General features: G+C 46.7%; 1 protein-coding gene across 1 annotated transcript; it reads right to left on the bottom strand.

The window, feature by feature from the left end:
- Positions 1 to 35,376: 35,376 nt before the first annotated feature.
- On the bottom strand, positions 35,377 to 62,394 carry CLDN1 (claudin 1). Its single transcript, XM_081190686.1, has 4 exons — positions 61,733 to 62,394; positions 40,965 to 41,129; positions 40,745 to 40,829; positions 35,377 to 37,008 (listed from the first exon to the last, which is right to left on the bottom strand). Exons 1-4 carry the CDS (start codon positions 61,953 to 61,955, stop codon positions 36,846 to 36,848), a joined length of 636 nt encoding a protein of 211 aa, XP_081046812.1. The 5' UTR covers positions 61,956 to 62,394; the 3' UTR covers positions 35,377 to 36,845.
- Positions 62,395 to 71,901: the final 9,507 nt, after the last annotated feature.

The following is a 71,901-nucleotide window of genomic DNA, read 5'->3' as shown; positions in this document are numbered from 1 at the left end:
CCTCTAGTCACATGCAAAGGAAGTATTTCCCAGCCCAGGAGGAAACAGGAAGTTTTTGACTGGCTGGACCAAACTGTCAGGAGCTCAGCCTACACTCGAGTAGGACCCTGGCATGTTCTCTCCCTCCTGGTCAATTGTTTGGGAGCTTCAAAAGCTTTCTTCAGCTCGAACATCACAGCGACCGATGCCAACTGACATTGGCACACTTAGGGATCCGCAGAGTGTTCACATCTTGCGTAACAGACCTCAGCAACTCAGCATTTTGGCTAATCTACTTTATTTACATCTAAACACACACGGAGCACTGCAACGTGGCTCCCTCTCTCTCTAGTATCAGACAGCAAAGAGAGAAAGAACAAAGGACAATAGTCCCACTTCACGGAACACAGTTACACAAACATCCTGTCTCCGTCACTTCCCACTCTGTGGAGTCAAAACATACACCCTCATGGGACAGACAACAATCCCATGACTGCAATCATGGAGCAGGAATTCTAACACAAACATCCCGTCCTCTCTAGGAAAACTAGGAATGTTGTACTTTACTGCTACTTATGTATCACATCCCACAGTTTCATTAGGCTCCCACTCAAAGAAAACCGAGAAGTGTAAGCCATGACCTGAAAGAGCCTGCAAGGAAAACTTAAACAAAAGTTGTCCTTAGTTGAGCGTTATGCGCTGAGAAACTGGTTGTAGCTTCTGCCACTGGAGCTGAATGGACCTACTTTGGAAAAGCCAGTAGGAGTAGTCTCCAGCATGAAAGAATCCTCTCTCCATGCTCGCCCTTCTCCGCTCTGACCTATTAAAAATGAAAGCTTTGATGCTCTGGGGCCTCAGAAACTTGGACTGCTCTGTCACATTAAGAATCAGTAAAAATAAAGTTTGGAAAGAACATCCTAAGTACACGGATGGAAGCCCAAGCAAGGGCTTGCCAATGGGACGTGCCTTTGAAGGTCACCTGAATCAACCCCTTTGCCCACATGCCGTCTTTGGGAAGGTACAAAGGCAAAACTTTGAACAGCCACCCTTCTCTCCTCCATATCACAAGGCTTGAATTCAAACTCAAACGCATTACATGGAATGCAAATGCAACATTTGGCATTCCTGGGGGAGGTGGAAGTGCCAAAATAGAAACTGCCAGGGTAGACTAATAGAATCATAGGAATGTGAAGTTGGAAGGAACACCAAAGGTCTAACAAGACCCAAAGAGGGCTCGATAATGGTTCCTTGTCATCTTGGGGAGAAAATGACAAGTGGGGTTCTGTCCCAGGCCCATAGTTGTTCAACTTGGATGACTTGGGTGAAGGAATTGAGGGGATGCTCATCAAATCTACAGGTGATACCAATCTGGGAGCAGTAGCTACAGAAGACAGAATCAGGATTGAAAATGACCTTGATAGATTGCAGAACTGGTGTCATGGTCCGGTTTATGGGTGGTCGAAGTCCTGGCGGAGGACGTTGGGACCGGGGCAAGACAGCAGGGTGGGAGCAGGAACGAGAGTCCGGAAGCCAGGGGTCAGGAAGCCAAGGGTCAGAGAGACGGGAGTCAAGAAGCCAAGGGTCCGAGGATCAGGAAGCAAGGAGTCAAGAAGCCAAACACAGCAAGGAAGGAAGTGTGTTGCTGTGGCAAAGAGCCAAAGGCAAATGCTGACCTTATATCCCTTCCCGGCTCTTGCCACCAGGTGCAGTGAGTTACTTGCCTCTTCAGAAAAAACTTAGGAAAGCCCCAGTCCTGTGAAGCCCTACTGGTCACAGGGCCTGGCTCCTGCACGCACTCCTGACAACTGGGCGCAATCTAAGGAAATCAATTTCCAAAGTAATGCTTTAGTTGAGAGTCCTGCACTGTAGGGAGTTGGGCTGGGTGACTCTCAGGGTCCCTTCCAACCCTTATGATTCTATGAACCCCCTGCAATGCAGGATTCACAGGTGAAGACTCTTCAACAGATGGCCATCCAACCTCTGCTTAGAAACCTCCAAGGAAGGAGAGTCCACCACCTCCAGAGGGAGACTGTTCCTCTGTCAAACAGCTCTTACCATCAGAAAGTCATAGAATCATAGAATCACAGAATCCTAGAGTTGGAAGAGACCACAAGGGCCATCGAGTCCAACCCCCTGCCAAGCAGGAAACACCATCAGAGCACTCCTGACATATGGCTGACAAGCCTCTGCTTAAAGACCTCCAAAGGAGGAGACTCCACCACACTCCTTGGCAGCAAATTCCACTGTCAAACAGCTCTTACTGTCAGGAAGTTCTTCCTAATGTTTAGGTGGAATCTTCTTTCTTGTAGTTTGGATCCATTGCTCCGTGTCCGCTTCTCTGGAGCAGCAGAAAACAACCTTTCTCCCTCCTCTATGTGACATCCTTTTATATATTTGAACATGGCTATCATATCACCCCTTAACCTCCTCTTCTCCAGGCTAAACATGCCCAGCTCCCTTAGCCGTTCCTCATAAGGCATCGTTTCCAGGCCTTTGACCATTTTGGTTGCCCTCCTCTGGACACGTTCCAGTTTGTCAGTGTCCTTCTTGAACTGTGGTGCCCAGAACTGGACACAGTACTCCAGGTGAGGTCTGACCAGAGCAGAATACAGTGGCACTATTACTTCCCTCGATCTAGATGCTATACTCCTATTGATGCAGCCCAGAATTGCATTGGCTTTTTTAGCTGCCGTGTCACACTGTTGACTCATGTCAAGTTTGTGGTCCTTCCTGATGTTTAGTCGGAATCTCCTTCCTTGTAACTTGAAGCCATTGGTTCAAGTTCTACCCTCCAGAGTAGGAGAAAATAAGCTTCCTTCATTTTCCATGGGACAGACCTTTAGATATTTGAAGATGGCTCTCATATCTCCTCTCAGTCTCCATTTTTCTAGGCCCCAACTCCATCATCCGTTCCTCATCAGGCTTGGCTTCCAGACCCTTGATCATCTTAGTCCCCCTCCTCTGCACACCTTCCAGCTTGTCAATATCCTTCTTTAATTGTGGTGCCCAGAACAGGACTCCAGAGGTTTCCACAATTTGGAAAATTTTGGGCAGTGTGGATACTACAAAAATGAGAGAAGCCGGGTAGTTGGCAACAGATGATGATGATGATGATGATAACCATATTGGAATTTCCTTGGAAATGGCTAAAGGGGGGCAGGAATTACAAGGTGCCATTTTGATTCCCATAATACTGTGTGGTTGGCCACTGTGGGAACAGGATCCAGGACTCGATGGGACATGGGTCTGATCCAGCAGTCTCCTCTTATATGTTTTCAGCCCTAAATTGTGCAGCTTTTGTCATGAGGCTTGGAGCTGTGTTCCAAAATCTGAGTCTATACTGCTCGGCCCCTGTGACATTTCGGAATGTGACTGCGCGTTTTTAAGGGGCAATGAAAGACCAATGACTTAAACTCCAAAAGGAAAAGGGAAGCTGGGCTCCCAGATCTTGCCAGGTTGATTTCCTCCTGAGCTTTCATCTGCATTCCATTCACCTTGTGGAGTTTATTATTTTAGCCTCCAAACATCGCCGTTTCTGCTGTTGCCTCAAAACGTTCCTTCATCAATTATACGGTATTTTGAAAAACAAGGTTTCTGAGGCTGCCGAGCCAGTTAAAACAGGAGCGGAATTCGGATCCAAAGACACACCCTGGGACAGATGTGATATTATCTGTGGCTCCTTATCCTTGAGTTACCCTCCAGCGAGAGAAGGTGGGTTACCTGGGAGTAAACAGCAATCGCTGAGCCTGGTTTGGATGAAAGGAACTCTTGATGATGAGGGCGCCAGGTAAGGAAAACGGCACAGGGGGCAGATCCTACACAAATAGGTGTGGACAAATCCCAGAGGTTTGGTTTCTCTTTTTTTCTGTTCTTAAATTCAGCGCCTCACATTTCCACATCAGATTGCTTTTAAAATTTTAAATAGTTTGTGTGAAAATTCACCAGAAATTTAGTGCAAATTCCTCCAAGTATACCCTTTTTTTTTTTTGGTATGCAGTTTTGCCCCATGCAAAGCATTTCGGATGTTATTGATATGCATTTATTAAATTCAGAGAAGCACAAATGTCAAAGGACAGCAGTGATTTGGTTCGCTTGCTGTTCTGTAAGGTGCAAATTACATAAAGGTAAAGGTAAAGGTACCCCTGCCCATACGGGCCAGTCGTGTCCGACTCTAGGGTTGTGCGCCCATCTCACTTAAGAGGCCGGGGGCCAGCGCTGTCCGGAGACACTTCTGGGTCACGTGGCCAGCGTGGCGAAGCTGCTCTGGCGAGCCAGCACCAGCACAGCACACAGAAACGCCGTTTACCGTTTACCTTCCTGCTATAAAGCGGTACCTATGTATCTACTTGCACTTAGGGGTGCTTTCGAACTGCTAGGTGGGCAGGAGCTGGGACCGAACAACGGGAGTTCACCCCGCCGCGGGGATTCGAACCACCGACCATGCGATCGGCAAGCCCTAGGAGCTGAGGTTTTACCCACAGCGCCACCCGCGTCCCTGCAAATTACATAGGCTCCTGTTAAAATCTGAGCTGAACCACATTTCTGCATCTCTATACAGAAGTGACTTCTACAGGGGACTCTTGATGAACTAAGGTGGGGTGAGGTAGAAGGCAGCTTTGGAAAGACATACCGGTAATCTCTCCACCCAACCTTCCACAGCCTCTAGAATTTGAACCAGGAATTTCCAGCGTTAATGCTAAATACATTATTATTATTGTTATTATTATTATTAGAATTAGAATTTATATACTGACCTATATTTGGAAGTCTCAGGGCGATTCACAGAAAAGAGCAACACAAAAACCACAATATATATAGTCAAAATAAAAACAACAACTCGATAAGACCTCCCCAACACGTTTTCAAAGGGGATAGGATGTCAATCAAATTGACCAAAGGCCTGGTTAAAGAGGAATGTGTTTGCCTGGTGCCTAAAGCCCCATTTTAAGGGGTTTTGAAAAAAAGTAGTTTTTTGGGGGGGAGAGTTCTGTTTTTTGGGGAGGGGTTAAAGGCAAGGGACAAAGGGGTAAAGTTACTCACAAAAAGATCGCTGTGGATCAAAGCAGCAGCACAGAGAAAGCGGCGTCTTCCCTTCCAGAGATCATACAACAGGCATGGCCAAACTTGGCTTTCCAGATGTTTAGGGACTACAATTCCCATCATCCCTGACCACTGGCCCTGTTGGCTAGGGATGATGGGAGTTGTAGTCCCAAAACAGCTGGAGGGCCAAGTTTGGCGGGCGAGGGGGCAGGGCAGGAGTAAGTTCTAGCTAAGGAAAGGGAGCCAGAGATTGACTGTGATCTACCAAAACCTTGTGGGGATCTACCAGTAGATCGCAATCAACCTGTTGGACATCCCTGCTGTAGCAGATGGGCTCCTGGCCTGACCCAGTGGGCACTTCTCATGTTCCTACTTTCCCAAAGGTCGCAAAAGAAAGCCCCAAAATAAAGCTTTCATTTACTCTATAGTGCTTTGTACCAGGATTACTCATTAGCCCACAGTCTAATAAAGACGCTCTTGTGGTCAGTCCACCACATTTGAGTAAATAAAACACAGCAACGATGTTCAAAGGCGGCTGTGATGTGCTAGTCATCTGGCCTTTCGACTTCCTACAGCAACACAATTAATCTGAGGTATGTGGAAGGTTTATTTTCAGCAACTATAAAGGGACACTGCTTCTTTTCTGGAAGCTGTTTCTGTTAAATGAATCACCCTTCATTGGCTTCTCTCTCCCCCCCCCCCCCGTTTTATGGGGATGTTTAATACTTGGTTAGTGTCAGATGCTAAGAGATGTCTTTCTTTTGCTTCTGTGTTGCAAAGTTTGGAGAAAGGTGAATTTCAACAGACTTCCAGGTTTCAGTTTGTGTCTTGTTATGTACATACTACCCAATGTGGAAAAGCTCACAGCATTAACACCCCAGAAGGTCTTGCTTCTCCCATAGTCACAGCCTAGGCATCCAGCTTGGCTCTGTGTCTGTGGCTCAACACACACACAACTCCAGGCTTCTAGATTCAGGTAGGTAGCCATGTTGGTCTGACACATATATATATATAATAGTACCTCGGGTTAAGAACTTAATTTGTTCCAGAGGCAGTGGCGTAGCGTGGGGGGTGCAGGGGGGGCGGCCGCACCAGGCGCAACATCTGGGGGTTAGGGTTAGGGGGCACAAATCCACGGGTTAGGGGGTGCAAATTACTTGCCTTGCCCCGGGTGCTGACAACCCACGCTACGCCACTGTCCAGAGGTCCTGTCTTAACCTGAAACGGTTCTTAACCTGAGGTGTGCTTTTGCTAATGGGGTCTCCTGCTGCAGCTGCACCACTGGCACGCCATTTCCACTCTCATCCTGGGGCAAAATTCTTCCTGCACAGCAGGGGGTTGGACTAGATTGTCTTCCATGATCACGGTTTTAACAATGAGTCCATAAGTGACTGTAGAGGCCAGTTCTGGATCCTTCCACAGTGGGGACATTGGTTCCCGGGTGGGAGTTGATCACGGTGAGAGTGTGCCTTCCTCTTAGCACGTTTCTCCCTTACGTCCTGAGTTCGAGTGTCTTCAAAGCCCATGACACCTTTGGTCAAGGCTGTTCTCCAGCTGGAGCGTTCGCAGGCCAGTGTTTCCCAGTTATCGGTGCTTATACTACATTTTTTTAGATTTTCCTTGAGAGAGTCTTCAAACCTCTTTTGTTGACCACCAGCATTACGGTTTCCATTTTTAAGTTCGTAATAGAGTGGTTGCTTTGGAAGACGATCATCAGGCATCTGCACAACATGACCAGTCCAACAAAGCTGATATTGGAGAATCATTGCTTCAACACTGGTGAGCTTCGCTTCTTCCAGTACACTGGCACTAGTTCGCCTGTCTTCCCAAGTGAGGTATAAAATTTTTTGGAGACACCGTTGATGGAAACTTTTGAGGAGTTGGAGATGGTGTTTGCAAGTGGTCCATGTTTCACAAGCATACAGTAAGGTTGGTGGTACAATAGCTCTGTAAACAAGCATTTTGGTTTCCCTGCTCAGAGGTAGGAGCGTGCCTGCAACAATGATGGTGAAGCTAGCAAGGGGATTTCTCTGCCAGCTTTTTTGGCTGTGATGCTGGGATTAGGGGTGGGGGAAAGAGGCACTTCTTGGCACACGGAGCCATGGAAGTTTTTCAAAGCCCATGGCCAGAGGGAGAGGGACTAAGTCATTGTAACAAGCATTTCAGCTGTGTTAATCCATCATCTGCTGATGGATGGAAGGAGGGTCTCATGTGGACGGAGACTTGTGCTGGGTGTGGGGAGCGAGGGGGAGGACTGTGCATTATGAATGGGAGCAAAAGCGGAAACTGGTGACTTGGAAACTTCTAAGCCTCAGCTGACCACTCTGTAAGGCCTGCCTGGTTTGATTATTTAGTGACCGAAAAGGATGGAGAACTGTGCTTCCTCAGCAGATATAATAATAATAATAATAATAATAATAATAATAATAATAATAATAATAATTTATATCCCGCCCATCTGGCTGGGCTTACCCAGCCATCTGGGCAGCCTCCAACAAAATATTAAAATACAGTAATGCATCAAACATTAAGAGCTTCACTAAACAGGGCTGCCTTCAGATGTCTTCTAAAAGTCTGGTAGTTGTTGTTCTTTCACATCTGATGGGAGGGCGTTCCACAGGGCAGGTGCCAACACCGAGAAGTCCCTCTGCCTGGTTCCCTGTAACTTGGCTTCTCGCAGTGAGGGAACCGCCTGAAGGCCTTTGCACTGGACCTCAGTGTCCGGGCAGAATGATGGAGGTGGAGACGCTCCTTCAGTTATACTGGACTGAGGCCCTTTAGTGCTTTAAAGGTCAGCACCAACACTTTGAATTGTGCTTGGAAATGTACTGGAAGCCAATGTAGGTCTTTCAAGACCGGTGTTATGTGGTCACGGTGGCTGCTCCCCGTCACCAGTCTAGCTGCCGCATTCTGGATTAGTTGTAGCTTCCAGGTCACCTTCAAAGGTAGCCCCACGTAGAGCACATTGCAGTAGTCCAAGATAAAAGAAAGGACTTCTTCACACAGTGCATTGTTAAACTAAGGAACTCATTCCTGCAGGAGGCAGTGAGGGCCACCAATTTGGATGGCTTGAATAGAGGATTTGCCAAATCCATGGAGGAGGAGAGGGCTACTGATGGCCACCAGACAGGATGCCTATGTTCTGCCTCTTCAGTCAGAGTTCCAGATGCTTCTGAATCCCAGGTGCTGGAAACTACAGGGGGGCAGGGAGAGTTTGCTCAGTTCCTGCTTGTGGGCTTCCCATAAGGGGTATCTTGTTGGCCATGGTGTGATGGCCTGGGACTCGGACCCAGAGGAGTCTCAGTCCGCACCGGATCCTTTGCCTCAGGCATCATCTGAACCAAGTCTGGGGCCTGACCCTGAAGAGTCCCAGTCTGCACAGGTTCCCCTGCAACAAGCACCAGTTGGCCGAGTCAGAGGCCTGAGCCTGCCCTGGCTCCAGATGCAGGGATGACCTCATTGCCTCCAGCTGGGCCATCACTTACAGCTGCTCCACTACCGGTTGGGTCAGGGGAGGCTGAGGCGGCCCCTGGGTCTAGTCACCCACCGACGTCTCCTGAGCTGCAGAGACTGAGGTCTGAGAGAAGGAGAGACCTGGGTACTCGCAGGAGGAGTGCTCGCCTTCGGGAGAAACAAGGAGGTGAGTCGCTGGGGGATCAGGACCGGCCGCTACCCTGACAAAGATAAAAGGCTGTCGGATTCCGCCCCAGGTTGCGGGAGCAATGTTGCTGTTTGCTAGATCCTGCCTGAGACCCTGTACCTGTCCTTGCCTGGTTTCCTGCCTGGTGTCCTGCCTTGGCCCTGTCGGACTGACTCCTAGCGGAACCCTTGGATTTGGGACCGGATCTGGACCACGTTGCTTGGGTTACCCCAGGGCCCAGCACACACTGGGAGAATAGGATGCTGGACTGGATAGGCTAGTGGCCTGATCCGGCAGGTCTGTTCTTGTGTTCTTATGCATGTAAAATGAATGGGGGGGGATGCTTGTACTTTGATTCTCTCTCTCTCTTTCTTTCTTTCTTTCTTTCTTTCTTTCTTTCTTTCTTTCTTTCTTTCTTTCTTTCTTTCTTTCTTCTGAGCAGATCTCCCCCCCATGCATTCCCCTCCTCCTCCACATACCCAAGAAAGCCCCTTTACTTCATGCTGCATTGAGAGGTGGTGCGAAAAAAACTGATCAAGCTGCTCAGCATCCAGCATCTTTTGGGTCCTTTTCTTTTCCAAAAGGCGGCCGAGTCCCTTTGCACCCAGACGCCTGATTCCAGTTACGCTTCGGAAGATGTGACTTCATGGAGCTTGTATTTGTGCTTCTCGCTCCCCTCCCGCTCCAGCCTCCCCCACCCCCAGCATCACAAAGCGACTTGTTTCAGGAAAGCCCCCCCCTCTCACCCCCCCAATGTGGTCACCATGAGGTCATGCTTCTGGAACGCTGGCTACCTCCAAGCTGCTGGAGGAGATCAGCTTACGTCTCTCTCTCTCTCTCTCTCTCTCTCTCTCTCTCTCTCTCTCTGCATTTGAGAAGAAGCCGAAAGAAGGAGGTGCTGCTGGAGACCCACCAAGAAAAAGAAAGCTCCTCTCTGCTCAAAGATCATCCATTCATCCATTTATACCCCACTCAAGGCAGCTTAGAGATAAAAAATGAGAACAGCTAAAAACATGGGCAGGAGATCATCAAAAATGTGAAAGAGTGATGGCCACCAACAAGGGATTGGACTAATTCATGGAGGAGGAGAAGGAGGAGGAGGAGGAGGAGGAGGAGGAGGAGGAGGAGAAGGCTCTTGGTGGCTCCTGGCATAGCTGTCAACTTACAGATTTGAAAATAAGGGACCAGCAGCCCCGAAAATGAGGGATCAGCAGCCAAAATAAGGGATTTTGGCTTAGCTTATGCAGAAATCCGCGACTCATGGAGCCGGGCTGCTTTTGCTGTGACTGTGTTTGCAGGGGGCTGGACTAGATGATCCTAAGGGTCTACAACTCCCACCAAAGAAGAGGGGCAGACAAAACTGATGAACGACATCGAGATGGCAAAGCTTACAGGCAGAATTAGAAACCAGGAAGAGGACCTCTTTAATCAAGAATGGGGAAAGGTTATAATTTATTTGAAAATCTATATTAAAGAATTACATACATTGGTAGGATTGACAGAAAAATTGTAGTAAAAATTTGAACTATGGATGGACAAATGATTTATAAAAATAAGAGTTATGAAAGGGATGCAGAGGGGGAAATCACAACATTAAGATGCCACACTGATTGGAGGGTATGCTAAGCAGCACGTCAGGGCTGCCGTCGTCCTGGCGCAAGGAGTTCCATCGGCCCTTCCCCGCCCGAGAGAGAGGGAGATAGACTCTCGCCCATGCCGCCCGCGAGCCCGGCATGAAGCGGTTGTGGCGCTGCTGCAGCCGCTGAAGCACTGCCCTTCTGTGTCCCTCCCCATCCCCTCCTCTTCCTCCTCCCTCAGGCCACCTCCTCAGCCGCCGCCGCCGCCTCTGGCTTCCCCTGGCAGCATGGTGGAAGTCTCACAAGTGAGGGGCTGCCTGCCCACCCCCCACCCCCCATCTCCTCATGTCGTGCCCCTGAGGGGGAAAAGAGAGAGACGGAGACGCAGCAGCTCGTGCACATGCTCTCTCTCGCAACGGAGGACCCCGAGCCGCTGCTTCCCTCCCGAGCTGGGCGAGCATGAAACCCGGCAAATTTAAGGGACATCATCAATAAGGGACAGCAGTGGGACACAGCACTGGGATAAGGGAGTTTCCCCCCAAATAAGGGACAGTTGACAGCTATGGTTCCTGGCCAGGCGCACGATGCTCTGCCTCCAGAGTCAAAGGCAAGATGCTTGTGGGATCCTCTCCCCAGGAAGCTTTGCCTGGTGCCTTCATTATACGCCTTTATACACATTCCTTTTCAAACCAGGCCTTGGGATGTTAATGATCTACAGCCCTTTAAAGCAGCCTTTCTCAACCTGTGGGTCCCCAGATGTTGTTGAACTACAACTCCCATCACCCCTAGCTAGCAAAGCCAGAGCTCAGGGAAGATGGGAGTTGTAGTCCAACAACATCTCAGGTTGAGAACCGCTGCAAAGTTTAAAGTATGGTTGTATGTGTGTGTGTTTTAATGTATTTCCCCCCACTTCATTTTAATGACTACATGGGTTTTCGTTTCTCGGTTCGTTTTCTCTCTCCAAACACCCTTTGAGTTGTCTGCGGCAAGATACAGCAATCAGTAAATTTAGTAAATATTAGCCATAATCATTATTTTTTTTCTTTTAAAAAACAATATTTATCAAATTTTCTGCTTTAACAATCCAATAAAAACAAAATTAAAACATACCAAATTGAAATACAATCAAAAAGACCAAGTTTTATGCCAAATTATATGTCTTTGGGTGACTTCCCATGTTCTGAAGTTCAGGGAGCAATGATGTCACATTGTACTGCATTCCTTAATTAGTCCAGATTATATAATAAAACATTCCCGATGTTGAGCGTTCACTTATTTTTAACAGCCTCTGAATTTGTTTCACAAGCAGATTACTCCTATGTAGTTCTGTGGGATATAAGTTTTTCTTCTTCTTTTTGTCATGATCATTCTCAGCACTGTTCTTACTAGCATTGCAAGCTGCGGTCCGCCAATGCTGTGCTGACACCTGGTGTCCTTTCCTATTATTTCAGCATTCCCAAAAAGTGCTCAAGCAAGCAGACGCTGCAGGCATTCTGCATCGTGAGGGGCAAACTCTCCTCCGCTGGGCTGTGACCTGGGCAGCAGCGTTGCAGGGCCAGTGGGGTGGGGAAAGGGGGCTGGTCCCCAAGCAGACCACCTGAACACAGCCACTCAGAAAGAAACCAACGTAAAAGAATTTTGGGAATTATAGGGACTTTGTTGTTTAGTCGTGTCCGCCTCTTCATGACCCCCTGGACCAGAGCGCGCCAGGCCCTCCTGTCTTCCCCTGCCTCCCCCAGTTTGGTCAGACTCATGCTGGTAGCTTCTATGACACTGTCCAACCATCTCGTCCTCCGTCGTCCCTTTCTCCTTGTGCCCTCCATCTTTCCCAACATCAGGGTCTTTTCCAGGAAGTCTTCTCTTCTCATGCTGTGGAGCCTCAGCTTCAGGATCTGTCCTTCCAGTGAGCACTCAGGGCTGATTTCCTTCAGAATGGAGAGGTTTGATCTTCTTGAAGTCCATGGGACTCTCAAGAGTCTTTTCCAGCACCATAATTCAAAAGCATCAATTCTTCGCCGCTCAGCCTTCTTTATGCTCCAGCTCTCACTTCCATACATCACTACTGGGAAAACCAGAGCTTTTACTATACGGACCTTTGTTGGCAAGGTGATGTCTCTGCTTTTTAAGATGCTGTCTAGGTTTGTCATTGCTTTTCTCCCAAGAAGCAGGCGTCTTTTAATTTCGTGGCTGCTGTCACCATCTGCAGTGATCATGGAGCCCAAGAAAGTAAAATCTATGAACTATGCTGAGCAGGGCACCCAAGATGAACAGGTCTTAGTGGAGAGTTTTAGTTTTGACCAAACATGATCCACCTGGAGGAGGAACCGGCAAGCCACTCCAGTATCCCTGCCAAGAAAACTCCATGGACAAAGACAACGGGCATATAAAAGTTATGACGCTGGAAGATGAGCCCCTCAGGTCCCAAGGCGTCCAACATGCTACTGAGGAATAGCGGAAGACAAGTACAAGTAGATTCAGAGCTGATGAAGTGGCTGGGCCAAAGCCGAAAGTCCAATGCTGTAAAGAAACATATTGTATAGGAACCTGGAATGTAAGAACCATGAACCTGGGTAAGTTGGATGTGGTCAAAAATGAGATGGCAAGAATAAATTATAGGGACAGAGCTACCCAAACTAAAGGAGCATGTTCATAGCTTGGGGGTCCTCCTGGATCCTTTGCTGTTGCTCAAGGCTCAGGTGACTTCAGTGGCCCAGAGTGCCTTCCATCTGGACAGGGAGAGCCTAACTCCTGTTGCCTATGCTCTGATAACTTCAAGGTTAGATTACTGCAGTGCGTTATGTAGATGTTTTGATTAGTCCTTGACGTGCTAATTGATTTATACTCCAATTAGCTCTTTACAGCGGTCCGGCACGCTTCCCTCTCAGCGGTGCAATCCGCTTCTTCTCCGTCACTCCCAGCAGAGTAAAACACAGCAGCAAACTGTCACTTGCTTACGACAAACACACAGAGCACAGTAATGTCCATTTACAGCTCTTTATTTCATCATTTTCTCAGAAAATTCCAGGACTCCTCGCAGACATTACGAACTGCGTCTCTCTCTCTCAACGACCGAGAGGGAACAGACAGGAAAGCTCCTCCCAGCTTCCAAAACTGATGTCAGAATGCTGAGGCATCATGGGAACAACTTAACCTCTTAAGTTCCGACTCCCATACGTTATACAAGGGGCTGCCTCTGAAGATGGTTCAGAAACTTCAGCTGGTGCAGAATTCAACGGCCAGGTTGCTCACGGGAGCAAGACGGTTTGAGCATATTGTACCGATCCTGGTCCAACTGCACTGGCTCCCAGTTAGTTTCCAGGCCCAATTCAAAGTGCTGGTTTTGACCTATAAAGCCTTAAACAGCTCAGGACCGGAATACCTCAAGGACCGCCTCTTTCCATATGAACCTCCCCGGACCCTAAGATCATCATCTGATGCCCTTCTTCATATGCCCCCTCCTTAAAAGGTCCAGAGGGTGGCAACACGAGAACGGGGCCTTCTCTGCAGTGGCTCACTGTCTGTAGAATGCTCTCCCCAGGGAAGTTCGCCTGGCGCCTTCATTACACACCTTTAGGCACCAGGCAAAAACGTTCCTTTTCAACCAGGCCTTTGGTTGATTTGATTGACATCCTATGCCCTTTTAAAATGTGGCTTTTTTGAGTGGGGGGCTTTATTCGCTTGTTGTTTTTATTTTGATTTTATATACTGTGATTATTATTTTTTATTTTTTATTTTTTAGAAATTGTTATTATTTTTCCAGTTTCATGGCAGGCTTTATTATTCTTTTTCCATACGTATACAACATGTAATCATCTTCATTTTGATCAATCCATTTTGATCAATAATAATATCACAAAAGAAATATACAGTTTCAACTATGTGCTTTCTGCACGAACCTATGAGTTCCCATCCTCTCCATGTTTCCTTTATATTAAACATCTTGCTTTACTTAACCATTGTTAGTTTATAAAAATTCTCTTTTCTGTATCACTTCCCATCACACGTATTATTTACAGAAATCATTCAGTGGCAACTACCATGTTTAAGTTACAGCTATTTTTCAAATAGTTTTTGAAATTATCCCATTCTGGAATGAGTTTATCTCTGATTCTTTCCGAAAGGGAGGCTAATTCTGCATATTCTGTCAATTTGAGTAACCATTTGACTCTGGTAGGGAGTTTATCATTTATTGATCATTATCAATAAGCACTCTTGTGGCCGAGCTGTGATTCTTTTATGTGAACTGCCCTGAGACCTCTGGGTATGGGGGGGTATATAAATTCAAATAATAGTAATAATAATAATCTGTACAGAAACTTATTCATGTATGCTACTACATTGGCAAGACTGTTACTTGCCCCCAAATGGAAAGAAGCAGAAGTCCCAGCAAAGGAAGAATGGATACAAAAATTCTGGAATATGCAGAAATGGCGAAACTTACCAGAAGAATAAGAAAACGAGATAACAAACTTTTTATAAAAGAATCGAAATGGTTTATTGAATATTTGCAGATAAATTGTAAACAGATAAAAGCACTGGCAAGATTATTGTAATAACCTGCAGTTTCATAAGAGTATATATTTAAAGTCGATGAATAAATTAAGTTAATTTGGAAATGCAGAAGATGGTAAAAATAAATTTAAGGAGCCGCAGAGAGAGGGGAGAGGAAGTCAAGTTTTGAAATGTTGGAATGATTGTAAAATCAGTGAAATGTATAAATGAATAAAATTTGATCAGAAAAGAAGGAAGAAACAGACACGGGTGCTGCTGTCACTGGGGCTAAGCTCCCAAACAGTTTGTCAGATTTCCTCTGCCCCTGGAATCAACCTTTTTCACCTTCCCTCCCTAACCTAGTTGCGATTCCAGCATTGCAAGGGGTTAGACTAGACCAAGTTCCCCCAAACCTGTGTCTTCTCTTCTCTTTTCTCCTCTTTTCTTTTCAAATTTGCATTTTATTTATTTGTTAACATTCTCATATTACATCAGTAAACGTTGCCATATTACATTACAGGACATACTATAATATAATTCCCAACACGTATACAAAAATTATATTAAAAAATTATATACTTAGAAAGAAAATGAAACAAACAAAAAAGAAAGAACAAAGAGAAAAAAACAAAAACAATTCCCCCCCCAAAAAAATCACATACATACCAACAGACCAACACACTAGACTTCCTGTCTTTCCCGTTGTATATTCCTTTTTTATAAATGAATGTACTCTTATTATTGTATATTTCTTTACATTTTATCTAATACATTCCTATATCAATATGTGCTCTTAGTCTTATTTCTCGACTCATTCTCACTCCAACGTCAATCAAATGCTAGCATAGATAGCGAACCTTAACCTGGGTCTCCAGCTGTTTTTGGACTACAACTCCCATCATCCATAGCTAGCAGGACCAGTGGTCAGGAATGATGGGAGTTGTTTGGAACAAGAGGGTGATAAATTGAAATTACAGAGTTATGAGAAATTGAAGACCAAAGTACGAGATTGGCTCCATTATTATCAAATAATGGAGGTTTATAAACAAGACAGGAAAATTGGCTTCCAGGTGGAGAAATCAAAACTAGAAACAGAATTGTTAGAACCCAATGCTAAGAATTTGTCTAGAATGTATAACTTGTTGCTGAAATGGAATACACAAGATGAAACAGTTAAATCAGCTATGATTAAGTGGGCACAGGACATTGGTCATAACATTATGTTTGCTGACTGGGAACAGTTGTGGACCACCGGTTTGAAATTTACGGCATGTAATGCCTTAAAGGAAAATATTATGAAAATGATTTATAGGTGGTACATGACCCCAGTCAAGCTAGCAAAAATTTACCATTTGCCTGATAATAAGTGTTGGAAATGTAAAGAAACTGAAGTTACTTTCTATCACCTTTGGTGGACGTGCCCGAAGATTAAGGCTTTCTGGGAAATGATATATAATGAATGAAAAAGGTGCTTAAATGCACTTTTCCCAAGAAACCCGAGGCCTTTCTCTTGGGCATTGTCGGCCAATTGGTGTCAAAGAAAGATAGTTTTTTTTTTATGTACGCCACCACAGCAGCAAGAGTACTCATCGCAAAGCATTGGAAGACTCAAGATCTACCCACTCTGGAAGAATGGCAGATGAAGGTGATAGACTATATGGGACTGGCTGAAATGACTGGCAGAATCCGTGATCAGGGGAAAGAGACGGCGGAAGAAGATTGGAAGAAATTTAAAGTTTATCTTAAGAAACATTGTAAAATTAATGAATGCTAAAATGTCGTGGTTTTAGGGGGGGAAAAGGAGACTACAGCTGTAAAAGATTAAGTAAAAGAAAAGAATAAGGGAAAATTTGATAAAACCAAGTGTTAGAATTTGCTGAAATAATTTTGGAAATTGGGATGTAGAAAGGGGAGGTATGGGGAAGTCGGCGAAGTAAGGTTTAAGAAAAAGGGATATGAAATTATACATGTTTGTATGTGTGTTTGTTTGTTTGTATTGTGTATTGTTTGTGTTTATAAAAACTGTGAAAAACCAATAAAAATTTTATATATATAAAAAAGGAATGAAGGGAGTTGTAGTCCAAAAACAGCTGGAGGCCTAAGTTTGGGGAACCCTGGACTAGATGACCCTTGAAATTCTTTCCAACTCTATATTTCTAGGATTGCATGGCCTTCAGGGGATTGGACTAGATGACCCCAGGGGATCCCTTCCAACTCTATAATTCTGGTTTTTTTAATCAATTTATTTATTTGGTTTTTCAAATTAAAATTTTGTAATCACATATAATAATTATAATAAATAAAAATTAATTTTTATTTATACTCCGCCCTTCCCGGTTCAGAAAACCGGTCTCAGGGCAGCTAACAACAAATTTAAAACACTTAATTGATGCAACAACAAAAATAGCATAGAATACAGTATAAAACGTGAATAACAATAAATTCAGAATTCAAAAATCAATTTAGGGGGGAAATCCATCCAATATCCAACATACAGCACAAAAACAAGATTCCAACGAATCTCCTGGACTTCTTACCTCCCCTTTGTGGGTCCTAATGTTAGTCATTTCCTCCTGCAACTTCTATAACAATCCAAATCTTTTACATCTCCATTATATCTAAAATTCACCATTAAACTACAAGTGTTATTCCAACCCCCAACTCTATAATTCTGATTCCCGTGGAGTCTTGAGCCAAAGGTACTCCACGGAGAGTTTTCGGATCCTCTTTTTAATAAAGAAGTTAAACAGAAGAATAAAAATATTTTCTCTCTTTCTCTCTCTGGTTCAGGGGGGTCTTTGGCACAAATTTGGCTCTATTTGGTTTCCTAACCTGTCCCAAGACAAGTATTCAGGGCAGGTTACAACACAACAGAGGCAGCTTGAATTGCCCCACAACGTTCAAGAAAAGCGACTGGTGAACCTGCTGAATTGGAGTTATGCAAGATCCTTGTGAAATTATTATTATTATTATTATTATTATTATTATTATTATTATTATTATTATTAAAGGGTGTGAGGTTTGGGTTTTTGTTCTTTGTGAAAATGTCGTGCTGAGGATATTTTCCCCCGGCAGAGGGCGCTGAAGGTATACCTTTCTTTCCCTCCTCCCTCCTTCAGGACTCAGTCAATGAAGGTGTGAAGTCAGGGGCGTAAGAAGCAGGGGGGTGGGGGCAGTGTGCCCCGGGTGTCATCTCTGAGAGGGGTGACAAAATCCCCCCTGGGCACACACCCCCCAACAGAGGTTGGATGGCCATCTACCAGGGATTCCTGAGCTACAATTCCTGCAATTCAGTGGATTGGACTAAATGATCTTTGGGGCATCCCTTCCGATTCTAATAATAATTGTTGTTGTTGTTTAGTCGTTTAGTCGTGTCCGACTCTTTGTGACCCCCTGGACCAGAGCACGCCAGGCCCTCCTGTCTTCCACTGCCTCCCGCAGTTTGGTCAAACTCATGCTGGTAGCTTCGAGAACACTGTCCCACCATCTCGTCCTCTGTCGTCCCCTTCTCCTTGCGCCCTCCATCTTTCCCAACATCAGGGTCTTTTCCAGGGAGTCTTCTCTTCTCATGAGGTGGCCAAAGTCTTGGAGCCTCAGCTTCAGGATCTGTCCTTCCAGTGAGCACTCAGGGCTGATTTCCTTCAGAATGGAGAGGTTGGATCTTCTTGCAGTCCATGGGACTCTCAAGAGTCTCCTCCAGCACCATAATTCAAAAGCATCAATTCTTCGGCGATCAGCCTTCTTTATGGTCCAGCTCTCACTTTCATACACTAATATTCTCACTTCCATACACTAATTCCCAATAATAATAATAATAATAATAATAATAATAATAATAATAATAATAATTTATATCCCGCCCTCCCTAGCTGAAGCCAGGCTCAGAGTGGCTAACAACAATAAAAGTAACACAGCAGTCTAAAATCCATTCATTTTAAAATCAATTCAGAATCAAATTATCCAGTGGTACCTTGGTTCTCAAACTTAATCCGTTCCAAAACCAAAGCGTTCCAAAACCAAGGTGCACTGCTTTCCCATAAAAAGTAATGCAAAACGGGTTAATCCATTCCAGACTTTTAAAAACAACCCCTAAAACAGCAATTGAGCATGAATTTTACTTTCTAACGTGACCACTGATCCATAAGATGAAAGCAACAGACAAAAAGAGAAGCCAAAAAACAAAATAAATAGCAAAAACAGACAGACTTCAGCGTAACACTCAAAATGGAAGTGTGGCACTCAAAATGGAGCACATTTGGCTTCCAAAAAAGGTTCACAAACTGGAACACTTCCTTCTGGGTTTGCAGTGTTTGGGTTCCAACTTGCTTGTGTACCAAGGCGTTTGAGAACCAAGGTACCACTGTACAGTGATTTTTGCCAACTCACTCCTAGAAACAGGAGGCGCGAATCAGGAACTCATCGAAACCCAGAACGAACCACTTCACGCTTCAGATCGCCCAGCTGCTTGAGGCTCCTTCGTAAGCACCCCGAGCCGAAAGAGCGATTGGGATTCTGGACCGAGGCCAGGAAAATATGTGTCATGGACAGCGCCTCAGTTTCTGATGTGTCAAAATGTGCGAGATGCCCCGAGGGCAGGGCAGGGAACCCAGAAGGAAAGTGGGTCACAGAAATGGGCATATTTCCCCCCTGAGAAGAGCACCTTGTCTTCTTCCAGCCAAATTATCACCCTTCAGATAGAGGCTTCCAAGACACACAGACACACACAAACACACACCCCTGAATTGTCTGATTTTTCTCCCAACCTTTCTCTGTCTCTCTCTCTTCTGGAATTTCAGGTCTGGAATGCATTGCTTCATGCTAGGACTTGCTTAAGGAGCTGGGAAGCGGCTGGGTTGGGTTCCCAGACAAGGAGAGAGAGAAAGAGAGAGACATTTTCTATGGGAGCCAAAACACGGCGACGGCCTCCTTCTTAAGAGGGGAAAACACACAAACCTGACCTGGTTTAGGGACTTCCCAACTGCTGGAAGGTATACCAGAGAACACAGAGGAATCCACTGCGCTCCCGTGGAATATTTGTTGCTCATAAAAGGAAACCACAAACCAATAAACTGAAACTGACACGGGGACAAATAGAAGAAGACGCCTTCACCCTAGTATGGCTCCCCTTTATCACATACACAGTCCAGCAAGACAATGACAAAAATCCACCAACAGCACACAAATCAATATGGCTAACCTGATCCGAAACACCCACCCACCCCACTAGCACACAAAAACAAAGACCACCACTGTTGTTGTTGTTGTTTAGTCATTTAGTCATGTCCAACTCTTCGTGACCCCCTGGACCAGAGCATGCCAGGCACTCCTGTCTTCCACTGCCTCCCGCAGTTTGGTCAAACTCATGCTGGTAGCTCTGAGAATGCTATCCAACCATCTCGTCCTCTGTCATCCCATTCTCCTTGTGCCCTCCATCTTTCCCAACATCAGGGTCTTTTCCAGGGAGTCTTCTCTTCTCAGGAGGTGGCCAAAGTCTTGGAGCCTCAGCTTCAGGATCTGTCCTTCCAGTGAGCACTCAGGGCTGATTTCCTTAAGAATGGATACGTTTGATCTTCTTGCAGTCCATGGGTCTCTCAAGAGTCTCCTCCAGCACCAGAATTCAAAAGCATCCATTCTTCGGCAATCAGCCTTCTTTATGGTCCAGCTCTCACTTCCATACATCACTACTGGGAAAACCATGGCTTTAACTATGTGGACCTTTGTTGGCAAGGTACCACCACAGCCAACCACAAATGAACAGCGACACCCTAGGCAAACCCCAACCTCTCTCACCAACAAAGGAACACAAGTGAACAGCAAAGAACCTGCACAAGCAACGCTGACACAAAACCCACATATATTAGGTAAAATAGAAACATCGCCACCCGACCCCACCCCCACTCATCTTCCCCACCACCACCACTTCCTCCCTTTTCTTCCTTATGTCTCAGCAAATGAAACTGATTTGTTAAAATGTTACAGGGGAAAAAATACGAGAGAGAGACATTGCACAAACCTTTGTAAATCAACAAAATCTTTAATAATAAAAAATAAATAAAAGGAAGCCACAGACCTCTGAAGAAGAAAGCACGACATGTTCTTACAGCCACAACAGAACTCCCAATGGCTGGTGGAACGGTGGAACTCATTCCCACAGGAGGCAGTGATGGTACCAACCAGGGTGCTTGTTGTGGTCCAAAGGAAAGCAGGGCAACGCATTAGGCACCAGCTTGTCTGCAGGAGGTGCCCGAAGGAGGGGTGCCAGGCGCCATCCAGCCGTCTTAGGATTTGTGTAGGGTTTACTCTTCAGCCTTTTATTCTCCGGGAGATATCCCACAAGGCAGGAGAGGTTTAGGGTCAGAGTTTTCCTTCTCCTGGATGGGTTACTTTCCCAGGTGGATGAGCCCCATCTGCCCCTCACTTCCCTCTATAGCATGGGCAGAAACCACCTTCTTGACCATTGGACCACTCTTGGTCTTGCCACTCAACCTGCCAAAGCCTGAGTTCACATGCAGGGGGAAATCATCCCCCCCCCATCAATGCAATGCAATATAAAATAAAATAATAAAATAAAAAAATAAAATAAAATAAATAAAATAAAATGAATGTTTTATGGTATAAGCTTATAAAACCAGACATTCATAGAATTGTAGAGGGTTGTTTACTCTAACCCCCCCCCCCCCGCAATGCAGGAATCGTTTTGCCGAACGTAGGATTCAAACTGTTATGTAGTGAGTTGAATAGGATCCAAAATGCAGCAGTCTGATTGGTCCTAGAACAATAGGATTCAGAATGCAGCGGTCTGATTGGTCCACAGGAGCCACCCATGACCCATGGCTCTTGGACGTGTGATGTGGGTAGGGGCCGGATTAAGGTTGCAAGCCAGAAGTCTTGATTCTAAAAGTCAGGAATCTGACTGCTGTGTTTTGGACCTGCCGAAGTTTCTGCATCATCTTCCATCTGGCCCAGCCATCTCTTTCCAGCACCGGCCCAGGAAATGCCCAGATGAGGAGCTCATGAGTTGGGCAAGCAGGGCGTCACACTCCTGCCCCCTCCCCCAGAGCGTGTGGTCACTTATACAAATCTGGACTTTTCCAGAGGATGAAATGTTTCCTGCGCAGTGTCCTTGGAGCAGGAAGAAACCTTTGCAGTGCATCTCCTGGTTTCCCTTTTGCTCCTCTTTGCAACATCTACCCATCCAGGCTTCTGGAAGAGTCTTGGTGTGGCGCCAGGAAATATTAATTACCAGGATAGTCTTCTTTGATGGTTTGGAATAACAAACACTGTAAACCATAAGGGACAGAGTTATGCAACACTGCAGGGACAGAAAGTGCCTGGCACAGGAAGAAGGCAGCGTGATCTTTCTCTGGAGTAGGGACCTCACTGTCCTCTTGAAAAAGGAGGCATGGCTGGAGATCAGAGACATCGTGGCAGTCTTTGTGTCACAGGGGAGGAGGAAGAGGGGCTCAAGGAATACCATTCTGCCATGAGAATTGCTGTGTTTGGTCACTTAGAAACATAGAAATCTAGGGTTGGAAGAAACGGCAAGGGCCAACAGGACTATTATAATTTTATTACTTATTACATTTATATACCACTGTTCACCTGAGGAACACAGGGTGCCTGAAGGAGCGTCTTCACCTCCATCGTCCAGCCAAGAGCCTTCTGGTGGTTCCCTCTCTGCGAGAACTGACATTACAGGGAACCAGACAGAGGGCCTTCTTGGTGGTGGCGCCCACCCTGTGGAACACCCTCCCTTCAGATGTCAAGGAAATAAACAACTATCTGACTTTTAGAAGACATCTGAAGGCAGCCCAGACACTGAGGTCCAGCTCCGAGGGCCTTCTGGTGCTTTCATCCTTGTGAGAAGTGAGGTTACAGGGAACCAGGCAGAGGGCCTTTTCGGTGGTGACGCCTGCCCTCTGGAATGCCCTCCCATCAGATGTCAAGGAAATAAACATCTGACTTACAGAAGCTCTGTTTAGGGAAGTTTTTTAATGTCTGTGTAGTGGTTAAGAGCAGTAGACTCTAATCTGGGGAACCGGGTTCGCGTCTCCGCTCCTCCACATGCAGCTGCTGGGTGACCTTGGGCCAGTCACACTTCTTTGAAGTCTCTCAGCCCCACTCACCCCACTGAGTGTTTGTTGTGGGGGAGGAAGGGAAAGGAGAATGTTAGCCGCTTTGAGACTCCTTAAAGGGAGTGAAAGGCGGGATATCAAATCCAAACTCTTCTTCTTCTTCTTCTTCTTATCATATTTTTAATAATCTGTTGGGAGCCGCCCAGAGTTGTTGTTGTTGTTTCACACACACATATTTAAAAGACCATAGAAGGCCAAAGGCCTGTGAGAAGAGGAATGTTTTTGCCTGGTGCCTAAAGATATGCAAGGAAGGCACCAGGTGTGCCTCCCTGGGGAGAGCATCCCACAAACGGATGGGGAGCCACCACAGAAAAGGCCCTGTTCTTGGAGGCACATGAAAAAAGACCTCAGATGATGGTTGTGGGGTCCAGGTCAGTTCATGTGGGGAGGTATTGTGGTCTTGGGCCATTTAAGGCTTTATGGGCACTTTGAATTGGGTCCGGAAACCAATTGGCAGCCAGTGCAGTCGAGTCAGGATTGGTGCAATAGGCTCAAACTATCTTGCCCCGAGGAGCAACCTGGCTGCTGAATTCTGCACCAGCTGAAGTTTCCAAATCCTCTTCAGAGGCAGCCCTACGTGCAATGCTTTGCAGTAATCCAGCATGGTGTCCAAGCCCTTGAAATGCAGGAATCGCAGCTAAAGCATCGCTGACAGACGACCATCCAACCTCTGTTTTAAAAACTCTAAGAAAGGAAAGTCCACCAGCTTCCACAGGAGCTCATTCTACTCTTGAAAGTTTTTTACCATCAGAATGTTTAGTGAGAATCAGCTTTCTTGTCAAACCAAGGAGATCTTGACCTGCTCTGTGCCCGGACAATGAGAAGCCCCTCATCAAAGCAATAGTAAGTGGCTTAGGGCCCTCGTATTTATGGGACCGCCTCTCCTGGTCTGCCCCACAGAGGACCTTAAGGTCCATGAATAATCATAGTTTAGAGGTCCCGGGCCCTAAGGAAGTTAGATTATCCTCCACCAGGGCCAGGGCCTTCTCAGTGATGGCTCCAACCTGGTGGAATACTCTGTCCCATGAAGACCAGGGCCCTGCAGGATTTAACCTCCTTCCACAGGGCCTGTAAGACAGAGCTATTTCACCTGGCTTTCAATTTGAACTTAGCCTGATCTTTTATTCCCCTTCCTTCCCTCCCCCTCCCCATTTTACGAAGATTACTCGCTCTGGGTCACGAAGAGTCCAGGGGTTCCCTCTGGTCCAGGGGGTCACGAAGAGGCGGACACGACTAAACGACTAAACAACAACAACCAAAGAGGACGGGACAGAATTCATGGCAGAGAAAGTGACCAGTGGCTTCTAGTTGTGATGGCTACGGTCTGCTTCTGTGGTCCGAGGCTGTATGCCTCTGAATAACAATTCCTGGACCCCACAGGAGGGGAGAGGGCTATGGCCACCCGGAGAACAAGATGCAAGACGATGTTTTTAACAGTCATCATTTCTATATCGGCATCTGTGCCTATAAATAAGCACATGACAAGTTGTGCAATTGAGTCTCTTCCTCTTCCTCTTCCTCTCTCCTAGGCATTTCCTCTTCCGAAAGGACAGCCCAGTCAGAAAGAACCTGATTCATCCAGACTTTCTCATGAGTAGATGTGTTGATGGTCATCCGGAAGAACACCGGCATCATTGCTTCACACAGCAGCAGATGCCAGCCAGGGGGGCGGTTGGTGTGCTGATTGGCACCCATTGGATATGCAGAAAATATTAAAAATAAATTTTAAGACTCCACAGAAAGAAGAGGGGAGGAAGTCAACTTTCAAAACATTAAAATGACTGTAAAATGACTGGAATGTATAAAACTGAAAATCATAAATAAAATAAAAAGAAACCCTGCGCACCCAGGTCTCAATGTGACCCTCTAACCACTTGACTACACTGCCTTTCAAAATTCTACAAATTGGTTTCAGCAGAGAGCAGGAGGGGGACAAATCTTTTAAATGTTCTCAGAAAAATGTCCGCTCTGATTTCAGCTGACATCTGAATCGGCTGCCAGGGGAGCAGAGAGCTTGACTGCATTAAGGCGGACTGATGAAGCGGCTTTGCTCATCTCCAGGCGAGAGTGTCTCAACTGGGAATTCTGGGATGGATGTTCCTGTCCTCGGCCGCCCACGAAGCCTCCCTCAAGGAGCAGGAAGAGCCTGCTAAGCCTGCCAGACAAGCTCCACACCTGCTGAAGCCCAGAAGCAGAGCTGGATAGCCTCTTCCCAGGTCTGTGTGTCTGTGCGCGCACACAAACACACCTTCAAGCACATCAAAATTCGCCCCCCAAGAAACAGCGGGTTTGGGAAACTGAATAAAGCCTCTGAAAACCAGGAGATTCCCACTTGTAATAGATGATCCAACCTGCCTGAAATGAAAATAAAAAGGGATATAGCAAGAATAATGGGTGAGATATGTGCTATGATGGAACATTCTGTCTGCACAAGCATTTCAACTTGCCAGATGGAGTGATCTGCCCTCACCCTCAGTGCCAGATTTACATATAAGCTAAACAAGCTCTAGCTTAGGGCCTCACACTCTTGGGGGCCACCAAAAAAATTAAAGGAAGAAGAACTGGGTGTACATTTCCAAAATACAGTGGTACCTCGGGTTAAGTACTTAATTAGTTCTGGAGGTCTGTTCTTAACCTGAAACTGTTCTTAACCTGAAGCACCACTTTAGCTAATGGGGCCTCCCGCTGCCGCCGTGCCACCAGAGCACGATTTCTGTTCTCATCCTGATGCAAAGCTCTTAACCCGAGGTACTATTTCTGGGTTAGCGGAGTCTGTAACCTGAAGCATATGTAACCTGAAGCATATGTAACCCGAGGTACCACTGTATAAGATAAAAAACAAATAAAATATAACCTACACCCAGCAATGGTGTTTTGTGTTGTGTCGGCTCCTATGATGTAAGTCATGGGCCCCGCCTGCTCCCTAAAATATCACTGGTTTGCTCCTTTCTATATATCGGGTTGCCTTTGTCCATGGAGTTTTCTTAGCAGGGATACTGGAGTGGCTTGCCGGTTCCTGCTCCAGGTGGATCACATTTGGTCAAAACTCTCCACTATGACCTGTCCATCTTGGGTGGCCCTGCACGGCATAGCTCATAGCTTCTCTGAGTTATTCAAGCCCCTTCGCCACGGCAAGGTAGTGATCCATGAAGTGGCTTCAAAAAAATGAAGATCATGGCCACTGGTCCCATCACCTCCTGGCAAATAGAAGGGGAAGAAATGGAGGCAGTGAGAGATTTTACTTTCTTGGGCTCCATGATCACTGCAGACGGTGAGAGCAGTCACGAAATTAAAAGACGCCTGCTCCTTGGGAGAAAGGCGATGGCAAACCTAGACAGCATCTTAAAAAGCAGAGACATCACCTTGCCAACAAAGATCCGTATAGTTAAAGCTATGGTTTTCCCTGTAGTGATATATGGAAGTGAGAGCTGGACCATAAAGAAGGCTGATCGCCGAAGAATGGATGCTTTTGAATTGTGGTGCTGGAGGAGACTCTTGAGAGTCCCATGGACTGCAAGAAGATCAAACCTCTCCATTCTGAAGGAAATCAGCCCTGAGTGCTCACTGGAAGGACAGATCCTGAAGCTGAGACTCCAAGACTTTGGCCACCTCCTGAGAAGAGAAGACTCCCTGGAAAAGACCCTGATGTTGGGAAAGATGGAGGGCACAAGGAGAAGGGGACGACAGAGGACGAGATGGTGGGACAGTGTTCTGGAAGCTACCAGCATGAGTTTGTCCAAACTGCGGGAGGCAGTGGAAGACAGGAGGGCCTGGCGTGCTCTGGTCCAGGGAGTCACGAAGAGTCGGACACGACTAAACGACTAAACAACAACATATATAGGGTGCCTACATTCTGCATGGACTGGTTGCAGGGCAACAGGTGCAAATGGCTTGAGATCCCGATTAGGTCCATCAATTACCATATAGCATATATTCAACACAAAAACAGCGACAATTTGTTGTTGACAAAGGACAGCTGGACATAGAAAGGGCCCCATTACCTTCAGGAGCTGAGGGCCTCATCAAACCTAATTGTGGCCCGGCTCTCCCCCTGCCTCGTGCTGTTCGCAGAAGCAATTGTGGGGGATATAGGAGGAGGGGGCATGGAAGCCCCATTAAGTATCTAGAGGGAATCATAGAAATTTAGAGTCGGAAGGTACCCAAGGGTCATCTAGTCCAACCCCCTGCAATGAAGGAATCTCAGCTAAAGCATCCATGACAGATGACTATCCAATCTCTGTTTAAATTCTTCCAATGAAGGAGAGTCCACCACCTTCCGAGGGAGTCTGTACCACTGTCAAATATTTAGTTGGAATCTCCTTTCTTGTAACTTGAAGCCATGGGTTTGAGTGCTACCCGCCAGAGCAGGAGAAAACAAGCATGGGGCAGCCCTTCAGATATTTGAAGATGGCTCTCCTATCTCCTCTCAGTCTCCTTTTCTCCAGGCTAAACCTACCCAGCTCCTTCAACCATTCCTCATAAGGCTTGGTTTTCCAAACCTTTCCCCGTTTTGGTTGCCCTTCTCTGCACACCTCCCGGATCATCAGTATCCTGTTTAAATTGTGGTGCCCAGAACTGGACACAGTTATTTACCGGTATTTATTTGGGACATAGCGGAAGCAACATCATGGATCGTGTGAATTGGGTCAATTTGCCTTTAAACGCAAAGAGGGTCAAAGGTCTCCCCTTCCCTCCTGAAAGTGGTTTGAGTTTGGGAGAATGAGCAGCCTTGGCTTAAGACAAGAAAGAGTATTCTTTATAAGATTGAATATCAATATACGTATCAAGACTTTGAGATTAGACCACTCAAGAAGCCCAGGAAATTATCTTGGGAGTGTGCTACCTGCAAGCCCCAGTAAAAGGGCCCCAGTGGGGACAAACAGCGGCCTCTTGATTACTTGGACTGCCAGGGTGCAACAGGTGCAAAACGCTGGCACCCTGTCCACAACTTCATTAACATCTACAACTTTACTAGCATCTCTCGGTATTGTGAACAACACCGAACTTACCTTTTGTTGGACTCACAGCTGTTCATGGAGGTGCAGGTTAATTTTGTGTCCAGGGCGGCTGTCTACAAGCTACACCTCATATGCAGGCTGAGACTCTCCCTGCCCACAGACTGTCTCGTCAGAGTGGTGCATGCTCTGGTTATCTCCCGCTTGGACTACTGCAATGCCCTCTACGTGGGGCTACCTTTGAAGGTTAATTGGAAACTGCAATTAATCCAGAATGCGGAAGCTAGACTGGTGACTGGGAGTGGCCACCGGGACCACATAACACCGGTCCTGAGAGATCTGCGCTGGGTCCCAGGATATTTCCGAGCACAATTCAAAGTTTTGGTGCTGACCTTGAAAGCCCTAAACGGCCTCAGTCCAGTATACCTGAAGGAGCGTCTCCACCCCCATCATTCTGCTCGGACACTGAGGTCCAGCGCCAAGGGCCTTCTGGCAGTTCCCTCACTGCGAGGTTACAGGGAACCAGGCAGAGGGCCTTCTTGGTGGTGGCACCCGCCCTATGGAATGCGCTCCCTTCAGATGTAAAGGAAATAAGCAGCTATCTTCTTTTTAAAAGACATCTGAAGGCAGCCCTGTTTAGGGAAGTTTTTAATATTTAATGCTGTATTGTTTTTAACACTTGATTGGGGGCCCAGAGTGGCTGGAGAAACTCACCCAGATGGGTGGGATATAAATAATAAATTATTATTATTATTATTATTATTATTATTATTATTATTATTATTATTATTATCTTCATGAACTTATCTAAAAGACCGAGTTAAGCATTTGAAAAAACTATTGAATCCAGACATTATAAGTTGATTTTAGGCTGGGTAGTTCTCAAGACTCTGTGGCTTTGTTTAATGTTTTGCATTTTTCTCAGAAGGTTGATAAAGTATGTATAAATATGGTTCTGTGTATATGAATTGCCAGCGTGTTGCATGAGTCGCACTATCCCTTGGCACACACCTGGGCAACAAATGACCTTGGATGACCCTGCTCACATGCATCTGCCATCGCTGCCAAGCAGTTAGAAGAGGAGGGCGGCTTTCTGGAGTCTCTGGTCTTGTGCAGATGAGGAGCCGCTTGCCAAGAAGGGCTGGGTGGGCGCAAGAGATGCTTCTGCGGTTGCTGCATCAACAAATCCCACGCGCCGCAGGTGTCTGCTCTGACTTGCTCTTCACCCCACAAGGCGGGCCGCTCCCGGAGACCCTTTGTGCTGGGCTGCATTCCCCAATTCCCTCAAGCTGCGTTGAGGCTTGCCTCTCTCTCTGTGTGTGTGTGCGTGTGTGCAAATTGCAGAAGTGGGATCGGCCAGCTCTTCTGCAAAAGGGAAGTCGGACGCAGTCTTGGCAGTGCAAGGAAGATGAAACTCAGGCTTCTGTCCAACGGCAGAAGGCTCCTGCGGAGAGAGGGGGAGCAGGGAGAGATCCTGGCTTGGGGAAGGCTCCTGCATTTTGCAAAATAAAAAAGGAAACACACAAGGAAGGTGGAGAACCTAAGAAGGGTTGTATTTTATTTTATTTTTTATTAGATTTTCCACAATGATAGCACAAACCACAAAGCAAAATGATACACAAAAACAGAAAAAAGGAACAATAAACAGATAAACAATAACAACAAACTTAATTCTTCACAAATCCAACCTTTTAAACATCTTCGTTGACTTTCTCTAGTCCCTCCCTTCTGAGTTATCTTGTAATTAAAAGTAACAGCTTTCCAATATCATTATTAAACTAAAACAATTTCCAAGTATAGTCCATCTTATTCACTTTTCTTAACGTTCTCAATCCCATTTATTTAATTATAACTTAGTTTAATCCTAGGCCTATTTGTTTCTTTCAAGTAATTTCTAATTTTTTATATTACAATATTTATTCAAATAGTGCTTGAATTTCCTCCAGTCCTCTTGAAACTCCTCTTCTTTCTGGTCGCAGATTCTTCCAGTCAGGTCAGCTAGCTCCGAAAAGTCCATCATCTTCATCTGCCAATCTTCCACTGTTGGTACTTCTTGTGTTTTCCAATTTTTAGCAAGTAATATTCGGGCGGCCGTTGTGGCATACAAAAATAATTTAACATTTTTCTTGGGCAATTCCAAACATCCAGCATCCTATTCGCACAGTGGCCAACCAGTTGCCCATGCAGGATTTTTTTTATTGTAATACTTTTTAAAATGAAAATTTTCTGACTTTTTTTTTACAATATTCTTCATTTCAAATAGTTTTGCTGTTTCATAAATTGACTTCCCGCCCCCACTTCCACAGTGCTTTAACTCAAACCTTTTCTACTGCATTATGTCTTTTTTAAAAAATATTTTTATTTGATTTTACAAATATAAAATTATAACAATACCAATTACATATCCATATTTAGAGATTTCTCTGAATCTCTAGACTTCCCACTGTCCCCTCCGTGGGTCCTACTGTCATCCTTTTCAACTGCATATTATTTCATAATGCATATTTTATGCCATTCCATTTTGTCCGTAATATTTGCTGCCTTACAAGTGCTATTGCAACCCTGCCAATGTTTTCATCTGCTTACAGTGGTCTCCAAAATAAATTATCATTTCCCTCCATTCTTTTCTTTATTGAAGTGTTGGTCTTCTTGGTTCCTGAGCTTTCTACTGCGTTATGTCTTTGTCTATTATAAAAAGTTTCTCTGTTACACCTTGTCAGGGGTTCAGGAGCAGAGGCAAGGGCAAGGGAGGAAACAGAGAGCGAGGGGGAGGAGGCAGAAGAAAAGATGAGTGATGACGACCCGAGATCTCCGAGTCTTTCCAGTGAATCAGAAGATTCACAGAAAGGAGCACCAGTGGTCAGGGCAAGGGGGGAGCCTAGGGGGACACCCCAGGAAGATAGAGCCAGAGGGGACTCGGAGGGGAGCAGTTGGAAATCGGGACCAGCATCACAGCCAGAGAGCAGGGAAGAGGAAGAGCGCCAGAGATCAAGCGCTGGCAGCTCGCAACAGGAGGGAGGGCACGAGTCAGGAGTGGCCACACCTCCATCGGAGAGTGAAGAAACGGTCAGGTGGAAAGTGGAAGGTTGGGCGCGCGCGCCAAGTTCAAATGCACAGGAAAGTGACGCAGTAAGCAGCCCGGAAAGGGAGCCAGGTCCTAAAGCCCGGCGCAAGGAGACAGGAGGGTCCGGGGGGGTCAGCGTCAGAAGAATCCCGGAAGGAAGAGACCACGGGGGGCAGAGGGACCCAGAGAAGAACGGTCAGGCGGAAAAGGTGGAGTAAGGCTAGGTTAGTAAGCTGGTGCACAGGGGGCGGAGACTCAGACGGAGCTTCGCCGGTCTAACCCTTAAGACGTAGAGTTGCGCGCAGCAGCTTGAGAATGGAAACTGTAACTCAATAAAGACTTTTACAAGTGACCGCTGGCTAGCGTGATCCTCTGTGAGCTAGGATCTGGAAGCAGCTCTGACACACCTATTTTATCATATTTCTTCTCCTGATTTTATCTCAAATTCTGAGCGTGGTTTCATTTGACTGTTGTATTTTAAAAACATATTCCACAAACATCCTCCATTCTTCTATGAAACAACTTGGTGAGGTAGGTTAGGCTGAGAGGCTGTGACTGGCCCAAGGTCACCCAGTGAGTGTCATGGCCAAGAATGGGATTCGAACCCTTGTCTCCCAGGTCCTAGACCAATACTCTGACCACTACACCACAATGGTTCTCCCACTGTGAGGGTAGGCCAAGGAGGTCATACCCTGATGAAGATAGGGACGTCCCATTCCATAATGATAATTTTACTGTTTGTATCCTACACATCTTCCTGGGTTGCCCCAGCCACTCTGGGCAGATGCCAACATATATAAAAACATAATAAAATGTTAAAAAAATTAGAAAACTTCCCTATTGTGATGGCCTGGGACTTGGGCTCGGACTCGGAACCAGAGGAATCTCAGTCTGCGCTGGATCCTTTGCCTCAGGCATCATCTGAACCAAGTCTGGGGCCTGATCCTGAAGAGTCCCAGTCTGCACAGGTTCCCCTGCAGCAAACACCAGCTGGGCCGAGTCAGGGGCCTGATCCAGCCCCCAGGCCCAGCACACCTATACAGGATTGCCTTCAGAGTGTTGGATAACTCCATCCCCTCCAACATTTCTCCAATGAAAATAGGGACAACTTAAGGAAAAGCGGGACATACCGGGATCAAATCAGAAACCAGGACGGCTTCTCTAAATCAGGGGTGTCCCTGGAAATTGGGGACACTTAGAGGGTTTGGGAGGTGAGCTCATGTAAGGCCAAACCATATTAATTAATTTTAAGCTTTCTGGTCCCATCCCTTTCATCAAGGAGATGTAGAAAGACAGTGAGGAAAACAGAATAAAAGATATCTCCCCCTGCTCCCAATGTTTTCTTATTAATAGCAGACACTTAACAGAGTCCAGCAGCAGAAAAAAATAACAGAGAAGTTCACCAAGAGCTTTCTCAAAGGCGTGGTCTTCAGCAAATACCAGGAGCACAGAAGTGATGGGATCAGGTGGGCCATACTTGGAAAGGCATTCCATAGGGCAGGTGCCACCACAGAAAAGGCCCTGTCCCTGGCTGAACACCAGCCACATCTCCCAAGATTGAGGGAGTTGGAGCCCAGAGCCCAGGTGAAGATTAGAGAAAGCTGACTCTATAAAATATCTCTGCATTCCCGATTCAGGTCTAAAATGGGGGTTCTACATCAAAAAGCTCTTGTGACATGAGGGAACTGAGCTCTCCCCACTTTTCTCTTTCATGTTCTATTGCCGGCATCCCCAAACTCGGCCCTCCAGATGTTTTGGGACTACAATTCCCATCATCCCTGACCACTGGTCCTGTTAGCTAGGGATGATGGGAGCTGTAGTCCCGAAACATCTGGAGGGCCGAGTTTGGGGATGCCCGATCTGTTGCTTCCAACACACACCCCTGGCTCAGTTTGGTATCAGAGTCAGGCAAACAACTTGAAGTGACGAGATAGAGGGATTGGGGTAGCTTCAGAGGCCAACATAGCTGGGCATCTGCCAAGGTCCACACTGTAGAGCCCTAATTTATGGTTACCAGATTTTTTCCAATGAATCCGGGGACCCTTTTTTTGTTTTGAAGCTGAGTAGCAACAAGGAGTCAGTAGTGGGGATGGTGAGGCAAAAGACCCTGGGCCCAAGCATACATGCAGAGTGTATAAAAGTGCAAAGTCCTTCTTTCGCACCCTGTGAAAAATAATTGCGCAGAGTTTTTTTCAAAAACTGGGCAATGGCCGGTCGTGACTCCCGAGCCTCCCCCAATCAGTCAAAACAAAGGGGGAAGGGGGCAGGAGATCTGTACCACCGGATGTCCCCGTTTCCCCTTCGGCAGTGGCGGCCTCAGCATCCCAGAGCCAGCCTAGTAGTGTGGTTGGCTCTGGCTGGCTTCAGGAGCTGCTTGTTCCCGCTGCCGTGGTGCCGGATATTTTTCCTCACTGGAAGTCCCCATATGATGTGTTGCGCACAATACACATGATTTGGGGACTTCCAGTGAGGAACAATGGCCAGCGTCATGGCAGTAAGCAGCTCCTGAAGCCAGCCAGAGGCAACTGCGCTACCAGGCTGGCTCTGGGATGCTGAGGTTTCCGCTGCCACGTTTTCCGGGGACAGATTTGCAAATCCGGGGACTATCCCCGGGAACCGGGGACATCTGGTAACCCTACCCTAATTACTAAGAGCTCCAATCCCATCCATGGCTGACCAAACCAAAGGAGAACTACAGGCCTTGTCTGGACTAGAACATCTCATTCTGATCAGGCACTCGTTTCGTAAATTTCCATGAGTGCTGCAAAGTGGCAGCAGAAGGTCAAGAGACTTTCTCAATAAGGAAGATATTTCCGGCTAATTGTCTGCAGATATTTCTGGCCAATTGTTCTGGCCTTCTTGTCTGCAGCAAGGGAGCTGTCTGGGGAGCGGGAACACTCTGCTCTCACTTTCTAGTCTGTTTCTGCAGCTTTCTAGACTTCTCCCTGTCTGGAAATCAGAATGCAGAAGTGTCTGCTGTGGTGGGCAGATTGTAGAACTGGCTACTGTTGTGGTTGGCTCGGTTGCCAATGTGGCAGCAGGAGGGGGCTCAGGAAATGATGGCAGAAATCCGGCCACAGAGGGTGAGGAATAGAAGGAGCAGGGATGCCACACCACCCTTACTCCACCCCCTGCAACTCGAAATGGGGTTGAGGTGGGGGAGGAATTGCTTGCTGCACAGAGGAAAAGTCTCAGATCTCTGGGGCCTGCAGCCCTGAGCCAAGCTATAAACTCAGATCGCTTTAAAAGAGGATTGGACAAATTCATGGAGGGGGCTACAAGCCAGGATGGCCATGTGTTGCCTCTACAGGGACCCTCGTACCTACGGGACCGCCTCTCCTGGTATGTCCCATGGAGGACCCTATGGTCTGCTGAAGATCCCGGGCCCCAGGGAGGTCAGACTGGCTTTGACCAGAGCCAGGGCCTTTTTGGTTGTGGCCCCAGCCTGGTGGAATGCTCTCTCACAAGAGACCAGGGCCTTTGGCCAGGGTTCAATCTGACTCATTTTCTCTTTGTATAAGAACAAGCACGAAGGAGGCTTCCCAGCTCGCTCACAGGTCCTTATAATATCAGTTGGTCCTGGCGAGTATTAACCACTTTCAATTTAACCTGAGGACTGCCATTTGTTTAATTTTAATTAAGGCATCTAGTTGGCTGCTGTGAGAACAGGATGCTGCACTTGATGGGCCATTGGCCGGATCCAGCAGGATCTTCTTAGGTTCTCAAAGGAACCAGCATCTCTTCCTCATCCCCCTGTCTTCCTTGCTAAATCTGCTCATCGCTACAGAAAACATGGCCATGGACAGACAGGCTCCAGACCAGAGGGTTTCCCCTTTAATGATTTCTCCTCTCCTGGAAGGTGGGAAAGTCAGGCCGAAGAACTATGAAAGTCCTCAGTTGGCAGCTGGCACAGTATATACTGCAATATGATGTCCTCCAGATGTTTTGGATGATAACTCTCATTAGTGGGCTATGCTGGCTGGGCTGCAGTAGCCCTTGTGTCTCTTCCCTGAGATCTGTCCAGGGTTCTGAAGGACCTGTCTTGGACTCCGCTCGTTTCTCCAGACCAGTGGTCTTTGAGTGGTACAAGCTCCGCTCCCTGCTCTGGCCCTCTGCTTCCCTTCCTGATCAGCTTCTTCCGGGCCTCACCTTGGGCTTAGCCTATCTTTCCCCCAAGGTTCAAACGTTGGGTCAGCTCCTTCCACCTGGACACACATTTCGTTGCAAACTGCACCCTGTTTTAGAACAAGCGCTGACTAGATCTGGTGGACTGGGACTGGTCCAACCAAATCTGATCATAAACCATTGGAGGCTGCAACAGCAGTGCTCAGTGCAGTTCTCTGTAGATGACCATTGGCCATGTGCCATGTCTGGTGAAGAAGGCTTCCTGTTTCCTGTCCTAATCTACTGCAAAGACATCTCATGGGCCAATTTCCTAGTCAGGCTACTTTGCAACTCTAGAGGAAGCCACCCAAAGAGTGATTTCCCAACAAAGTTTGATTTCTTTTTCTTTATTCCCTCTTCAGGTACAAGTATATATATAAAAAATAAGTAGCAAAACAGAGACATGGTTTCTTTAAAAAAAAAGGAAAAGGTTACATTTATTGAAAACAGTCAACACTTTATACAACATCCTCATAGATAAGCCCCCAACCCAACCCACCTTGCCAACACAGGCACTGAAGTTTAGCCAATTAATACAGGTGGGTAGAAATTTGGACTGAACCACAATCACAAACTGGGGAGGGTTAGGAGGCAGGCTTTGATAGAGAGAGAAGGGAAGTAAATCCCACTGGTGTCAAGGGGGTCTACTCCCAAGTAGGTGCACACAGATCTTCAGTCTTTATCACTGTCACCAGGGAGCTTTATGAGAGACAGGGAAGTGTCTGAAGGACTTTTCACGTGGAAGATTATTATGTTTATAAGATGGAGCAAACTTGTTTTTCCGCTGCTCTGGAGGGGAGGACCTGAGCCACTGGATTCAAGTTACAAGAAAGGAGATTCCGTCTACACAAGGAAAGACTTTCTGAGTCTAAGAGCCATTCAACAATGGAAGGTGGTGGACTCTCCTTCATTGGAGATTTTTCAGGCTGGCCAATTCTATAGCATTGCAGGGGGTTTGGCTACATGACCTTCGAGGGTCCCTCCCAACTCTACGATTCTATGATGCTGTAACTCAAACCTGGAGGCATCCATGCCCCCTTCTTGCCCTTGCCCCCAGGCAGCAAAATCTCAGAGGCCAACTCCTTAGGTCCACCCTTAGCTGTGGACTGGGGTCTCCTTAGCCAAGGACCTTGGGGGAAATCAAACACGGTCATCTTCTCTGACCAGAGGCCTTCTGCCTTACTTCTGTGCATGCACGAAAAGCAGGAGGGCCGGGGCCACTCTGGGGCCCAACTAGTCCTTGGCAAAGGGTTGGGGGGGTTTGGGGAGAGGAAGAGAAACCCAACACATCCATGCATTCAAACGGATTCTTCAAGCAGACCCTCATTCAAGGTTTTGAAACCTCTGGCCTCCTGCGCTAGACCTGTGCCCCTTCTGCCGCTTCGGCGTTGAAATATATACAAAGGAAAAGCAGAACGAGGTGGCAGGCCCATGCTTGAGTGCCCTAACATAGGAAGGGAATAAAGAGGGAATACACAAACAATATTTGGGGGGAGGTGGTGGAGCTGCCTGTCTCACACCCTCAAGGAAAGGGAGATACATTTGGTGCCATTTCACAGCAGTTATGTACATGTTTGGGGCCTCCTCATCTGTCGGAAGGATGGGGACGAATTTGCCCATGCGGGAGCAGAAATGGCTACACATGGATGGCATCGATATAAATATACGCATTTGTTTTACGCAAGGCAGAGCAGGGCGAGGGGGCGAAGGCACATGCCCTGCTTTCCGAAGGACAACGAGAAGTCAGCGTCCCTTTGGTTTCTTAAATGCCAAGGCAATTTGTTCCGTCTCCATTCCGGGTTATACATAATCTTTCCCGGAAGAGGGAGTGCACTTGGGGTACGGCCGGCTCGGCGGGTAGGTGGTTTCGCGGCGAGGGCAGGAGCAGCACAGGAAGCCCCCTCCCAGGATGGTCAGGGCCGCAGCTGCCCAGCCGATGAAGAGAGCAGGTCCAAATTCAAATCTGGGAGAAGAGGAGAAGGGGGAAAGAAAACCACCAATTAATCACCACCAACAATAGCTAACCATTAATTGCATTTCCCTTTCCAGTGCATGAAGATTCACCCCACTTCTTAATGGTTTGCCCAACCTACAAGGACTTAAGAGAAGCCTTGGTCAAAGGTTTAAATCTCTCAGTTGAGAGATCAAATGGGTATCTGATTAACTTCTTATAGGGGCAGAGGTCTCCCTTTACACTTCTGGAAAAGCGGCCTGTTTTAAGGGGGACAATTTTAAGGAGAAAAGTTAGAGGGGTAAGTTAAATTCTTCAGGGGAGCGAGCTCTTATCTCACAGAATGCCTGGTTTAAATCATTATTTTAAGTGTATGTTACAACAGCGGCTAGGATATTACTAGCCCAAAGAGGGAAAGACAACAAGATGCCAACCAAAGAAGAATGGCAAGGAAAACTGATGGAGTATGCGGAAATGGCCAAGTTAACTGGAAAACTTAGAGATAAGGGCAATAGAGACTTTTAAAAATACTGGAAACCATTTATGTTGTATTTACAGAAACATTGTAAGGAAGTGGACTCACTAGCAGGGTTTGAGTAAACACAACCAACAAAATAAAGATAAAAAGCAAGGTGTAAGAATTAGAAAATAATGAAGTATAAGAGGCATTTAGAAAATTGTTGAGGTATAAAAATGATAAGTATATAAAAATATTTAACTTAAAGAATGCAATGTTAAGTTATAATAAAACAAGCAGGAGGCGTTATTGTGTAATAAACCAGAAGAGGAATTTGAGGGAATTCTGGTGGGGGGGGGGAGGGGGGATTGGAGAACTGCATTTATTTTTCTTTTTGAGATAATGTTATTGTGATGACTATAAAAGCATAAAACTTAATAAAAATTATTTTTTTAAAAAAATAATTCTACCTCAACTTGAAAATAATAATAATAAATAATTATTTTAACTGTGCAATGCGTTTTATTTTGTTTTGTGTATTTTGGCTTTTTGGAACAGCTTCAGCTATACGAATAAATATCATAACTCCACATATGTTTGTGTGTGAGATGCCATGGTCTCCTCGCATCCGTCTGGGACAGCCGGATATGTATGTATGAAAGTCACTCAGGGCTTTCACAAGCGTCCTGAAAGCAGGACGAGACTCGCAGGCGTTCAGGGGCAGGTGTTGTTGTGATTCAGTTACAAGGCATTGGTCTGATTCATCCGCGTTAATACCGTGATCGTAAATGATCAGCCATGGATGAGGGGAGGTATGAAAACTTGCTCCAGCATTTGTGGCAAGAGACATTCCCTTTGGTGTGGACCGCGGACTGGGTCACAAGGGATCACTCAGTTTAGGATGAATTGATCTTAACATGCAAGATGCAAGTTGCGAAGCCACAAAACTCTCTTTGGCAGGCAGGATGTACAAGGAAGAGGAGGTTATCCCTCCCTCTTGGCTGCAGTGTGATGTTTCGCCTGCCTAGACCTGCCTACAGTCCCTTTTCCTCCTTCTCTCATAACACAAGGACTCAGGGACATCCAGTGAAGATGAAGGTTGGAAGTTTCAGGACAGATAAAAATAAGGACTTCTTCACAGGCCCAGTATACCTGAAGGAGTGTCTCCACCCCCATCGTTCTGCCTGGACACTGAGGTCCAGCGCTGAGGGCCTTGTGGCAGTTCCCTTACTTCAAGAAGTGAAGTTAAAGGGAGCCAGGCAGAGGGCCTTCTCGGTGGTGGCGCCTGCCCTGTGGAACGCCCTACCATCAGATGTCAAGGTGATAAAGAACTACACAACTTTAGAAGACATTTGAAGACAGCCCTATATCAGGAGGCTTTTAATCTTTGACATTTTATGGTGTTTTTATATTTTTTAGAAGCCTCCCAGAGCAGCTGGGGAAACCCAGTCAGATGGGTGGGGTACAATAAATAAATTGTTGTTGTTGTTACACAGAGCATCATCATCATCATCATCATCATCATCATCATCATTTATTATTTGTACCCCGCCCATCTGGCTGGGTTTCCCCAGCCACTCTGGGCGGCTTCCAACAAAGATTAAAAATACATTTAAATGTCACATTAAAAACTTCCCTGAACAGGGCTGCCTTCAGATGTCTTCTAAATGTTAGGTACAGTGGTACCTCGGGTTAAGTACTTAATTCGTTCTGAAGGTCCATTCTTAACCTGAAACTGTTCTTAACCTGAAGCACCACTTTAGCTAATGGGGCCTCCCGCTGCCACCGGAGCATGATTTCTGTTCTCATCCTGAAGCAAAGTTCTTAACCCGAGGTACTATTTCTGGGTTAGCGGAGTCTGTAACCTGAAGAGTATGTAACTTGAAGTGTCTGTAATCCGAGGTACCACTGTAGTTGTTTATCTCTTTGACATCTGATGGGAGGGCGGGGGCCACTACCGAGAAGGCCCTCTGCCTGGTTCCCTGTAGCTTTGCTTCTCGCAATGAGGGAACTGCCAGAAGGCCCTCGGCGCTGGACCTCAGCGTCCGGGCAGAGCGATGGGGGTGGAGACGCTCCTTCAGGTCTACCGGGCTGAGGCCATTTAGGGCTTTAAAGGTCAGCACCAACGCTTTGAATTGTGCTCGGAAACGTCCTGGGAGCCAATGTAGATCTTTCAAGACCGGCGTTATGTTCCATAGTTAAACTATGGAACTCCCTCCCCCAGGAGGCAGTGATGTTCACCAACCAAAAGGGCTTTAGTTACAGATAGGTAGCCGTGTTGGTCTGCCATAGTCAAAATAAAAAAATTCCTTCCAGTAGCACCTTAAAGACCAACTAAGTTAGTTCTTGGTATGAGCTTTCGTTGGCATCCTTCAGCTCTCTATATTGGACAAACAGGCCAAACCTTACACCAAAGAATAAACGGACATAAATCTGACATCAAGAATCACAAAACAGAGAAACCAGTAGGAGAACACTTCAATCTCCCAGGACATTCTATACAAGATCTCAAAGTAGCTGTTTTACTACAAAGGAATTTCAGAAATAGACTGGAAAGAGAAGCTGCTGAATTGCAACTCATTACCGAACTCAAAACCATGGAGAGACCTGGTCTGAACAAAGACATTGGATTCTTATCTCATTATACATGACTTAGCCATTTTTCACCTTCTCACCCCTTGCCTTTTCCTGTAAGACCTATTACAGTCGTTAAGAGTCGTCAACAGGCTCATCTCAGCTACCTGCCAATCTCCCATTCCCACCACCCTTCTGAGTAATACCCCTCCCCACCTTCTCACTATATAGAAGGATCTGGCAACTTCTGTTTCAGTGTATCTGAAGAAGTGTGCATGCACACGAAAGCTCATACCAAGAACTAACTTAGTTGGTCTTTAAGGTGCTACTGGAAGGAATTTTTTTATTTCAAAAGGGCTTTAAAAGAGAACTAGAAGAATTCATGGAGGAGAGTTCTTTGGGTGGCTGATAGCCCCAAAGGCTTGGCTCTGCCTCCACAATCAGAGCTGTTTGGCCCCAGTGGGAACAGGATGCTGGACTACAGGGGCCATTGGCCTGATCCAGCCAGCTGTTCTTACGTTCTTATGATCCCCTCCTGCGCTTCCCAGCACCTAGAACTCAGAAGCATTGCCCTCTCTTCACAGGAGCTCAGCAAATCCTGGCAAGCTTAGACGGGTTGTCCAGGGCAACACCTTTTTGCCACCTGGGTCCCGGAAGCAAACGAGGAGACATCGCCACACCTTTAACCCAGCCCGGTTGCACGAGGGCAGCATTTACCTGGTGTTGACAGGCGTGTAAATGTCGAAGAATTGGCGTGCGACCTCGTTTCCATACCAAGAAGTCCCCACCAGGGCGGAAAATCCTGTGGATGGAGAGGAGAGAGAAAAGGCAGGCAGTGAGTCAATCTTGCGGTCTTCCCCTCTGGTGGCTTCCCCATCCAGTTCCCCCTTTCCCTTGAAAAAACAACTGTCCGAGGGGAGAGAGAGATGCTACTGACCTGCAACCAGGAAGAAGATGCCTCCGATAATGGCCATCCTCATCTTCTGGACCTGGTCGTCCTCCATGCATTTCATGCACTTCATTCCGATTAAGGAGATGGAGAAGGCGATGAGCCCCAAGAGGATGGAGGCCACCATCAAAGCCCGAGTTGCCTGGAGAATACCTGCAAAAGAAGACAGGGAACCACTTAATGCCAAGTCCTGCAGGACAGAGCTATGGGTGGCCACCAGCCATGATGGGCGATTGCTCTGCCTCCAACACTCGGAGGCAGCAACGCTTCTGGACATCCGTTGCCAGAAGCCTCAGGAGGGCAGAGGGCTCCTCAAGTACCACCTCTCCTCATATGACTACCGACCTGGACCCTGACACCATCCTCTGAGGCCCTTCTTCATGTGCCTCCTCTGCAGGAGGTTCAGAAGGTGGCAACACCAAAACGGGGCCTTTTCTGCAGTGGCACCCATTTGTGGAATGCTCTCCCCAGGGAGACTTGCCTGGCGCCTTCATTACATATCTTTAGGTGCCAGGCGAAAACATTCCACTTCTCCCAGGCCTTTGGCTAATTAAAGAATCTGCAGCCTTCGAAGGTGGGTGTGTGGTGGGTTATGGTTTTCGTGTGTTGCCGTGGTATGCACTGTTGTGTTTTTATATTGTAACCCGCCCTGTTATTCTTGGAGGAAAGGCAATATAGAGATTGAATAAATAAAGAAGTAATAACTGTGCCTGGATCCTGCTTGTGGTCTGGGTGGCGACTGCGAAATCAGGATGCTGGCCTCGATGCATCATTGGCCTGGTCCGGAACAGGGTCTTCTTATGAGTCAGACCACTGATCCATTCAGGCCACCTGCAGAATAGCGTAAGAATGGGGCAAATAGCCCTGTATCTAGACTCAGAGTTGTGGCTTCGAGACCCATATTGGGCAAAAGATTCTTGCACTGCAAGGGGGGTTGGACCTCCTGGGATGACCCCCTGGGTCCCTCCCAGTTCTACGATTCTAGGATTCTATGCTTTTAAGGTCCCGTCTGCAGGTGCACCAAAACCCATCATCCTGATTTGCAAGAATCTCAGCAACCACCAGGAGACTTGCTGGAAACCAGCTAGACGGAGAATCATAGAACTGCGCAGTTGGCAGGGACCCAACGGGCCATTTAGCACAATCACCTGCAGTACAGGAATCGCAGGCAAAGTCCCTAACGTGCCGTCTGTCCACCCCCGGACTATATTTATCGCCGCCTATCGCGCCGCCACGCCATGGTGAGACTTTTCTGATTATAGTAAAATATCCCCTGGATTTTCCTCCTGATGCAATTTTAAGCTGGCACAGATAAGAAACCAGATTCAGGCAGGCGGCTCCTGTGAGATTAGATAAGGCAGGAGGGATAATACTGCAGGATGTGAACAGTTGCCCAATGTTGGAACACTGCAAGGGCAACAGGTGTTGCTCAAAATGGTCAAAGGCCTGGAAACGATGCCTTATGAGGAACGGCTAAGGGAGCTGGGCATGTTTAGCCTGGAGAAGAGGAGGTTAAGGGGTGATATGATAGTCATGTTCAAATATATAAAAGGATGTCACATAGAGGAGGGAGAAAGGTTGTTTTCTGCTGCTCCAGAGAAGCGGACACGGAGCAATGGATCCAAACTACAAGAAAGAAGATTCCACCTAAACATTAGGAAGAACTTCCTGACAGTAAGAGCTGTTCGACAGTGGAATTTGCTGCCAAGGAGTGTGGTGGAGTCTCCTACTTTGGAGGTCTTTAAGCAGAGGCTTGACAACCATATGTCAGGAGTGCTCTGATGGTGTTTCCTGCTTGGCAGGGGGTTGGACTCGATGGCCCTTGTGGTCTCTTCCAACTCTAGGATTCTATGATTCTCTGATTCTCTGATTCTAAGACGCCAAGATCATCTTTGAGCAAAGGGGAGATATCATTGCCTCTCTCCGAGATGCCTTTATCATCCCATTTGCTCCACAAGTTGATTCAGCATTCTGGAGGCAGATTCCTGATACTTGTGTGATTGTTTCAAATGCATCTAAGGTCCCAAGCATGTAATAATTATGCAGATGGGGAGTTGCATCTTCACAGATACTTCTCCGCAGTCATGCTTGCAGAAGGGATAGCTATTAAAACCTTATATAAGTGAGTGATGTGTTCATGGCGATGTATTAAGCCATTCTAACCCTTAGGCACTACACCAGTGATGACGATGGCTTGTCACCTTAACAGCAAGATCCTTTTTTAAAAAAATTAAAAAATATTAAGTTTTCCATATTAACGATCCAATAAAAACCACATTAAGTACATTCTGAATTATAATACAATCCAAAAGACCAAATTTTATGCCAAATTTTATATCTTTGAGTGACTTCCCATGCTCTGAAGTTTGAGGAGTAATGATCTCACATTGTACTGCATTCTTTGGTTGGTTCAAAAATAAAACATTTCCGATGTTAATCCTTCATTTATTTTTAAATAGCCTCTGAATTCGTTTAGCAAGTGGCTTAATCCTTTAACAGCGCAATCCTATCCACATGACATACAGGTAAGCCCCACTAAATTCAATGGGGTTCACACCTAGGTATGCGAATCTAGGAATGCAGCCACCGGCTTTATTCTGATATGAGCCACCCTCTTTGAAGCTGCTGGAGCCAGGACAAATTTCCAAGTCAATGAGCTCATCACTGATGGAGGTGGATCAACCTCCTTCCCATTAGAACGAAGGAGAAACTGAGTCACCATTTGCCTACGAAAGCCCTGCAAACGATACAGACTATATCAACAGCAGTGCACCAGAAGATACGCAATAAGCCATCCTCTCTCTCAGATTCAGACCTCTGCTTACAAAGGGTCTACGTACTCCCTCAGCCCAAACTCTGCACAGGCAGGGGAAATAGGGACCTTCTGGGATCAAAGCAGAAACCAGGACGGCTTTCGTAATTCCAGGACTATCCCTGGAAAATAGAGAGACACCTGGAGGGTACGGATGGCCTCTGGGGGTCCCTTCCAACTCTACTGTTCTATAATACTGTCATGTTAAGACAAATAAATTCCTGCCAGAATACAGCAGCAGTGAACTGGAGAAAGCCAAATGTTCTCTTCCTCCTTCTTCCATTCTTCATTAAGAAAGTTCATGTGTGTCACGGAGAGCACCAAGAGGGGCTTGTTAGCCCCTCCTGCAGTTTAAGAAAAGTACTGGCTTAGCTGCTTGAGGGACTGGTCTTCTTGACCTGGTCAGCCCCATCACTCAGGCAACCCAAGAGGTTATTTTTGGAGAGGGACAGAAGCCACCTTTGGGTGTGTGCCCCCGTGAACTCCTGAACAACAGCTGTGATCCTGCCAAGGTACTCGGTCCCTCTCAACTCAGTGGGGCCAATTTCTGAGCAAACATTATGGGGTGGTGGTGTAAGGGGAGCGATGTCCCACACAATTATTTTTAAAAAGCAGGGAATGCCAAACTTGCATCCGGATTCCTTGGAGCCAGACACCCACCTTTCCGAGAACAAAATTCTGCCTCTGGCCTCTTCTTCAGCTTTGCCTATAAAGGGGTTTGGACTTGTTTGGTTCACAAGATCCAGTTGATCTTGTAAAAAGTTTTTTATTTGCTCTGAGTTTGTGTTTTTTTGTTTTTGTTTGGGGTGTTGGCTCTAAGCTGCTCACTTCCAAAGATGAAAAGGCGCAATGATTTCAGCGGCTCAGACTGAACCCAGTGGGAGTCTGTTTCCGCATGCACTCTGAACGCTGCTCTGAGACCTCCTTACAGGAAGGATGGGGTGCAAATGAAATCCATCATCCTCATCCTTTGGCCAGCAGGGGGGCTTATGACCCCAGCAATGTCGTCCCTGGTATCATTATCATTAATTATATACCGCCCTATACTTGGGGGGTCTCAGGGCGGTTCAAATAATACATAATAAAACATATATAATAACAATGAAAACATCCCCATAGCCCCCCTCTACAATTTTTTTTTTTTTAAGTGCATAGGATATTAAGCTGGGGGAGTGTGTTTGACCTCACTCTGACCCTGGAAAGAAGCGTAGAGTTGTAGAGTTGGAAGGGACCCCCCCCCCCAAGTTCACCTATTCCGACCCCTTTCAATGCAAGAGCCACAGCTGATGAAGAGAGTGTTTCTGGCCCTCCTGGATGGAAGGGGTTAGGTGGATGTCCACGTGAGGCCAAAAGGAGAATTGGGGGGTGGAGGGTAAAACTCAATTTATAAATTGACTCCTCTCCTGCCTCTTGCTTTCTGCTTTATAGCACCTTCCCACCCTTCTTAGACTATTGAAGTAGGAATTTTTGCAGGGGAAATTCCTTCTTGCCCTGAAGGTCCCTCATTTTTTTGCCTATCCCACATTGTAGGGACAAAGTCGACTGCCGTTTAGGCAATTGTGTGGCATGGCGGCTTACTGCTGGCCATAAATATGGGCAGGGAAGGAAAACAGCAGGTAAACCGAGGCATGATTGGGCCATGCTTATGTCTGCTGGACTTTGCAGTTGCCCTTTAGGTGTCCTTGCCAGGCTCATCTTTGAGGTTTGTCCTCAACCGGGGAGTCACACCTGGTGGCTGCATTAGCTGTGCTTCCTACATAAGAACATAATAAAAGCCTACTGGATCAGGCCATGGACCCTTTCTCTTCTCACGGTGGCCAGAGAGTTGCCTGTGGGAAACCAGGGAGCAGGATCTCTCCTCCTCCATGGATGTGTCCAATCCTCTTTCAAAGCCATCTGACTTGGGGGCCATCACTGACTCCAGTGGGAGGGAGTTCCATGGTTTCACTATGCGGGTTAGACTAGATGACCCACTGGGTCCCTTCCAACTCTACAATTCTCTGATTCTGTGCCAAGATAGCTCGAGGGATGTTTCCCTGCTGGAGTTAGCAAAGGCCTTCCTGCCTGCAATTCTCTTAATTTAGTTAATTAAATTCTGTTAATTTGGTTAATTGCTTGCATGCAGTTCCTCCAACTTGTTATGGCTTAATGGATGTAACTTCTCCTCCACTTATGTCTGCGAGTCTTCTTTTCGTGATTTTAACCCAAGCGATTTGCAATGCAGCAGGAGGAGAAGGGGGCTGATTTTAAAGTTATCATCACCCATCACCTCCTTATGGCAGAATTGTGCCTTTCCCCACTGATGCCGCAAGAAACATCACTGTTATCAATCTAATGGCAATTTTTGAATCCCAGATGTTCCACAGACCTGAGGAACGAGAGTGAGAATGTGCAAATCTTTTTGTTGTGTTTTTAGAGCTGTGATGGGAGCAGCACTGAAAATCGTAGAATTGGAACGTTTCCTTTGGGGTCATCTAGTCTAACCGCCCCCTGCAATGCAGGAATCTTAACGAAAATAGTTTCCCTATCTTTGAAGCTAAGCTTTATACTCCTTAGGGAAACAAAGAAGCAAAACACACAACCAAAATGCCTAAGAAAACCAGAACAACCACTTTTCGAGAAGGTAAGCATTATAAAAACAAGAACCCAGGAAATGAGTTATGGGGCAAAACCTGTTAATTGTAGGCAAACCATCTTTTAGAAATGACTTGAGGCCAAACCTAACACTTATCACACACATACCTAAGTCTAAGCTCACCTAAGGTGAGCAAATCGAGGACCAAATGGACGGCTTCCTATAACACCTGGGTAAACAAGGACCGCCAACCCTCCAGATGACCGCAAAGGAGGCTCAGGCTACCTTAAGGCCACACATGACGCTGTTGGTCAGTAGCAGAGATCTCTGGAATTCTGACTTCCCAGGAAGATGTGCAAAAATACCACCCACATAATAGCAGCACTTTGGCAGAAGACACGGCTGAGGGATTAAAGGCAGATCTAAAGTTCTCCTAGAGAATAATAGAACTGTAGATTTGGAAAGTCATATACTGTATTTTTTGCACCATAACACTCACTTTTTTCCTCCTAAAAAGTAAGGGGAAATGGTTGTGCGTGTTATGGAGGGAATGCCTACAGGTGGCATGCCTATGGATTTTCCTCCTCTAAAAACTACGTGCGTGTTATGGTCGGGTGCGTGTTATAGAGCGAAAAATACGGTAGTTAAAGCTCTGGTTTTCCCAGTAGTGATGTAGGGAAGTGAGAGCTGGACCATAAAGAAGGCTGATCGCCGAAGAATTGATGCTTTTGAATTATGGTGCTGGAGGAGACTCTTGAGAGTCCCATGGACTGCAAGAAGATCCAACCTCTCCATTCTGAAGGAAATCAGCCCTGAGTGCTCACTGGGAGGACAGATCCTTAAGTTGAGGCTCCAAGACTTTGGCCACCTTATGAGAGGAAAAGACTCCCTGGAAAAGACCCTGATGTTGGGAAAGATGGAGGGCACAAGGAGAAGGGGACGACAGAGAACGAGATGGTTGGACAGTGTTCTCGAAGCTACTAGCATCAGTCTGACGGAACTGCGGGAGGCAGTGGAAGACAGGAGTGCCTGGCGTGCTCTGGTCTGGTCCAGGGGGTCACGAAGAGGTGGACACGACTAAACGACTAAACAACTAAACAACAACAACAACAAGATTTGGAAAGTACTTCAAGGGGTCATCTAGACCAACCCCCCCCCCCCGGAATGAAGGGGTCACAGCTAAATGGCCATCCAACCTCTGTTTAGAAACCTCCAAGGAAGGAGAGTCCACCAGGTTCCAGTGGGGTCCGTTCCACTGTTGAACTGCTCTCACTGCCAGAAAGTTCTTCCAAATGTCTAGTTGTATTCTCCTTTCTTGTAAATTGAATCCCTTGGATTGGGTCCTCCCTCCCAGAGTAGCAGAAAATGAACTTTTCCATCTCCCATGCTTCAGCCCTTCAGATATTTGAAGATGGATATCATATCATATGGAAGTGAGAGCTGGATCATAAAGAAAGTGCGGGGGAGGCCACAATCCCTTCAGATAATTTGTTCCATTGTCAAGCTTTGGCTATAGCTTACATATTTTTAATTTTTTGGGGGGACAGTGGTGGGACAGTGTTCTCAAAGCTACCAGCATGAGTTTGACCAAACTGTGGGAGGCAATGGAAGACAAGAGTGCCTGGCGTGCTCTGGTCCATGGGGTCATGAAGAGTCAGACACGACTAAACAACTAAACAACAACAATCATATCACCTCTCAGTCTTCTCCAGGCCATATATGCTCAATTCCCTCAACCATTCCTCATATGGCTTGATCATATTTTGTTGCCCTCCTCTGCAGCCATACGCAACCATGATCTTAAGAGGATTGCCTTGGAGGTTCAAAAGAAGTCTGTGTATGTGGGCGATGAGAACTCACAGGAAGATTCTTCAATGGATGTGAGAGGATTTGGAAGGAGCCCTAGCTCTCCAGTCAAGTCAACATGAGCCAGAATCATAGTCATAGATGGGAAAGCAGGTCAAAAACACCATGGAAAGTGGAGGGGGAAAATCAGTTTGGTTGGCATTTTAATATGAAACTAACTGAAAAGCGAAAAGTTGTTCTTCTTGTTCTCTGGGAAAGCCAAGGTGAGAACCTCATAGAAGTGCTCCAGGTGGTCTTTGTGAGGTCTCCTTGAGGTAGCCAGGTGGCCACAGGTGCTTCTGCACCTGCAGACTGCCAACTCTCTAACCGCAAAGCCCAAGACTTCAGGAGAAGGGCTGGTATTGCCCAAGGGCAGTGCAGGACGGATGAAACCAGCCAGGGATATGGAGATGCAACTGATACTGCCAGGAACAGAGGCAAGGAGTCAGGATGAATCACGGCACAGCCAGCTCATGTGGGAATCCCCAGCTAGAAATGTTTTTGGATGGCAACATCCATGGGGCTTTCCGAGGACTGAGCCAGATGATACGTGCAGGTGTGCATAACTAACTCCAGTCTTAAAGAAACACACAGGGGGTGGTTTTTTTTGGGGGGGGGAGTTCAATTGAGAGCCCAATGGTTGTGGAGGGAGCAGGAAGCGCTTAATGCTTTTGCCTGCCAGCGGTTTCTTTCACTAATTTTACTCTGGCCCTGCCAGTCACTGGAAGGTTACCCATGACAGGATGTGGGCATCAGGTTGGCAAAGGTTGCCCACCCATGGACTAGACCAGGCATAGGCAAACTCAGCCCTCCAGATGTTTTGGGACTACAACTCCCATCATCCCTAGCTAACAGGACCAGTGGTCTGGGATGATGGGAGTTGTAGTCCCCAAACATCTGGAGGGCCGAGTTTGCCTGTGCCTGGACTAGATGTTCCATTGTGTTCTGGGTGGGGTAGTCTATGCTGTAAATAATTTTAAAAGGTGGAACTCACTGCCACAGGAGGAAGTGATGGCCGGCAGACCAGAGGATTGGGGATGCCCATGAGCCAGAGGCAGCAATGCCAGTTTCTGGATACTTTCCATTGAGGCATCCGGGTGGCCACCGTTGAGAACAGGGTGCCTTTGGCCTGATCCAGCAGGCTCTTAATATGTTCTTATGTGTGTGTGGGGGGGAGCATCTCTTGAGCCAATAACCCTATCCCAAATCCCCACAGGAAATTCAATTCTGAATTTTATATCCCTCCAAACGTTGCACTCAAAGGCTTTTGTAACACAGCGTGTGACTCTTAAACTTGGAGCGCTGCACGCCCTCCTGCTTCATCAACACGCTCCCTGCCTTGCCCCAAACTTATTGTTGTCATCAGCCTGGATGTACCACAAGGTTATTTCTGATGTGGTAATTTTCCCTGCTGTTACCCACATCCGGCTGCTGCTCCCTCCCCTCCCTTTAACAGGGACTGAAGGCAGATTCCTGCTCAAAGGATAACTGCTTATAAAAGATTTCTTACACAGGGCTGATTCTGGAGAGTGGCCAAAGGGAGCAGCTTCTGCAGAAAAAATAAAAATGAACCCCCAGCCGCACCCTGACTCTGTCCCGTCAATGTTTTCCAGGCACAATTCAAAGTCTTGGTTAGAGCTGAGAAAAGCCTAATTTTTTTGTTGTGCTACCAAGAAGGAGAACAAGCATATAGGGATGGCCTTTCCAGATCAGACCTTCCTGCCTAGGACTAGGCTATAGGGAAAGAGGACCAAAATGGAGGAGTCATTCATTGGCATTTGTCCTCTAATATCCAAAGGCCTCCTTCATCCTTCCATGGAAGAAATGTGAAATGTTTCATAGCCAAGTTAATAAAAAGGTAAAGGGACCCCTGACCATTAGGTCCAGTAGCAGACGACTCTGGGGTTGCGGTGCTCATCTCGCTTTATTGGCCGAGGGAGCCGGCGTACAGCTTCCGGGCCATGTGGCCAGCAGGACTAAGCCGCTTCTGGCGAACCAGAACAGCGCGTGGAAACACCGTTTACCTTCCCGCCGGAGCAGTACCTATTGATCTACTTGCACTTTGACGTGCTTTCGAACTGCTAGGTTGGCAGGAGCAGGAACTGAGCAATGGGAGCTCACTCCGTTGCGGGGATTTGAACCGCCGACCTTCTGACTGGCAAGGCTAAGGCTCAGTGGTTTAACCCACAGAGCCACCCACATCCCTTAGCCAAGTTAATAGTGAGGAGCTTTTCCTTCACAACAGAGCATCCATAAACAGCGCCTTCTGCTTCTACTTAGAAGTAAGTCACGTCTGACCCCTACCAGCATGAGTTTGACCAAACTGCGGGAATCAGTGGAAGACAGGAGTGCCTGGCATGCTCTTGTCCATGGAGTCACAAAGAGTTGGACACAACTAAACGACTAAACAACAGCAAAAATTAATTTCCATTTTCTAAACCAACACAAGAACTGGAACACAGCCATCCTTTGAAATTCGCACTTCTCTGAATTTTGCAATGCCTTTCTCCAGCCAAGGAATATGTGTAATAAATGCATAGGCTAGAGAATGAGATGTCCCTGTTGCCCAACGCTCCTGCTCAACGATGCAGGAAATTCAGAGCAAAAACACCCCCAACATATGGCTTGCCCAGTGCGGGGGAGGCCACAATCCCTTTAGACAATCTGTTCCATTGTCAACCTTTGGCTATAGCTTACATATTTTTTAATATAGTTTTTTAAAAAACCATGAACATACTGTATGTAAAGTGCATTATGCTATCAATAACTTTGCACAAAAAAACATGCAGTTCCTAAGAAACACACAGATACACACTATAGTGTGTTCTGTGGGGTAATGATGGAAGAGGTTCTAAGATAATGGATAAATGCAATTGTCCTTAAGCTGCCACCACAGGGCACTGTTGGAGAGAGAGAGAGAGAGAGAGAGAGAGAGAGAGAGAGAGAGAGAGAGAGAGAGAGCTGCCCTACCCTCTTCCTGCCATGATGTTTACCACACAGCCAGGGAGCAGACCCACTACAAAGGAAAAACTGCAGTTGAGACCCTGCCCTAAATTCCATCACTGGCAGAGGCCAGTGGAAGAGCAGGCCTGGGAAGAGCGCACAGGACGCTGTTCTGGGAAGGGAGAGGAACAGGCTTGGGGTCTGGATTCGGAACAATATAAAAGGCTTGTCATTCCACAAGGAGGTGTTGCCGGAAAGGCAAGCAGAGGCTCGCCTGGCCATCAAATTGCACAAGATGAAAGTTCCTCATGCTTGGAAGAAGATCATAGAAACACAGCGTTGTAGAGTTGGGAGGGAACCCAAGGTCATCCAGTCCAAACTTCTGCAATGCAGGAAACTCAATGAAAGCATGGCAGAAGGCCACCCAATAGCTGGTTAAAAACTAGAAGAGTCCACCACCTCCCAGCGAGTCTGTTCTACGGTTGAATAGCTCGTGCCCTCAGAAAGTTCTTCCTAATGTTGAGTTTGAATTTCCTTCCTTGACATTTGAATTCATTGGTTCGGGTCCAGCCCTCTGGACCAGCAGAAACAAGTGGCTCCATCTTCCATGGGACAGCCCTTCATATATTTGAAGATGGCTATTGTTTTGCCTCCTCCTGTCCAGGCTAAACATCTTAGTTATCCTCTGCACACCTTCCAGCTTGTCAACATCCTTCTTAAACTGTGGTTCCCAGAACTGGACATAAGACTCCAGGTGTGGCCTGATTGAGGCATAATAATGCAGTGCTATTACTTCACTTGATCTGGATACTAGGAAAGCAACCTAGTGGGAAACATACCTCAAGGACCACTTCCCTTCATATGAACCTATCCAGACCCTGAGGTCTGAAATAGGGTCTGAAGCCCTTCTTTGTGTGCCTCCTCCACAAGAGGTCCAGAGGGCGGCAACATGAGAACGGGCTTTTTCTGTGGTGGCTCCATTTGTAGAATGCTCTCCCCAGGGAGACTCACCTGGCACCTTCATTATACACCTTTAGGTTCCTCTTCAACCAGGCCTTTGAAAATGCCTTCTGAAAGGGGGCGTTATTGGGCTGTCTTTGTTTTTATTAATATGCTGTATTTATTGTAATACAGATATATCTGTAATACAGATATATATACAGATTTATCTGTAATACAGATATATCTACAGATTTAATAAATAAAAAACCTGAGCTCAAATTCTGACTTGGAGGCAGAGGGGATGGCCAGATGCAGAAGGTCAGCAGCAGTAGAGGGAGAGGTGTCAAAAACCAACCTTGATCCCGGCATCTGGATCAGGCCTGAGCCACAGCCCAAGCTATCTGATCTGGGGCTCATGAGCCAAGGAGCCCCCAGTCAGCACCTATAGCATCCAGCACATGAATCTGGTACCCTCTGAGGAATCAAGCTCCTCCATGTAGGGCAGGGATTGAGTTCCCCATGTTGACATTTGAATTTGCGAAGGAAACTGCCAGAGAGGAGCAGCAGGAGAAGGCATCCTAGGCTCAAGCCAGAGTCCAGCTCATCTGAGGCCTTCTGGACCACAAGGAAGGGGCACAGGCTGGAAGGAGTAAAGACACCTGGAGCTGACCTTAGTGCTGAAACACCTGCCTGCCTTGTCCCACTGTGCCCCATGGGCTTCTCATCAAGAGCAGAGGCAGGAGTCCACTTAAGTCAGGCTTCTTCAGTCAGGCCCTCCAGATATTTTTGGCCTACAACTCCCATGATCCCTTGCTAGCAGGACCAGTGGTCAGGGATGGTGGGAATTGTAGTATCAAAACATCTGGAGGGCCAAGGTTGAGGAAGCCTGACTTAGGTTTTGTTCAGAGTAAAGGTAAAGGGACTCCTGACCGTTAGGTCCAGTTGTGGACGATTCTGGGGTTGTGGCGCTCATCTCACTTTACTGGCCAAGGGAGCCAGCGTGCAGCTTCTGGGTCATGTGGCCAGCATGACTAAGCGCACGGAAATGCCATTTACCTTCCCGCCGGAGCGGTACCTATTTATCTACTTGCACTTCGTGCTTTTGAACTGCTAGGTTGGCAGGAGCAAGGACCAAGCAAAGGGAGCTCACCCCGTTGCGGGCATTCGAACCGCCAACCTTCTGATTGGCAAGTCCTAGGCTCTGTGGTTTAACCTATAGCACCACCCGTGTCCCTTGTTCAGAGTAGGGCTACTGAAATATTAACCTAAGGACAGGGCATCACGCTCTTTCTGCAAGCCAGGATCTCCCTCTCTCCTGCCTTTTATCAAACACCCTAGGCAAGCTATACCTCCATGATGATCCAAGAAGATGGAGTGATGTTGGGGCAAGAGCAGAACATGAATTACACAAGAGGGGCAAACCACACACTGCAGAAGGAGCCCAGAGCAGCATGTGGGAAGACTGACGTGCTCCACAACACCCTCCAACCCGCTCTTGGCTGCTCTTCAAATGTGGCAGAAGCTAAAATTTGGACTGACCTGCAATTTTGGCTGCACTCAGGAGCAGTCAAGTGATCGCTTTTGCTGAACTCTGCATGGATACACCCAGATTCAACCCACAATCATGGAGCATCCATTTGGTCACACAAAACCTGACTTCGGTTAGCCATTTCCACCCCCCAAAAAACAAGCATTGTGCAGTTGCAAAGTGCTAAGTATCAGGCAGAGTGAGGTCATCTGGTTACCTCTGCAGCTGTGACATAAACCAATTTGGAAATCCGGTTTGCTCAGGTGCCTGTTAAATCATTTATCATCATGTTTGCCACACCCATCTTCAAGGATCTTGGCACATCTACCAAATCCATATTCAATCAACTAGCAAAATCCTAGTCAGAGCAAACCAATGGCATCCACTTCTCCTCGACTCCTTCGGTCCATTTTGGCTTGATCCATACTCCCTGGCAACACCAAGGGTCAGCGCTCAAGAAAGTGGGGAACAGATGCATGGATCCATGCAAAAATCAGCCCATGGTTCCTGCCATTTTGTGTGTGGCTCCATGAAACATTCACCCAGAATTGGCCTCCGCAGTCACTTATGGACTCACTTTTGGAAACCGTGTTTTTGGAAGACAATCTTACTCAGCAACGAGGGATCGCCAAAGAAGAAGAAGATTCAGAAGGATTACTCCCTCCAACTGTGGAGTCAGAGCAGAGTCGCCATAGCCTGTAGGCATCAAAAGCCATGGATTGGTCTAATCCAGGCTTTCTCAAACTCAACCCTCCAATCCCATGATCCCTCACTAGCAGGACCAGTGGTCAGGAATGATGGGAATTGTTTCTCAAAACATCTGGAGGGCTGAGTTTGAAGAAGCCTGGTCTAATCCTCTTTTAAAAACCATTGAGGCAGGCAGTCATCACTGCCTCCTGTGGGAGAGAGTTCCACAGTCCAACTACACATTCTGTAAAGAAGGACATTCTTTTCCATGCCCTGAATCTTCCAGCATTCTGCTTCGCCTGCTGTCCATGAGCTCTAGTGTTAGGAGAGAGAGAGGGGGGGGGGGACTTTTCTGCATCCATTCTCTCCATGCCACGCATCATTTTATAAACTACTATCATGCCATTTTATAAACTTCCATCACATAAATTTGTGTCGAAAGTGTGGGATATGAAGGAAAAAATGGCAAAATAGCAGAAGGCAGGGAAGGAAAAGATGGCAGTGAATAGATCTGCTCCTTTGAAAGCTCCACTTTCCTTCTGCAAATGGAATACCACGAATACCAGTTACTGGAAACTACAGAAAGGGAGAGCTGCTCTAGTGGCTGAATCCTGCTTCCTGGTTTGGCATCTGATTTGCCACTGTGGGAACAGGATTCTGGACCAGATGGGCCACTTGCCTGATCCAGCTTACTTCTTAAGTAAGCTGTTCCCCACAACACAAAAAGTTTAAAGTGTTATTATAGAGATACATAATTTCCGGAGCGATAGGGAGAAAGGTTGCAGAGCGTAAGGAGCATCGGGTTGAGTGTGGGCACACTCACAAAACATTTAAAAGGCATTCCCCAAAAGTAAAAATAGGATCGAAACAGAGACAGCCTTTTTCCAGGAGCAGGATCCAGACTAGCCCTCATAAATAGGGAAAGGCAGGGTGTGCGTGCATTGCCAGGGTGTGGCCCCGGCATGGAGACAGGTTCTGCCTGAGAATCAGTCGTGAAGCTATGGGATGTTGGGTGGCAACACCCAGGCACAGAGAGGATGGTGGCTTACTGAGGCAAATAAACCCTGCATCCTATTAATGCTTGCAAATGATACCTTTGCTCAGACCCAGGGAGAAACTGAGTGACGATCCCTTTGCAGAACTCAGATGCAATACGGGGTGTCAGGGAGTGGATTTTAATTACCCTTGCATCAATGTCTCATCCAAAGAACCGAAAGGTCATATTGGCAGGCTGAGTTGCCATGTTCTCAGATTTTGGGGGCTTAAGGCAGAGGTTTCCAATGTTTTTGAGTCCACGGCTCCCTTCTTTCTGCATCTCCCCTGTGGGCCCCAGGAGCCCAGTTATGTCACCCCTTCCTGCAGAAATGGCAGCCTCTCACCCTTTTTCGATACCCTCCCTTGTGGAGTGTGCCCTCAGCCTCCTCTCTCCTCTTTTTGGGAGTCCTCTGGGCATCTGCTGCTGCTGCCCCTCATCTCTGAGCTGCACCCCCTGACCCAAAGAGAGGTGTTTCCTCACACTGCCCCACAGGGCCTAAGACTTGTCTGTCCATTCTCAACAGCAAGGGCTGGCGGACTATCTGGCTGGGCTCCCTCACCCGCTTGCTTGCTTACTCCAAGGCCACCTCAGCTCCTGGCAACCAGCACCCCCTGGCCAGCATCAGAGACACCATTCGCCTGGGGAACTTGTAACCAGGGCTGCTGCAAGAAACAGCTGTGCAAGCCTTTGGGAGGCAGAGACTCAAGGGGGCATCAGGGGAGGGAGGGGAGGAAAGAGGGACAGAGGACAGTGTTGCCAACAGCACCCCTGACCATCATTCAAGGCACCCAAAGGTGCCATGGCACACTGGTTGAAAACCATTGGCGTAAGGGACTGTGGCTTCAGTTGAGGTCTGGCTCAAACCCAGAATCTGTTCCCAAAGCAGTGTGAAGCAATAAACAAAGGAAAGCATGTCTCTGAACATGGACAGAGTGTATTACAGAGCCCAGATTGTGTAGCAGTTAGAGTGTTGGACTAGGACCTGGCAGATCAGGTTTCAACTCCCCATTCTGCCACGAAGCTCACGGGGACATTCACAATCTCTCAGTCTAATCTACCTCACAGGGTTGTTGTGAGCATGAAACAGAGAAGGGGAGAAGTGTGTGCGCATTGCTGAATAGCACCAGCATCACCGTGCATACATGGGATTAAAAAGCCTCAGCACCTTAGGCCAGACTTTGCAAGTACATTATCATAGCATCATAGCATCATAGCATCATAGAATTGGAAGGCACCACAGGGGTCATCTAGCCCAACCCCTGCAAATGCAGGAATCAAAGCTCTTTCGCCCTCTTCTCATTAGTCGTTCAAGCCTCCAAAGTGTCCTTGACAAATTCCTGAAGGGGAGCCACACCAGCCAGCTGCCCTGTCCAGTTGAAACTGCAGCAAATGCGACACAGGAGCTTCTGGCACCTTAAACGTCTCAGAGGCCAGGCATGTGTTTGTGGGCTTGAATCCACATCGCAAGACGTACCTGAGAAGCTGTGGGCGCATGCCCGCTAAAGCTTCTGCCACCATGCATTTATCAACCATTTGGAAGCCACCTGACGAGTCGGCTTACCAGTTCAGGCAGAGCTCAGCAGGAAACCGTGAGGGATTTGCTGAGCGAGACAAGGTTGCTAATCAGATTGTGGCACCAGCTACAGACGCAGGAGCCAGAACAGAGGTGCTTTCTGACGCCCTCAGAATAGCTGAGCAGTTGGACTCTGCTGGGAGCAGGGCTTAATTAAAGATCAGACCCAGCACCACTTTCCAGAGCCAAAGCTCAGTGCTGGGCACTGAGGGACAAACATGGAGCCAAGGATGAGCCTCTGAGGAAGCACAGAGGGTCTTTTTTATGATGGAAAGGCCCTAGTCAACCTGGACTTTGTAGCCATCTAGGATCAAGAAGGGTGCCCAAGATCATGTTTCCTTCTGGCCCAAATCTCTTGCTTTTAAAAATGAGATTATCAGGAGAGGCTTCTGGATCAGACCAGTGGCCCATCTAGGCCAGCACCCTGTTCTCACAGTGGCCAAACAGGTGACTCTATTGGTGAAACCTGCCAGCTGGATTCTCCCCTCCTGTAGCTTCCAGAGATTGGCATCCCTGAGCACTTAAAGGTAAAGGTAAAGGGATCCCTGACCATTAGGTCCAGCCGTGGCCGACTCTGGGGTTGCAGCGCTCATCTCGCTTTATTGGCTGAGGGAGCCGGCGTACAGCTTCTGTGTCATGTGGCCAGCATGACTAAGCCGCTTCTGGCGAACCAGAGCAGCACACGGAAACGCCGTTTACCTTCCCGCCGGAGTGGTACCTATTTATCTACTTGCACTGGTGTGCTTTCGAACTGCTAGGTTGGCAGGAGCAGGGGCCGAGCAATGGGAGCTCACCCCATCACGGGGATTCGAACCACCGACCTTCTGATTGGCAAGTCCTAGGCTCTGTGGTTTAACCCACAGCACCACCCGCGTCCACTTACTGCCCTCCAAAAGTGGAACTAGTAGCCGTCAATAGCCTTCTCCTCCTCCATGAATTTGTCCAATCCTCTTTGAAAGCCATTGAGGTTGGTGATCCTGCAGTGAGTTCCAGTTGGACTATGGGCTACATGAAAGAGGACTTTCTTTTGTCTGCCCTCAATCTTCCAACATCCCCCTTTGCTGGAAGTCCCTGAGTCCTAGTGTTAGGAGAGAGGGAGAAAAACTTCTCTCTTTCTCTGTGCTACGCATAAAATGTATTAACTGGAATGGCTGAAGTTGAGCTAGAAGAAATCCATATACTCAAATAATTGTAGTGTTGGAAGGGGCCACCAAGGGTCATCTAGTCCAGCCCCCTGCAATGCAGTTGGGGGTTGTGCCTGTGCCTGAGTCCCAGGGAGCATCTGGGAAGCGGACAGAGTCTGCTCCCAGGCTCTTGACCTTCCCCAGGTGTTTACCCTTGGCTGACCTATGGTGCGCCCTGGGTCAGCGCTACCTACCGTGGGCATAGGGAGCTAGTCGAACCAGAGCCTATGCAACCACTCACTTATCTGTAATCAGTAAAGTTGTGGCCTAAATTCTGCCAAAAAACCAAAACCAAAATTTGAGTCAAATGTGTTTTTACAGTGGTACCTCAGGTTAAGTACTTAATTCATTCCGGAGGTCCGTTCTTAACCTGAAACTGTTCTTAACCTGAGGTACCACTTTAGCTAATGGGGCCTCCTGCTGCTGCTGTGCTGCCGGAGCATGATTTCTGTTCTCATCCCAAAGCAAAGTTCTTAACCCAAGGTAATATTTCTGTGTTAGCAGAGTCTATAACCTGAAGCGTATGCAACCTGAGGTACCACTGTATTTATGGGGGAGGTCTCAGGATCTGGACACACAACCAGGAATCAGTGTGTGCGATGGGAGGTATTGCCTGTTTTTCCAACTATCCCCCCTCAAGCTCATGCTTATTCCACCCACTCCTGGAAAGGAGAGCTGAGCTGGCAAAAGCACACCAAAACACACACACAAACACACACACACACATACCCAAATGCGCACAACAGGAGCGATGCCCAAGCCATGACTTCTGGTTTGGAGAGATTGTGGGCACACCTCGTTCCACTTGCGCACACGCTATCTATCCGCAGGCTGTTGCCTGAATGCCCGATGTGAACTCAGAGACCATTGCGCCCCGCAGAGGGTGAACGGGCACCGCCTAAGTTGTGGGCCCCAATTAATTTCAGCTCTGGCAGCCACGGGATAGGGATCTGGTCACCTTGCTAGTACCAACAAGAAAGCCAGCCAACAGGTTCTTTCTAGGAACAGCATGAAAACACTCGCAGGAAACCCTCGCCAAATTCCTAAACCCCAAACTCTGCTAATTGTGTCCACCGTTGCTAAATCATCTCCCTCCATCCCCCAGAAACAGCACTTGCCAAGCCAGCCTCAGTATTTAGTTAAATCAAATTATAGTCATTATTCTCTCCCCCCTTTCTTTCCTTCCAGCTACCCAGAGGAATAAAGACTTATGTTACATGATACGGACAAGTTTGTCGTGATACAGCAGTCAGTAGCCGCTGATGAAAAGTGGCTTCTGCATCTCAGCTGTGAGCCCTCAAGCCTTTTGGCTAACTTCCAGGACTCTTAGCAAAGATCCCTGGGAACAAGCTTCTGTTACTAATGCTGACATCTGAACCATCAAGTTGGAAGGGACCCCCGGTGTCATCTAGTCCAACCCTCTGCAATGTATTAATCTGGCCATCCAACCTCAGATTTGGGGTGCAACTGTTTTGGGGTGAGCAAAAGGTATAAGGAAAAGCCAACATGTCAACTTCTTTCTCATTCAGTGTCTAAAATCATCCATACTGGAACCCAGGGAAGCAGTGATATCTCATGATTCCGCCTATATCTGCCTCTTCAGAGGTGAAGCAACACCTTCAGATGTATTTGAAGTTCCCCAACATTTCAGTTTGGCTGCTCACGTTGCCAGAGGCACATTTTCGTGTAAAGGCAGGATATGACTTTAAGAATCAATAAACAGGAAATTTGACATTCAAATTGAAATCATAGATTCAAGGAACTTGTAGAGTCGGAAGAGATCCCAAAGGACATCTAGAAGATTGATTATGCAATTGCCCTTAAAATGTGGACAGTTCAGACTTGCTGTTTCAGGGCTGTTGTTGGGCAGAACAACATTGTACAGTGTTTCTTAAGGGTCTGATTCCGACAAACGTCCCTGGTGAACTCTCATGACCTATCATCTGTTACATACTGTCAAATGCAAAATACCATTGCATGTCAGCTCTCAAATCTTCTGAAATAGATCTCATACACTGTCAAATTCTGAACTTCTGTCAAACACAAATAAATAACTTGAACTGTGAAAAACACTGCCTGCGAAGAATCTGTAAAACTCCTGTACTTTTAACAACTGCCCTCTGGAACCTCAAAGCGCATCCCTGGTCAGGGAAGGGAGAATCACAGATGTGAGTCAATAGGAACCAATAGTTCACATGAAAAAGTAGTGTGTTTTGAAGCTAGACAGATCTCATCAGAGAGGAATGAGTTATGTGAAACTCCAAAGCTGGCTACTATTAAAAAATGATCCAAAATAGATACTACATAATTACTGTCCCCACCCTTGTGAGAAGCAGCCAGAAGGATTTTCAAGCGTATCTTGAACAAAACCTACAAGAGGAATTTGCATCCCTACCAACAATTTCCTGCGTGCCTTAGTGACTGTTTTCTCACTACCAGGAGTCTTTTGCAGAGAAAGGCAGACAGAACAGCTCCCACCTCCACTGAGCAGCCTTGAGAAAACTGCTACCTGCCAGCCTCAGTTTCTCATCTGTAAAATGGGCATTGTGACGATCGACCTCACAGAGCTCTTTGTTGTGAACCAGCCTGATACTGTTGTGCTAAGGCAATGGTAGCCCAGAAGACAGTCCTGTCTGTAGGGTATGGAGTGCAGTTGGGATGTAGGGACATACAGATGTATACATTTAAGATGTTTGAGCAGTAAAAGAAAGCATTCAAAAGCCAAGTGGCCTTTGAATTAGAAAAGAGCAAAGGACTTCGTTGATGCTCTGGGACCTAGCAGAAGCCTGAGAAATGCCTCTGTAGCCTGAAAAAATTATTTACCTGAGTCTGGTTAAGACATTTTCCCTAGGGAATGCCCAGAGGTAAAGGAATTCTGGAATAAAATCCTAAAGGTTATTAATGAATTTTTTTAAGGGAAGCTTTCAATAGACTTTGATTTCATGACAATGGAAACAGGGCTATAGAGAAAGGTGACCAGTTTATCTTCAAAGCTATGATATTAGCGGGCAAGGTAACGATAGCTTTAGGTTGGAAAGAGAGAGAAATGGACAGTAGAGGCATGGAATAGTTATTTGTTTGAACTTATTCAGTCGGACATTGTCGCAGTTATGTCACAGGAAACAACATGGAAGGTCAAGTCCACAACGATAAGGAACAGATGGAACCCCTATCTTCCATGGATAAAAACTACTGGAACAAAAGACATTCGGTGGAAACTAAAGACACTATGCCCCGGCTGAGGATAATAGTTTGAACCCTTCCAATGGATATGGGGGGTGGGAAAGGAGGGAAAGGAAAAAATTGTACGGGAAATTTAGAATTGGAAGGAGATAATATGATGTATGTAAAAATCCCAAATTCGAATAAAACTTCAAAAAAAAAAAGTTTTCCCCAGTGAAACCAAAAGTTTCCGTCTCTAAGGCCGCGTGCGACACGGAGATGCCTGCTTTTCTTCCTGAGGTGTGTAATTTGAGAACTTGTAAAAGTTAACCTGCCTCTTCTGTCTTGGAATTCTGAATCCCTGTAGTGCTGATCACTAAGAAAGGCAGTTTATTGACCCCACAGCCCTGGTGTGCTGAATTGAAGAGAAACCCACCAGCACCGAAAGGAAATCTAGCAAACCACTTACTTGGGAGGCTAAGCAAGGTGTCGAAGGCTTTGCATTGCATCTGCCCTGTGCTCTGCGTGACGCAGTTCATCCAGAGACCTTGGTAGATGGCCTGGGCTGTCACAATGTTCTCCCCAGCATAGGCGTTAATTTTCCACTGGGGCATGGCCGTGCTGATGATCAAGCCCACCCAGCCGATGAAGGCCAGGATGAAGCCCAGCATCTGTAGACCACCGTTGGCCATCTCCTTTGCACCGGAGCTCCTGGGAAGTTTCCAAAGGCTTGGAGCTTTGGGGATCGATCAGCGCCGGAGACCAGCCGATTCTCTGAGCAACCTTGACGGAGGAGCGAAGCGAGCTTCTGCTTGTTCTTCTGCGCTTGTAATCCGAGAGATTTCAGAGCAGGTTGCTGGATGGAGGAGCTACCCAAACTAAAGTCGGCTGCACCTGTGGCTCACTATTTAAACCAGAGTCCTCAGAGAGCCCCCTAGTGGTTTCGCTTGAGTTTGCCAGCGCATCCTGAGTGCTCCCAATGAAAGTTAGGCACCACCAAAAGGTTAAGTCTGTGTATTTCAGGGTTGTTGTGTTTTTGGTGTGAAAAATGCAGCGATTTCATCCATTGCAGCAAGATGAAAAGGAATCTTTGCTCCAGCCTCCTGTCTCCTTGCAGAGTCAGAACCAGCCATGTGCCTCCATTAAAGGCCACCGTAGCATGCTTCGCGCGCATGGGCACAGCATGCATTCCATCGCTTATGACGCCTTCCTTTTGGGATTCACCCTGTTCCCTTGGTGGTTTTTACTTTTAAGGGCAAAGCAGTGGCAAGGGATGAGAGATTACCGATGCTGCAAGGATACATAATTAAAAACACTGACTCAATGGCACCTTTCTTACTATCATGTACACACTGAGTGTTGAAATCATTCATGACTTGCGTGTTAACTTTATTACAGTTTTGGGAGAAGACTCGTCATTCTTCAGAGGTACCAATACTTCTGTAAGGGGAAGCAAGGGAAGTATCGCTACCTCTCTATCCTGCTTTGGAATGAACCCACCTGGAGCCCTGGGCGAACTTCTTGGCACCACATTTTGAGAAGGACATTGACTAGTTGGAACACGTGCCAAGGAGGACAGCTAAGGTGGTCCAGGATCTGGAAACCAAGCCTTATGAGGAACGGTTGAATGAGTCAGAGGTGGAGCTAGCTGCTGTGCACCCGGGGGCGGAGCTAGCTGTCCGTGGGGGCAGAGCTAGCCACCCGCGGGGGCAGGACAAGCGTCCCAGGGGGTGCTGCCCCAGAGCGGCACACATGCCGTGCACCCAGGGGGTGGGGCAAGCAGTCCAGGGGGGCAGGGGGAGCTGCCCAGGAAGGCGATTGGCACGGCAATTGGCGCCCATTGGGGGTGATTGGCATTCAGGGGGTGATTGGTGCAGCGATCGGCACCTAGGGGGCAGTGCAGCGATCTGCCCAGGGGGGATTTTGTCACCCCCCTCATGCATGACACCCGGGATGGACCGCCCCCACTGCACCCCCTTCTTCTGCCACTGGAAGGAGTTGGGGATGTTTAGCCTGCAGAAGAGGAGACTGGAAGGGGATATAGGATAGCCACCTTCAAATATCTGAAGGGCCGTCACGTAGAAGATGGAGCAAGCTTGTTTTCTCCTGCTCTGGAAGAGAGGACTCGAACCCATGGCCTCAAGTAACAAGAAAGGAGATTGCGACTAAACATCAGGAAGACGTTTTTGATAGGTAAAAGGTGCTGGGAACTATATCTAATGCATTTTAAACATTTTTAGCATCGGGAGAATATGTGAAATACCAGGTAGAGTTTTTCTCAGCCTGTGTCCTACTATTCTAGTTTTGAGTTCAATTTTATTATGATTTGATAGAAATTATATTTTTATTGTTTACATTTTTGCAAATGACCCTGAAATCAATTGATATAAGGGCAGCACCCCCTTTTTAGGCCCAAACTCTCAAATAAATATGTAAGTTGGGTTGATTTGCATGTATTCTCGTGTAGTAGATTAGTCATCATGACAATGAGCCAATTGTTTTCTATCCATTCAAATGCAACCTTTCTTTTCTTTTCTGAGCCAGTGTGGGCTAAGACAAGGGAGACCAGGGTTCAAATCGCAGCTCGGACTTGAAGGTAGTTGAGTGAACTTGAGCCACTCGTTACCTCTCAGCCCACGGAGTTGTTGTGGAGATGAAATGAGGAAGGAAGGGAAAAACTATCCATGCCACCTTGAACTTCTTGGAGAGAGAGAAAACTGGGATATAAATGCAAACAAACAAACAAACAAACAAACAAATAACAGAGGGACCAAACTTTGTGCCAATACAGTCAAACAGGCAGAACTGGAATATTTGTGGAATGAAATGAATGCTGAGATCCAGTTTGCCATTATTAGGTGGGAAGGTTGGGACCCTATTGTTTTCCTTGGTCCCTACAGACTTTGATTCAGATCAAGGACCGTCTCCAAGTTTTAAATTTCCTGCATCTGAAATCTAGATGCAATACCTAGGTTGGCTCAAGTGTATATTGGGCTAAAATCCAGCCCTCTCCTGCCGTCTATATCTCCCTTTAATTACATGTTTGCTCAAGGAGTGAGAGAGAGGCTTAAGGGGGCTGTTAGTGCCAAATGTGGGGTTCTAATCTCAGTACCATATTTCCAAAACCCCATAAATAGTTTGTGCATTGGAAAATAACTGTTTTCTTGTTCTTCTGCAGCTGCCAAGTCCCTCTGTTGTGTTTGCACTGCTCCTTAATCCTCCACCAGGTAATTCTCAGACAGTGTCCACCCTAATTGTTCTGCTGTTCCAATCAAGTGAAACCACAACTTTTGCAAAACAAGGACTCCTCCGATACGGGAGTTCAGCTCATTGTTTTCATCCTGAGGTTGCTTCATCCTGATGACTTGGTGGATTTCACCTGGGCTTCGCTGAGCCCTTGACAAAACAGGGCTACTAAAGTGGTGATTTACCTGTCAAGGCTGGCTTAACCACAGAGGGGATCCAATCGTGGAGAAAACAACAGCAGAAGAAGCAAACAAGACAGGCTCCATAAACAGGAGAACGGTCAAGATCTCTTGGCTTCCACCACACCTATTGGTTTTTATGATCCCTGGGATTGGCTGGGATGCTTCCAATATGTGCCCTTGAAGGATCAGCCTAGGAGTGTGCAGCCTAGGAGTCATCTTGGATTTACAGCTGTCCATGGAGGTGCAGGTCAATTCTGTGTCCAGGGCAGCTGCTTACCAGCTCCATCTGGTATGCAGGATGAGACCCTACCTGCTCACGGACTGTCTCGCCAGAGTGGTGCATGCTCTGGTTATCTCCCGCTTGGACTACTGCAATGCGCTCTATGTAGGGCTACCTTTGAAGGTGACTTGGAAACTACAACTAATCCAGAGCCTGGCTAGCTGATGCCAGGCTATGCCAATCGAGGAGTGGCTGCAGCTTGCAAACTAGACTAAGTTGGTGTGTGTGCTCCTAACCACAGGTGCCTCCTGAGACTCTAGGGACAAGGTGGAATCCAGGAGTACTCCCAGGGTTCAAAGCTGCTCCTTCAGAGGGACCACAACCCTTCCCAGAACATGGGAACCACCCGCTCAGAGTACCTCTGTCTTATCAGGATCCAGCCTCAGTTCACTGGCTGCCATCCAGCCAATCACTGCTTCCAGGCACTGCTGCAAGACCTTCACACCCTTTCCTGATGGAATGCAGTGAGAGCTGGATGGCATTGACATCTTGGTGACATCATGCTCCAAATCTCTGGATGACTGCTCCCCATGGTTTCATAAGAGAAGAGAAGAGAAGAGAAGAGAAGAGAAGAGAAGAGAAGAGAAGAGAAGAGAAGAGAAGAGAAGAGAAGCCAGTGGTGGGGTAGTGGTTAGAGTGCAATATGCTTGTGAAACATGGACCACTTATAAATGCCATCTCCAACTCCTTGAAAGATTCCATCAACGGTGTCTCAGAAAATTTTTCGCATCACTTGGGAAGACAGGCGAACTAATAACCGTGTACTGGAAGAAGCAAAGATCACCCATGTCAAAGCAATGATTCTTCAACATCAACTTCATTGGACTGGTCATATTGTGCGGATGCCTGATGATTGTCTTCCAAAGCTGACAAATCACTGACAAATACCCCTTCCTCTTGGTTCATGTGGGAACCAATGACACTGCAAGCAATAGCCTCCAGAAGATCAAAAGAGACTACGAGGCTCTCGGCAGGAAATTGAAGCAACTAAATGCACAAATTGTCATCTCATCTCTCCTCCCAGTTGAACGACGTGGCCCAGGGAGAGAGGGGAAAATAGTGGAAGTGAACAGCTGGCTTCGCAAATGGTGTAAACAGGAACGGTTTGGATTCTTAGATCACGGACTGCAGTTTCTTGAAGATGGACTTCTGGCAAGCGATGGGCTGCACCTCACAACAGTTGGGAGAAATGTTTTTGCCAAAAATCTCAGAAACCTCATCAGGAGGGCTTTAAACTGACTAATGTGGGGGAGGGAGACAGTGCTCCTGATGGTAGGAGCCTATCAATTGATGAAAATGATCATCCAAATGTCATAGACCAAATGGAGCAAACAGCACGCGGACCTAGTGGTGGGAGGAAAAAATCCTTAAATAAGAGACACGGGGGAATGATTAATGGACTTCAATGTCTGTACACTAATGCGCAAAGCATGGGAAATAAACAAGATGAGCTTGAGCTCTTGGTACAGCAAACTAAATATGACATAATAGGCATCACTGAAACCTGGTGGGATAAGTCCCACGATTGGAATGTAATAATGGGGGGATACAATCTATTTCAGAGAAACAGACCAGACAAGAAAGGAGGAGGAGTGGCGTTATATGTCAGGGATGTGTATACCTGTGAAGAGATCCAAGATTTAGAACATCAAAGCCAAAGTGAGAGCATTTGGGTCAAAATTAAGGGAGAGAAGAATAACAGGGACCTCATTGTGGGAGTTTACTATAGATCCCCAAGCCAAACGGAGGACATAGATGATGCCTTCCAGGAACAGATGGCCAAGCATGCAAAAGGAAGGGAGATAGTAGTAATGGGGGACTTCAATTACCCGGATATTTGTTGGATGTCAAACTCAGCCAAGAGCATAAGGTCAAACAGATTCCTCACTGGCCTTGCAGACAACTTCATTGTCCAGAAAGTGGGAGAAGCAACAAGAGGAACAGCCATTTTAGATCTGGTCCTAACCAATGTTGATGACCTGGTTAGTGGGGTAGAAGTGGAAGGATCATTAGGCGCGAGTGATCATGCTCTTCTGAAGTTTACAATACAGCGGAAAGGAGCAGCCAAGCATACTAGGACTCAATTTCTTGACTTTAAGAAAGCCGACTTCATAAAACTTAGGGAAGTGCTGGGTGAGATCCCATGGACAGTAATACTAAAAGGAAAGGGAGTTCATGATGGCTGGGAGTTTGTTAAGAGGGAGATACTAAAAGCACAACGTCAGGCAATACCAATGAGAGGGAAACATGGAAGGTGCCTAAAGAAGCCAGGGTGGCTATCTAAAGAACTTTTAACTGAGTTAAGATTAAAAAAGGATGTGTACAAAAAATGGAAAAGGGGGGAAACCACCAAAGAGGAATTCAAACAAATAGCCAGCACGTGTAGACACAAAGTCAGAAAAGCTAAAGCACAGAATGAACTCAGGCTTGCTAGAGAGGTTAAAAGCAACAAAAAAGGCTTCTATGGGTATGTTCGTAGCAAAAGGAAGAGCAAAGAAACAGTGGGGTCACTCAGAGGAGAAGATGGTGAAATGCAAACAGGGGACACAGAAAGGGCTGAACTCCTCAATGCCTTCTTTGCCTCAGTCTTCTCCGATAAAGAAAACAATGCCCGACCTGAAGAATTTGGAGCAAATGATTGAGCAAAGGAAACACAGCCCAGAATAACTAAGGAGATAGTACAAGAATACTTGGCCAGTTTAGATGTATTCAAGTCTCCAGGGCCAGATGAACTGCATCCAAGAGTATTAAAAGAACTGGCAGATGTGATCTCAGAACCACTGGCAGTCATCTTTGAGAATTCCTGGAGAACAGGCGAAGTCCCGGCAGACTGGAGGAGGGCAAATGTTGTCCCTATTTTCAAAAAGGGGAAAAGAGAGGACCCAAATAATTACCGCCCAGTCAGTCTGACATCAATACCAGGGAAGATTCTGGAGCAGATCATTAAGCAAACAGTCTGTGCGCACCTAGAAAGGAATGCTGTGATCACCAATAGTCAGCATGGATTTCTGAAAAATAAGTCATGTCAGACTAACCTGATCTCGTTTTTTGACAGAATTACAAGCCTGGTAGATGAAGGGAACGCAGTGGATGTAGCCTACCTTGATTTCAGCAATGCATTTGACAAGGTGCCCCATGATATTCTTGTAAAGAAGCTGGTAAAATGCGGTCTTGACTATGCTACCACTCAGTGGATTTGTAACTGGATGACTGACCGAACCCAAAGAGTGCTCATCAATGGTTCCTCTTCATCCTGGAGAAGAGTGACTAGTGGGGTGCCACAGGGTTCTGTCTTGGGCCCGGTCTTATTCAACATCTTTATCAACGACTTGGATGATGGACTCAAGGGCATCCTGATCAAATTTGCAGATGAAACCAAACTGGGAGGGGTGGCTAACACCCCAGAGGACAGGATCATACTTCAAAACGACCTTGACAGATTAGAGAACTGGGCAAAAACAAACAAGATGAATTTTAACAGGGAGAAATGTAAAGTATTGCACTTGGGCAAAAAAAATGAGAGGCACAAATACAAGATGGGTGACACCTGGCTTGAGAGCAGTACATGTGAAAAGGATCTAGGAGTCTTGGTTGACCACAAACTTGACATGAGCCAACAGTGTGACGCAGCAGCTAAAAAAGCCAATGCAATTCTGGGCTGCATCAATAGGAGTATAGCATCTAGATCAAGGGAAGTAATAGTGCCACTGTCTTCTGCTCTGGTCAGACCTCACCTGGAGTACTGTGTCCAGTTCTGGGCACCACAGTTCAAGAAGGACACTGACCAACTGGAACGTGTCCAGAGGAGGGCAACCAAAATGGTCCAAGGCCTGGAAACGATGCCTTATGAGGAACGGCTAAGGGAGCTGGGCATGTTTAGCCTGGAGAAGAGGAGGTTAAGGGGTGATATGATAGCCATGTTCCAATATATAAAAGGATGTCACATAGAGGAGGGAGAAAGGTTGTTTTCTGCTGCTCCAGAGAAGCGGACACGGAGCAATGGATCCAAACTACAAGAAAGAAGATTCCACCTAAACATTAGGAAGAACTTACTGACAGTAAGAGCTGTTCGACAGTGGAATTTGCTGCCAAGGAGTGTGGTGGAGTCTCCTACTTTGGAGGTCTTTAAGCAGAGGCTTGACAACCATATGTCAGGAGTGCTCTGATGGTGTTTCCTGCTTGGCAGGGGGTTGGACTCGATGGCCCTTGTGGTCTCTTCCAACTCTAGGATTCTATGATTCTATGAAAGCAACTACTCTATTCCAGACTTAAAAATGGAAAGCATAATGCTGGTGGTCAACAAAAGAGGTTTAAAGACTCTCTCAAGGCAAATTTTTAAAAAGGTAGTATAAACACCAACAACTGGGAAACATTGGTCTGCGAGATCTCCAGTTGGAGAACAGCCTTTTCCAAAGGTGTCATGGGCTTTGAAGACACTCGAACTCAGGACACAAGGGAGAAACGTGCTAAGAGGAAGGCACGCTTGGCAAATCCACACCGTGATCAACTCCCACCCGGAAACCAATGTCCCCACTGTGGAAGGACGTCTGGATCCAGAATTGGCCTCCACAGTCACTTACAGACTCATTGTTAAAACTGTGTTTATGGAAGACAATCTTGCTCAGCTATGAGGGATTGCAGAAGACGAAGAAGTGGTTTGAATGTCACACTAGGATCCTGGAAACCAGGGTTTGAATTCCCCTCTTGACTATGCTGCTCACTGGGTGATGTTGGGCCAGTCACTCACTCTCAGCCTAATCTACTTCATGGAGTTGTTGTACGGATTAAATGAGAATGGGGGGAGAAAACCATGAAAGCCACCTGTTGACACATTTTAATCAGGCCTTAGTAACTGTGAAAATGCAATTGAAATCAAGAGGGCATGTGCATTGGAGGGGGTTGGGCTAGATGACTGTTGGGGTTCCTGTCAGGGAACTGACATCGGAGCGAGAGGCGAAGGGGAGGCTCACAGATTATGCTGGCGAAGGACCCAGCAGCAGGGGGAGAAACAGCTCAGTGGAGGGGGAAGCTAATCAGCGCAACACCAGGGAGAAAGGGGGGCGGATGGGGGGGAATTGGAGAGAGGGCTCCAGGACTCTTCACTGGACATCAGTGAGGAGAGCCCAGGTCCTCCGCTACCCACGCCTTCCCTGCGCAGAAGACTCCCGTGCAGTGAGAGGAGGAGGAGACTGGGTGTCAAACAACTTTTATGTTGGAAGAGGTTCAAGAAACGCCCACTGACGGATTCTACCAGCGACTGAGGCAGCCACGATGAGCAAGGGCTGTGCAGTCAGAAAGGTTCAACAAGGCAAATTAGCCTAGAGAGGCACCAGTTTACGCACGAGTAACTCATAGCCATTACAGTTCCCTTCCAAAGTTACATTTCTATGATTCCATAACAAAAGCTTCTACCCTGGGAGCCTGCAGTATGAATTGCAACAGGGGCGTGGAAGAGTAAGCGTGAGTGAGGATTGTGATGCAGAGGTCCTCGTGGTTTCAATTACATCTTCACAGTTTCTAAGGCCTGGTTGAAATGTGTCAGCAGGTGAGCAAGTGCTTACCTGAGAAATTCACACATCCTCTTCCACTGGCTCATTTACCTCAAGCCACCCTTCCTGTGGGTGAAATGAGAGGATCTATCACCCAAGAACCAGCCAAGCTCCAAGTTTAAATGAGGCCCCGAGAAGCTTTCTTCCTGTTCATTTCTGGCACAGCGCTGAAACGGAACCTGCTTTGCAGGCAACGTTTGTCTAACCTGCTGATTCAGAAATGGGAGTAGCTCCCGCTGCTATTCTCCGCATCTTCCCCATTTCAAATTCCTTCTAACTTGTTTTTGCAAACCGCTGTGGTATATATTTACCATACAGCGGAACAAAATAAATAAACTACATGGCTATTTTCAAGCAGTGCATATTCTTAGGCCTTATACACACCTGAATTCCCTTGATAAAAATACAAAAAAGTCAGAAGATGGGAAGACGGTGCAGTTTAGTGGGTGGCTAAAGTTAATAATAATAATAATAATAATAATAATAATAATAATAATAATAATAATAATAATAATAATAAATGTAGTATTATTTGTACCCTGCACATCTGGTTGGGTTTCCCCAGCCACTCTGGGTGGCTTCCAACAAAGATTAAAACTACATTAAGATGTCACACATTAAAAAATTCCGTTCCACCATCAAACAGCCCTTACTGTCACAAAGTTCTTCCGAATGTTTAGTCAGAATTTCCTTTCTTGCAATTTAAATCGATTGGTTCTGGCCCTCCCTTCTGGTGCATCAGAAAAAAATCTTGCTCCCTCTTCCCTGAGACAGCCCTTCAGATATCTGAAGATCCAGTCTCGTCTCTTCCAGACCAGCTTCCTCATGAGGCCTGGTTTCCAGAATCGTAGACTTGGAAGCGTCATCAGCCCCCTGCAAATGCAGGAATCCCAGACATATTGTTATCCAGTTAGAGAGTTGGACTAGGATCTGGGAGAGCAGGGTTCGAAACCCAGCTGAGCTTTGAAGTTTACTGGGTGACCTTGGGCCAGGCAACAGCTCTTAGCTTTTCTCTTTTTTTTTTTAATACTTTATTGGTTTCAAAACTGCATAACAGAAATAATCAATAGATGTTAACAACAAAATAAAGATAAGCATTCATTCATTCCTTGATTGCTGCTTGTTTTGTACCTCATTCTATACTTCAATTTAACATGTCCTCCCATCTTCCCATTATGTTTCCGAGTTAGATTCCTCGAATACACACTTGACTTTATTTTCTCCCTATTACAGTATTTAACTTGTTTTTTATTTTTCCAAAATTGTCCTATTCACACATAGAAACTCAATCAATACCTGCCAACAGATTGATATTTTGACAATTTTCTTTTAAATAGACTCTCTCTATATATCCCACTCTCTAATAATTTTTTCATCTGTA

This window comes from Podarcis bocagei (assembly GCF_964188305.1).
Source record: "Podarcis bocagei genome assembly, chromosome: 4".
NCBI classification, from domain to species: Eukaryota; Metazoa; Chordata; class Lepidosauria; order Squamata; family Lacertidae; genus Podarcis; species Podarcis bocagei.
Note: the sequence above shows the minus strand (reverse complement) of the source record. Positions and strands in the feature narration are given on the sequence as shown.

What these genes read in the sequence shown, in the direction of transcription:
- CLDN1 (XM_081190686.1), bottom strand. Translation starts at nt 61,955, where the DNA reads ATGGCCAACGGTGGTCTACAGATGCTGGGCTTCATCCTGGCCTTCATC. An exon ending in CATCTTCTTCCTGGTTGCAG is followed by an intron (nt 40,830 to 40,964) that starts GTCAGTAGCATC and finishes CTCCATCCACAG; the next exon opens with GATTTTCCGCCCTGGTGGGG. An exon ending in TACACGCCTGTCAACACCAG is followed by an intron (nt 37,009 to 40,744) that starts GTAAATGCTGCC and finishes CTCTTCTCCCAG; the next exon opens with ATTTGAATTTGGACCTGCTC.